Genomic DNA, 72,089 nt, shown 5'->3' with positions numbered 1-72,089 from the left:
ACTTCTGCTACTGAAGGAGGGCTGTGCTTGTTCTTGTTTGTGTGCGCATGTCTGATGCTCGAGGGTGACAGTCCGTGGCATTTAGAAGTCTATGCAATGTGGCAGGAAATCCCCATTTGGGAGCAACCAAAGCAAGGGGATCCTGCCTACTTCAGTCCAGCAAATTTCTTGCCTGCCTTCCATGCAATAGCAGAAGCAGGACATGCTCAGTTTGCTAAGCAGACTTTTTCTCTTTGACAGACTGATTTGTGTACATTTTTAACCTGCTAACAAAATGTGCACAAATAAATACTCCCCCCACCCCACACACACACCAGTCAAATGGCTTTAGCGTGACTTGTGCAGAACCAGCTGATTTGCATAAACTAGTAATTTCACAAATGAGCTGGTTCACATAGAGCCACATGGTTTTGGGCTGCTAATTTGCACACAGATCATTAGTGGTTAAGAAAATATATGGGAAAACATCAGGAAAATATATGCTCAGAGACTTGCATGTAAAATAAAGACATTTGGCAGAGAAGGACTGGTGAGGCTCTCACTGCTGAGCGGGAGAATCGAGCTCACAACAGTAGGGCTCATAGCAGAGTGTAAGGGTTATGTTTAAGCTTCAGGTTAGGGTTAGGAAAGTTTGTGTTCTTGTCCATGCACCGGAGCCTGGAACAATCCTCACCTGGGCAGACAATGTGAGCAGTCAAGAAGAACACCTGGAGTGCTGCCTTGGCACATGTTGTCTGAAAGTAAACAGATCAGGGCTGAGTGTTAGGGTTGGGGCTAAGTTTCATACTGTTGTGCACCAAAAAGGCTACATCAGTGCCAACAACACTTACTTGGAGTAAGGAATATACAAAAGGAGTCAGAACAAGGGGGAAACATAACCTGATGTGCAGGAATGAGACAGTCTTTCCTGCTAAGAACACCATTGTGGATGCTTTCCTGGCATTACCACCTTTTCTCTAACATCAGCAGCATCCCACGGCTTCTCGGGAAAGATGGTGCTCTCTTTTGTAATGACTTCCTCCTCCTTGGGAACATTGTGAATCAGTGTATGGAAAGCAGCAGCCCATTGTGTGTGGCTGTCTTGCCAAAGGCTCCTGAATGCAGCTCCACTCCTCTGTCTGTGTGTTCCCTTGATTAACCGGGATCACCCTCGCAGCTAATCTGGGAGGAAGAATACAGAAGCCTGTCTTAGACCAGTCCATCTAGTCCTGTGTTGACTGGTGGCGACTTTTTCAGCAAAGAATTTTTCCAGAGGCATCCAGAGGTCAGAGGCCAGGTCCTTTTGTATAGAAAAGGGAGCTCTTCCAAAAAGATTGAACAGCCATGGAAAGAATGGTTGTTGCAAAAATAACATCAAAACAAAGCAATAGTGGATTATAGAAGCAGTGAGGTTGTCCCATTTCCACATTGCTCTTTTGTTCTTAAAAAAAATCTGGACTAAAAATGCACATTTAAATATGTATTCTGAAGGAAGTTACAGTCAAAATGTGCATTTTGATGCATTTCCGTGCGGAAACATCAGGCAAAATGAGGAATGTATCAGAGAACTGGCTGAAGGCTCCTCGGGGATGGAATGGTTAACCCAGCGCATGGAGGCCCAGCTGTCTCAGCCAAGTGATGATTCAAGGAAAACCAGGCACCGAGGCCACGCAAAAAGCCCTAAATTACTCCCAAGGACAGGGCTATTCAGCACCGCCCCACCAAGGCCAGAGATTGCAGACCTGAAGGGCATATGTTTCTCATCTGGGTACGGTCACCCCATGCGTCCTCTCCTTGATCCAGCTGGATAAGAACAGGGAGCTGGGACAGATCTTTGGGGAGAGATTTCCTGTTGCTGCAGGAGCTCCATTGAGGTATACTGCTCTAATTCTCCCTGGGAGAACCCTATGTTGGATATTGTGCATTGGATCCGTGGTGGGAACAGCTAGCTTTGTTATTTCCAGTCTGAGGAAGCTAACTGTCCTGGGGGTTTGCAGGGAGCCAACCGGTGCGAGTCCGATGAAATTGTTGCTCTCCAATTCTCTGTTCCCTTCCCTACCCTTGTTGTTGTGTGTGTTGTTATGTTGTACTGTTGTTTATCCTGTCTTTTAATAAATCTTGTTTTCCCCAAGCTTGGGTAGTTGTGTGCTGAATCCAGTGTCTGGTCCCAGTATTTGGGGGACCAGCAAAGCAGGGTGGAAAAGTGAACCCTGACAGCCACTGAGAGGTGGGGACTCAAGGACGGCTGATGGGTGCAAGGAACCGGTGGGTAGCCAAGTTTCTGCCTACATATTAGACCAGGGCATTGCAGATCCAGTCAGTTTTCATATGAAATTAGTGAAGATTTCATTGCTCAGGTATCTTTATTCAATTGATAACTGGCCTGAAATGAAGCTGTATCAGAGCAGAGCAGAGCCAACCCTCCCATTTTCAGCAATTCTTAAAAACAATCTTTTTATTCAAGGGCATGGTTTGTGAAAAAGGATCTTTCTGTGCTTCACACTCACCTCATCTGCCCTCAGTGAAATCATCATGCCACTAAATCCAAGTTTACTCAGTAAAGCCATCCAATTCACAGCACGATCCCTGATTGGATGGAATTACCGATGTGACTAAGTTAACAGCAAAACAGCAGTGGTCTGGGAGACAAACGGTGCTGCTCAGGATTAGAGGAGGTCATCATCTGCAGATGCAAGCAGAGCCCGGGGACTTTCTCTGAGGTCTCAGACATGATGTCTTTGGACACCAGAGCACTCAGCGACACTTCTCTTGCCACCTGCCAGTCATTCTCTCACACCTGATCTTGATTTTTATTTTTTAATTAACTGGGAGGCATCCAGCATCATCTTTCCATCCAAAAATATCTCCAAACACCACATCCTAGAGACTCAACAGTCTCCAGCTTTTATACTGGAATACAGAAATGGGGCTTCCAGTGAGTAGTGCTGCGCTCCGGAGTTCAAAGGCTCGTAGTTTTAGACCTTGGGACAAAGCGTCTTGCAAGGACTTCCTTTAGACAGTCGCATCTTCTCTCCCTCCCTGTGCACTCCCATGCGCTTCACAAGTGCATTCCAGGTAATAGGGAGGGAGTAGCTGGGCAGAGGAGAGAGGCTTGCCAGCTTCGATACAAAATGCAAACAAAGGCCCCAACCCCACCATGGCCAGTTCTGCATTTTAAACTCACGGGGTCATATTTGCTGCCTTTACTTGGAGTTATGCACAATTTGGTGGAGAATATAGTTTTAAAGTAAAAGCTAGAGCATGAGCAAAGGTCACCATGTATATGCTGGTCCAGCTTCTCCCTTACTATACATTTAGAAGATGAGGAATAAGAGAAGGAAGAGGAGGAGGAATGGATGCTCCAGCGTCCCACATCAGGTCAATGGCAAGGGGGTCCCTGTGCTGATGCTCGGTCTGTTGTTGTTGCCCTGCTCCCTGCTGCTCCCTGAAGGATTCTGCTGCACATGAGTGGGCGAATTTGTTAAATCCCCCCTGCCTGTGTTTTGTGGGTGGGCAGGCGTTATTCATTTTGCCTTCTACTCATTGCCAGAACTGGTCCTTTTGCAGAGGAAATGCATTCATTGCATGCATGCTTTCACTAGAGCAAAAATACACTTGTGCCAACGCGCATTTGCATGGCTGCACATTTGCCGGGAAACAACATTATACAAATCCCCCTCCAAAGGAAAGGAGGAGGAGGAAAAGAAGAAGAAGACTGATCTTTAAGTCTGTGCTTCTTGGAAAAGGCCAGCTGACTGTGGCAATTTCTGCAAGCAAGAGCTGCAGAAATCGGAACTCAGTTCATTCTGTTGGGGGTTACTTTCTGAAGCCCTTGGCTGTGGGGATCCCTCGGCTTTGGCCCCTGGAGTTTGGTCCTGAGGTTGAGCCCTGGTGAGGCTGCTGGTTGCTTGGATTATGTGAAGAAGCTCCCTCCTTCCCTCTTGTCTGTGCTGCCAGTCAGATTCCTTTTTATAATCAAAGTTGCTTTCAGGGCGGGGGGATGCCCTGTGGCATAAACTGAAATTGGAGAACATGCAGCACAGAGCCAGCTTCATCTCTCCTAAGCAGCAACAGCAGGAGCATCGCTTGGCCCCGACACCTGCCTGCCATTCCCATGGACATGGAAGCCAGCAAGCCTCCCCTTTGATTCTCTCTCCCCTGCATAAGGAGGTTGAGGTAGGGGGTCCGGGTGGGGCAGCAAGCCTGGGATCCCATGCCCCACCTTGCTTTCATGTAGGGCATCCACCTCCCTGGGACTAGCCCAGCATGCAACTCTCTGGGCGTCAGCCAGTCCCATGACGCTACACCGGGTTGCGTTTGGACTTGACGGAGCTTTCAACTTAATTGGAATTAACTGAATCAACGACATCAGCGAACGCAGTTCACACACAGCGCCAGTGGACATGGGCCAAGGCAAGCAAGCAGCCAGAGCCGAAAGCGCAACAAGGACCTGGAAGCTGCTTCAGAGGAAGGGCTTTCTGTCCCTGGAAGCCAGCAGGGCTCAGAATGAGTGAGCAGCTCAGGGTGGTGTTGGAGAACTGGGGAAGGTGTGGCTGCTTTATCAGGTGGTTCCCAGGCCCCCAGGCCATCGTCTCCTCTTCTTAATATCCAGCCTGGAGAGGAAAGCAGGCAAACACATGAACTTGCCTGATGTTGAGTCAGACCTTCCGTCCACCAGCTGCATGCAGCACTGCTGACTCCGACAGATGGCTGCTGTTCGGGGTCTCCACCCACCTGAGATCCTTGCCTTCTTCCTCTTGCTCCACCAACTTGGTATTCTTCCCTTGCTGAAGGGGCATACAATCAAAGGCACAGCAGAAAGGAAGGCACTGTGGGAGAAAATATCAAAAAGCACTGAATACTAGCTAGGCTTCATTTCAACCAGGAATTGGGACTAGGGAGTTAAGCCAAAGAATTTAGGGGAAATTAAATCTTAAGGAGGGAAATAAAGGATATGAAGGGGCAGCACCGAGCTGAAACCTCAGGAAAGGGGCTAGCAGGAATACAAACAGCCACCTCTAAGTTCAGGACATGTGAAGGTGGGAGCATCAGAAGTGGCTCTGTAAAGCCCGGGTGGTTCATAAGGCTCCCAAAGCTGCTCATGACCTTTGCAACTTCTGCCTGGGCACCTGGAGGAGCTCCTAAATCTCAGTGAAGCAACCTCCATATCTGTGATCAGCAGTTAACGAATCTGTTACTGCAGCCACATCTGTGCTGGATCTTCCCACAGCCCGCTAGGTCTTCTGCAACACCCTGGTGCAGATGGCCTGCAGCTCTGAGGTTGCTTGCGGAGACCAGGTTGGACCGGAACATTTGGTTTTCCCAAGCTGGGGCAGATTCAAGACGTGGCTTTCAATTGCACAAGCTCGACTGTCTCGAATGCAAGGGTGCAGAACCTCAGGCTTGGGGCCAGTCCTGCTCACCTCATCTGCCTCCAGAGATCCCAGGAGGTCAACCTCCCCTCCCCTCTGGCCCCACCGCTTTCCCCTTGCTGCAGTGTTTTCCTGGCTTTAGAGCTTTTCCCCCTGACGATTGCTGAAATGCCTCTTAGGCTTCATTCCAGGCAGTAAAATGCATAAACTTAGTGATGCTGCTGAAACGTTTGGCCCTGCCTTTTTGCCTTTGGCCCACCCCTCTTTGCCTTCAGCTCCACCCACCTCTGGGACGCAGTCCCCTCCATCAAGCCTCTCCAACACTGAACTCGAGCTGAAAGATGGCATATGCTCCTCAACCAGAAGGACCTATCTGGTGCTATCCAGGTCCTCATTCTGTGTGGAGGGACCAGAGCACAGTGGTAGTGGGCCTGCAAACATACAAAGATGGAAACAGAGTGAGTCAGAAGGGGCCTCCTGTCTCAGCATGCATAGGACTGATGTGTGGTCCGTAAATGACCTGGCCTATTTCAGTGACCAGCTTTATGGTCCCTACATGGCAAGACTGGGAGGAGCTGGGTTCTAATAGAGTCTTCTGCGTTGTGATTTCCCTGGATTATTTGGTATCTGAGCTCAACTGGAGGCAATTCACTGCAATGTCATAATTTCTGAAGGGTGATTAATTAGAAAGTTACTCTAATTAATTCAGAATGTCCATTTCATTTGCATCACTAAGGAGCTGAGTTAATAACCACACTCAGAACAAAATGGGAATAAAATTGTGAGCATAGTTGATAAGTTCACACTGACTATTTCTCTGAAAAGAAATGCAAGCGCATTTACATGAATATTAAAGGGAAACATGACAGTAAAGGAATGCAGGGGGTGGGGAAGAGCTGCCACGGAATATGACAGCTCTTTTCTGGTACAGCTTGGCTGCGAGGAGCTCAGGCTGGGGAGGCACAGCGGCCCACCTTGCTTCTCCCAGGGCCAAGTTTCTAGCATTTAAGAAGGCTTGCAGATTCACCTGTGTTGCCCAAGGTGCCTTCTACCTGCACAGGCCCCTGACTGAGCACTTGAAGCATCTGATCCAAACCAGACCTTTGCCATCGTAGTCAACGCTTGACTTTCATTCGCACTGTTCACTGTTTACTCTGGGCATTGTCCTGTCTGCTTTGAACTCCTTCCTTGCTCCTGGCCTCTCTGGGGTTGGGATTCTGCTGTTGGACTTGGCCTAAACTTCCCGGGACTGTGCCTTTATTTACGTCTGGTTCGTTGGGCGGAGAGCTGGCTTCCTTCTTGACTCTGAAATCTGATCACTCAAACCCGAATCTATAATGGACACTGAGAACAACTCGCTGCCTCCCAGGCCCTCCTGATGTTATTCTGAGGGGCTTTTCTCACTGCACTTCACACCCCTGGGAGCTGCTGCCTATGGAGGGAAAGGTCGACCGGGTGATCTTAGTCCTCTTACCATCTCCTGGCTTCACAGCGTTGTTGAGGGGATGAAATGGAGGAGGGGAGGGGAATGGCCATCCTTGCATAACACCTCGATTTTCCTGGGGGAAAGATAGAAAATAAATGTGATATGCAAAAACAGAAGGGAAGGGGAAGGGGAAGGGAAGGGAAGGGAGATAGGATGCCAGCTTATTTCCTGTCAGCAAAAGAGAAAATGAATCACCAAATACTGAGGACCAGATATGACAGATGTTTGCATAGAATGCGCATATGCTAGATTATCTGTTTTGATTGTAGCTCCTTTTTATTGGCCTGCTTGATTTCACTGTTACTTCTGTATTTTCTGCTTTAATTTATTGTAGCTCTGAGCTGTTATCCCTGGATGAGGGGTGGCTTTATAAATGATGCAAACATAAATAAGTGATCAAATTCATATTGATGCAAATGTAGAAGTAATAAGTACTAGTATTTTAGATAGAAACACAATATATACACGAACAATGGCCATGTTGCTTTCCAGATGCTAATTGCTGATGGGCACCTTCAAGGTCGTTGGATTTTCTCTTTTTATGAGTTCTTCCTTCTAATCTGGATCTGGACAAGGTAGCCCTTCAAAAAGAGGATTATTTCTGCAAACAAAGGACTGTCCTCTTTAAAGTAGGACCCATGTGCCCCCTAAATGAAAGAGGAACTCTTGATACCGTTCCTTGCAATGTTGAGACATTTCTTTTGGGAATAAACCACTGATTGTTCTTGTTTCACTTTGCTTTCATGGTGGGAAAGTAGGCAGAATTTGACCTCTGATTCAGAAAGTAATGTGAGGTTTGCCACAGTGCAGGAAAGAAAGACACTGCTCTTGCTTCACTCCACATTTTCAGCTTATTCAGGGATTTCACACAGGTAAGCCGTCTATACAAACCATGAGGGAAGCGATGTTAGAGTGGAAGCGTGCTAATCAAAGGGAAAGAGTGGAACAAGCTGGGGCAAATCTTTTCTGGAAAAAAATGAACAGCATGCTCTTCTGCATTTCTGGCTCGCAAGGGGTGTACCACTGGGATTTGAGGCCTCCTTGTACTGCTAGGGCTGGCACATTGCTTTTCTGGTGAGGCTCCTGGGCAATAAACAGAAATTCAACTGACGGAAATTATCTGGCATGCAAAAATAATGAGACTTACTTCCAAGTAACTATATGCAACATGACTGCTTTGTACTTCAGCCTTCCTCAGCTTGGACTCCCATCATTCCTATTGCCATGCTAGCTGGAGCTGATGGGAGTTGAAGTCCAAAACATCTGGAGGGCACCATGTTGAGGGAAGCAATTCTAACAGCAACCTTGCCTCAAAATATTTATTTATTTATTTATTTATTTATTTATTAAAACATTTTAAATAATTTTAAAATTATTATCGCACCAGTTTTATCTTCAACTTTCAATAGCCCTCAGCTTGTTCTTAATTTATCTCCACTTTAATCCTTACCCTTCATTCTAGTGATCATATTAGCCTCAAATCATATCTCCCAGATTGTCACTTTGATTTTCTCTGCAAAATGATGAGGCCCAAAAGCTAAAAGCCTGTGAACTCTTGGGAGACATTCTCATGACCAAAAATGGTATTTACTTCTGAATAAGCAAACATGTTCAGGAGCTAATGGTGTGGTTACCTCTCATTTGCATCACAGTCAGTTCACAATAACTTCTAGCTCAAGCCAGTTACAGTGCTATAAAGATAATTGCTATATCAAGTGTTCAGGGGTGTTACGCCTGGTACTTCTCAGCCCCCTCCACGAGGTCCTCCTCTTTTCTTCTTATCCTTTATTTCTTCTGCTCAACTTCTCTCCCTCTTGTATTTCTCCGCCTGTGATTAACACAGGTAGATTTTTCCCCTCCCTCTTTCCCTGTTTTTCTTTCTCCCTTTAATGAAGTAAGTAAGACGCTGAACTCAAAGGGGGAAAGAAAAACAGGGAAAGAGGGAGGGGAAAAATCTACCTGTGTTAATCACAGGCGGAGGGAATAAGCAGTCTCTTGTCTAAACATGCTTTCCCTAATAGCCTCCCAAGCGTTTCTCACGGCCAAAACTCCTCCCAAACCGGGAGCTCGCAGGTTCTGCCGTGCATCACAGCCTCCTTCCTCATGGCGTTTCCCACTGCCTTCTGAACGCAGCTGCTGCACAGGCCCTTCACCACGAAGTGCAGCTTGAGCTGGGATGGGGTGGCATCCTACTGGCTGTCAGGCATGCACCGTCCAGTCCGCCCCAACTTCCTTTTTCAATCCAGTTTGAAAGCAGCTGCATCCACCAAAGCAGCAGGAGGGACCCTTTTGCAATGAGAAGTACCCTCTTTGGGGGGCAATCAGCTGGGCGCTGGGGCCAGTGGTGTGTGGTATCCCCCTCTTCTCCATCACCCCTTCCTCTGCCTCCTGTCTGTGTGGAGACATGGTGGAGAAGACACCCACCACTGGAATCTGCTTCCAGGAGGCGCCCCATGTGCCATCAGGAAGAGGTATCATCATTCCCAGCATCCCCCAGCAAGCCATGTAGATGGAAAGTTTTCATGGCAACTCTTAGCATCCTGTGCTGATGGGCACTCCAAGATGCCTGGGAAAGGCTGGCCTGCCACAGGCTGTGGATATATGAGAATGGACTGAAATATCCATAGGTGCACGGCCTTGAGATGTCTTAACATTTATGATCATGTGTGTGCATGTGGGACAGGCAAGGTGGATCCACTCCTCTGCTCAGGAACAGAACTTCAGGGGAAGAAGCCGTAGGAAGCAGCCTTGGTCAATCTAGTTGAGTAATGTCTCCACTAGCCTTCATTAACCTCCAGATGTTTTGGACAGCAATGCCCAGCACTCATGCCCATGCTGGAAATGGAATCCAAAACACCTGGAGGGAAGCTGGGTCCACGCAGACAGGAAGGAGCTTTCCAGGGTGTCAGGCAGGAGTCGGTTCTCTGCCCTTCTTGGAAATGCCAGGGATTAAACCTGGTGGCTTCTCCATGGAAAGCAAGGGCACAATCTTTCCCCTGCTGCCAAAGTCTGCACAATGGTATTGCTTCCAACTCATGCTAATAAAATTTAACAGGGCAACTCCAAAAGATGAAGCATAGGAACAAAGCAGGCTTAATGGAGCAGGTACCCCCAAAGAGAGAAGGTTTCCCTGCATGAGGAGGCATGCAGTATATTACCGTCCAAATGAGAGGGGAAAAGATGAGAAGGAAGAGGCCAAGCCAATCCTCCTGTGCTTGGTGAGAAGAACGGGAGTGGCCCATGACATCTTCTTCCTACATCTTGGCCAATTCTGCTCCTGGTGCCTCACCACTCTCCTCTCTGCTTGTTTACACAGGACTGCTAACAGACCGACCTATTTCACAGGTCTGCTCTAAAGCTGGATTTACTGGGATTTGCAAAGCACTCTGGACTGCCCAGGTTAATAAGACTTCAGAGAGCTTCCTCAGTGTGTTTCTTTATGACTCAGGCTCCAGTCTGAAGTGGCTGGCATGGGAAAGTAGCATCTCCAGCTCAGAATCTCCAGACTCATCTCTCAGTGGGCCAAAATGGATGCAATATGGGACACTGCTGATCAGATATCATGACTCCTCCTTCAAGCTGAAAAGCCTCCATTGGGCAGTGATAATTCGAGCAGGAACACGCACAAGCCATCCTTTCGGTTTTGCTTACATTGTCCAGCCGATCAATAAATGGCATAGTCTCTCCTACAAGAGTGACAGGGGATGATGGATAGCTGTTGTGACTGACTGCCTTTAGCTGGGACTGTTCTGGGAAAACTGGCAGGGTGGGAATGGAGGGTGTTGTGGCCAAACTGCTCAGGGAGCCTTTGGATTGATGGGTGGGGTAGAAACATAAAACACACACACACATACTGGGAGCAGCAAGCTGGGAATGTCTGTTCTCTTGGGGGCAAATAATCAAATCTCATCATTATGCATGTTCTCTTTTGTCCTCTGGCAGAGGCATTAGCAGCCTTGCTAAGTGGGAGTCATTTGTGTTGGGAAAGGGCCCAAGGAACCAAACTGCAGGTCTGCTTGATTCAGCATCTGCATCTAGCAGCAGCCAAGCTGATGCCTTCAGAAAGCCCACCAGGAGGGCATGAAGAGAACACCCCTTTCTGCTGCTTCTCCCCTGAAATGATTAGGTGAAAGCTGCTTTCGGACATAAAAACACCCAGAGCGGAAGTTACCATGGCCCTTAGATTCATCCAAACCCCTTTTAGAGACTTCTCCATCAGTGGCTGATCTCCTCATCCTGTGGCAAAGAATTCCACAATCTAACTATGTCCCTGTGACCTGAACCTTTTGGCAATCCAGAGTGACCCCAGATCTGGCATTAACAAGAGGGAGAAAACAACGTACATCTGTCCACTTTTTTCACAACATGCAGAAATGGGCAAACGTCTAGTGTGCGTCCTCCCCACCTTTCTTATTCACTTTTTTTCTAAACGAGAAGTCTGCGAGTGCTTTTGTGTTTTCTTATCTGGAAGTTGTCTGCACAGCTTCTGTATGAGGTGCCGGGAGAAGTTTTGTCTTGATCCAGTTTGTCTCCCTCCCCTTCGACATGTTGAGCATTGAAAAAGAGACGTGACGACCCAGTTACAGCATGTGAGTCTCTTTGACCTTCCAGGAGACACCCAGGATCACAATGAGGGAGTTATATAATTATAGATCTCTGAGAAGGAAGAGGAATGATAAGACACAACAAAAAAGAAAAGAACAGAAAATTGAGTATCACTGCAGGTTGCAGCGAAATGTGTGCTCAGGTCAGAAAAAGATTATATTCTAATGGAAGAAAAGAGAGAAGTAAAATACAGAAATAACTAGTGTTATATATAGGCATGATGTATCTCTTGTCTCTTTTAAAAACACTATTTATTTGGTATTAAGGTTTTGTTCAAAAGAGTAGTCTGAGTTTTCCAACTAATGTTGAGAGAGAATGTTTCTAGCCTTTTGGAATTAAGGCAGGGGAAAAAGTTGGGGTTCTTCTAGGGCAGATTACAAATGCCAAATCCATACTGAACACTCAGAAGAGAATCATAGTGGCCATGATTTCCCCCAAGTACCTTGGAGTTTGGCGACAGTGCTGAGTTCTGCCATCCTCCACACACCTGCTCCCATAAATTACAGTCCTCAAAGTTCTCTTTGAAGGGGAAATAACTATGAAACCAGTTAAGGCGATTCTTGTGCATGTTTGGGCAGGAACAAGACCTATATTTCCTAGCATGCCTTGGCCAGCATGGGGCACACTGTCTGGGAAATGCAGGGAGTTGTAAGAGGGCTTTGGTTGCTTGTTTTTAAGCCTAAGCTTGCATGGAGCAGCGCCCCTGATAGTTTACTAGTTTGGGCAATGCTCCCACGGCCTCCTGGATAGGTCAGAGTCTCCACAGCAACTTGGAGAAACATTCCAGCGTTGGAATGTTTGGTGGCTTGGAAGCCCTCTCCTTGATTGGAGCTTGGAGAACCTCTCCTTGCCTGCCCAGCCGAGCATGGCCCCTTCCATGCTGGCCCAGCTCCTAAGACAGGGAGGTCATCTTTGGAGGCAGCCTGCGTGTGTGGTTGGGGTGGCATTCTAGCGGTTGGGGAGGGTGCGGTCCCAGGGGTGCCTTGGACGCTCCTCCATTCAACGGGGTAGGAAAACACTTGATGACCAGAATGCTTTGGAAAGTGAGCAGAGGGTAGAGGAAATCTTTGCCCCTCACCTCCTGCCGTTTGTAGGAAGTCTGCAGTCTTCCGAGTTTGGAGAGTTACAAGCAGCTACATGGGATTGGATCATGTTCTTACAGTTCTTCGTGCGCATTGGAGCTCTGTTGCGGTGCACCACCTCAGCGGCTTTTTTCCATAACTGTTCATAGCAGTTGATAAATAACCACTGCACAGGATCACCCAGTAGGTCTTCTCTAGATCTGCTTTCCACTTGATCCAGTAACAAATATTGAACAATTAATCAGCAAACTATGAATCTGCTAATACTGTGTTTAAAGGGATTAAATGGTCTACGGCTGTAGCAGAAAGAGTTATTCCAGCATGGAAAATCCCAGGCGAAGTTTGAATTACAGTCAGCTGTGGACAAGACTAATTTGTAGTTGGAGCCAAAGATAACACAAATAGAAAGCTGAACTGGCTGAACATGTCTGTGAAAAGCTGCCTGGCAAATCCTGTAACCCTGGTAGAGCACAGGAGGCCTTGCAGAGCTGACTGCCTTCCTCCTGTAACATTCCAGATCTCTTCTTTGCTTTCCTCCCAGGGGCAATGGAGAAGACGCTACATTTGACCTAAAATAGATTTTTGTCAGGTTGACAGTCATGCAAAACTTTTCTGCAGTGTGCAAAGTTGAGACTACATGAACAAAGCAAAAGAATAGCCAAGCACTAAAATACGCTGATATATTAAAACAGAATATAGAGGCAATCTCATCTTCAAAGTTATCTGAAATAGAAAGGTTTGAAGGACCGAAACTTAGACTATTTCTATATGAACTGACCTGATTTGGACCTCTTAGGCTAATGTTCAGGTCAGAATATTGTGATTCGCTGGATGTCTCATGCCTTGGAATAATTTAAAGCCAAAACCTGCATCTCGGTCTTTGGAGCCAGCTTCCACTGGAGGGGAAGATTCATGGGGCAAACTAACAACTGCTAAAAGGACCTTCCTCACCCCAAGAGTGCCTCCATTGAACAGAGGGCTTGACTTGACACTTTTCTCTGTAATGTACCCATTTTCTGCGAACAAGAAGTGTGTTGCTTTAAACGTTTGACATCAGATTGTATCTCCTGTGTCTCTACTTGGGTCAGTCCAAAAAGGAGATATAACATGACTTTGCTGAATGTGTAGATTCCCTTTTACTTAGAAATGACATCGAATGGACAGGGCAAAAAAGAATACGGCAGAAAATCCCAGTCTCAGTGGAAATGTAGGAATGTCCATTATGACAAATTGAGTTCAGGTGCTTCAGAGAAGGCACAAGGTGCCAGTCGTGCTTCCACACACTGCTTCCAGCTGGTCATGCAACTAAGATTAATCTAGAATGATCGACTGGGGTTTCTGATCTAGAACATCCTTCACCGTTTTGCATGAGGGCCACTGTGCCTTACATAAGGACCGGTATCAGGACTAGGTACCAAGAGATCAAACCAGTCAATCTTAAAAGAAATCAACCCTGACTGCTATTTAGAAGGACAGATACTGAAGATGAAACTCAAATACTTTGGCCACCTAATGAGAAGGAAGAACTCACTAGAGAAGACCCCAATGCTGGAAACAATTGACGGCAAAAGGAGAAGGTTGTGGTGGCTGGATGGGGTCACTGGGGCAGTGGCTGTGGGCTTGGGTGGACTCCGAGAGATGGTGGAGGACAGAAGAGCCTGGAGGAATGTTGTCCATGGGGTCGTGATGGGTCAGACATGACTTTGTGACTAAACAAAAACAAACAAACAAGAAATCAAGACGAGGAGAGAACCAATGATGAATCTGATCTGTCATAGGTAACAAATGCTCTAATTCCATCACCTACAGACTGTAACAAAGTATAGTACCCTACGCAATGCAAAGAAGATTCTACAAAACTCCCCTGACATGTTACCACCCTCATCTGCTGGGACAGCTTGGACAATGGGGGACCAAGGCAACCTCTTTCCTCCTGAAAGAGATTGTATTAGTCATACTGAACCTGTTTGCCTTCCCTTTATGTTCCTCAGGTAGTTTGCTCAATGTGGCATCTACAAAACAGAGTTTCATTTTAGGTAAAACCTGATGACAACTTTGGCTGGAATAGAGGGTGGAGAGACAAAGCACCTTTCCTGCAACCTTTTTTGGTATCAGGCATTAAAAAGAGGGCGCTGGTGCACACAGCTGTGTTGTGGAGAGAATTTTTCCTGCTGCAGCAGGTCTTTCCTGGCCAGAAGCCTCGCTTGGCTTGACTTGGGCCATCAGCCGTGGCACATGAAAAGTTTATGTGCATCCTCATAAAAGAAAGCACGTGGGAGCTTCTGCAGCATCTCTCTTACCACCACTCATCCCCCATTCACGCAGTCTAGACACACCTTGAGTGGAAGGAGGTGACAAAAGGATTGCAGTGCCCATGGCTGGCTGAAGCATGAGTCACGATCATTGCTGACAAAGTCGTGCTTTCTGCACATGTGTGCGGAAAAAAGTAAGTAAGCTCCACAGAGCTCAGAGCAATGGCTGAGGGATGCAAAAATGTCTTCCGGCTCCTCCCTTCCAAACTAGAAGGTGTCACTTGATTGACATGAAATTAACCCCACCGCCACCCCTCTCCACAGGGTTTTGAATTGCAGCATATCAGTAGCATACATTTTGGAGGGGTCAGAGAAACCCACAGAAGATAGATGGATCATTTAGTACTGTGCTCAATGTTTGCAAGCTTTGTTTTGCAACAGGAAAAATAGATTATGGACCACAGATCACAGAATCATACAGTTGGAAGGGGCTTAGGAAGCCATCGAGTTCAACTGCCTGCTCAGTGCAGGACTCAAGTCACCCATTCAGATTTCAACCCAGTCCAACCCTGCTTAGCTTCCAAGATTAGGCAGATCAAGCACCTCAGGATCCTGCACCTGCAAGCAAGTCCCGTTCCTCCTTTCATTAATTCTCATTCGAGTTTGCAGCCTCAGCTTGTGGGTGTTCTTTTTGTGGCTTCTTTTTTCTTCACTGCCTGATCCAGACCAGTCCTGGATTGAGCCAGAAAGGCCTGGCAATTCATGGCAGTTAGTCATTTTGGGCTGGTGAAGTCCTCTGGCTGCCCTCATTCTGAGTCAGGAGAGTGGGCAAAGAGAATGTGCTCCTTTCCAGGGCAAATGAAATGCTGAGGGTTCATTGCTTTCATCCCAAGCCAGCTCCAATTGTGCTGGTCGGAAGCACAAGGTGGATGGCACAGTATAGCCAAATAGACATTCCCCTGGAAGTCCTACAGCCCAGACAGATGATGACTTCTGAACTGGGAGGACCAGCCTCCATGCAGGATCTTCCCCATGCAGTCAAATTTGCACAAAGGACCCAGTGGAACCAGTACTGGCTCAGGTGCTGAGACAGCAGGGCTGTGTCATCTCATAGGCAGTTCTTTGGGTGTTCAAGTTGAAAGTATGGAGGGAGAGTCCTTGGAAAATTCCAGTAAGCTAGAGATGACACTTGTCCGGATGAAAGCCCAATCACAATGAGAAGAGATTTCCAGGGCAAGCTCATGCATGCTGAGGAGCCTCTGGTGGGGTTTTCTTTGAGCATTGTAGGAGTTACACATTGTGCTGAACTCCATCCGCAAAATAGATTTGCCACCATGGAGCACCATGGATAGCTCCCATGAAGCTTATAATAGAAGGTGCCATGGATAAGGAGCCCCCTGACAAAAGAGACACCCAGCTTCCCCTGGGATTATGGTCTTATCCACATCTTACCTGAGTTCTCTGATCGTCCTTGTGTACAGTAACTCGCTTTACCTTCTGCAGCACCTGAGGTGTGTTCCTCACAATAGGTGATGGGAAGCAAGGTTGCCGCAGCAAACCGGACACGGAACTGTCCACATCTCCTTTTGGCACTTTGGATGTGTCAAAGGGTCAGGGAGAATCCCTTGATTTCATCTGCAGTAGCCACCCTTTGTGCTCAGAAAGGGCCTCCCCACCAGCCCCCAGAGCTACCAACCTAGTGAAAATTTGGCAAATGGGCAAAACAATGACTTTCAATGCAAAGGGAGCCACCTGAGTGCAATGGGTGACATAGTAGTAGGAAACAGCTGAATTGAGCTTCTGTGGGATTGCTGGGAAGGTATCAAGAGGACCTGAAAACCTATAAAAGCAATGCCAGGAATGAAGAATCCCAAGAAATGCTGAATGGTTTGCATGAGGGAACTGGGGGAAGTAAACAGCCGAGACAATCTTATACATGTTCAGACAGAGAAAGAAAGACTACAACTACCAGCATGCTTCAGCCAGCTATACATGTCTAAAGATGCATAGGATTGTACTTTAAAGTAGAGATTGCATTAAAGAGGGAAGATAGGAACAAGTTTAAAATGAATTCTGAGCAACTAATATCAAGAGTTATTTGGCACTGTGTACAACTGGGGCAAGAATACAGAAATGAGTAGCCATCAATCAGGGCCAAGAAGTGAAACTTTTCTATATCTTAAAGTTTATTTTTCTATTTTCCTTGTGTTTGTTTGTTAAAATGCATTGTTATTATTCATAGAGCTAAGAATGCAGGTTAAAGTCACATCTAAAATCCAGCAGGTGGGTTTGAATAAAGAGTTTGAAGTCCAGAATATGGTCTGCAAACACAAAGCTTGCTTGCAGTTGGCTTTGGGAGGATGGACAGTATTTCAAACACAGCTGCCCTTTTTTCTGTTTGTCAGCTTTCCTTGCAGAAAAAGTGTAAGAAAAGGCCACCAAAGGATCAGGAGGACAAGAAAAAAAAGGGTCAGGGGAGAAAGGGGAGTGACATGGTAGAGGCATGTGGCATTAGGCTTGTGTAAAGAAAGTGGCCAGAGAGATTTGTCTTTTTAGATGATACGAGAACCATGGGCCTTGGTGAAGAAGAACATTGGCAGTAGATTTAGGAAAGAGCTAAGAAGTCCTTTTCCCACACTGCACATTTCTATTTATGGAAGTGCTGGGTGATTTCTTGAGAATGCTTGATTAGCACTGTGGGAAATAGGTTGCTCCAGACCTTTGGTTTGATTCAGGAGAGATCTCCCGATAGCATCTTAACACATTTTTCAAAAATCAGCTGATAAATAGTCCCATAGCTCTGTAAGTCCCACAACTCTATAAGCTACAGCAGAAGGAAATGTCTGCTTGAAGAAGTTTGGAGGCTGAAATGGCCAGACTCTTCTCCCTGGAAACCTTGTTCATTCCCTCCATTTCTCTAGTAGCTCCAGTTCTGTTCATTCTGGCTTACCTTAAGCGTTAATCCAGATTGAAAAAAAAGCCCTTGCATATTTGTCTCAGTGCACCTTAGAGCACAGAACCCCACCCTTGAACATTCTTTAATAGTCTGAAGGTCCCTGGGGCAACTTTCTTGAGACATCCCTGCAACCTAAGTAGCACAAAGCAAAGAAGCAGCCCAGGATAAGTCATAAGGCACTCTTCTTCTCCTCCTCCTTCCTCTTCTTCCTCTCATTAATTTTCATGTCCTAGGTTCTGAAAAAAATAGAGCATGTCCTGTACTTCTAAAAAGGGATAGGGAAGGGCTGTTGTTTACAGGGAATGAAACCCTAATGCAGAAAGTAAAAAACACGGATCTGTGCAATGGCTTTGTTTATTGGGTAACTGAGTGTTTGGATACACATGTGTGTCTCGGCAGTAATAAGGATTTAGGTTGAAGCTGGTTAGCACAGTGTCACAGTTTCCCCTCAGCCCAGCAAACGGCTGAAGAAGTGGGGTGAATCTTTACTGGTGTTCACTGCAAAGGTGAGAGGAAGGCATTTCTCCCATGGCTAGAATTGTTCTCACTTTCTCTCCCTTCCCTCCCCACTCTCTGTTAAATGGAAAGTGCACTGTATTTTGCAATGGTACCTTGTTCTAGATAAACTAGATGAATGTTATAATGCACATCTGCAAAGAATAACATCAGGAGAGGCATTGAAAAGCCTGGAAAAGCTTCCACCTGGTTGTAGGCTTCATCAAGAACCCCAATGGCTCTGTGCTGTTTTCAACTCCTTCAAGGTCATTCCTCTCCAGTTCCAGTATATGATCTTGAGTCTTTGGATCAATTTTCATTGCAAGTCTAATTGTGCACACACACGTGTGTTTGTGTGAAGGAGACCTCAAATTCTGCCCATGCTTCAGAAAAGGTCATTCCACCCCTGCTCTCAACAAGCAACTATTTTCAAAACCGGCAGCAGAACTGGTTGTGGCCTCTTAATGAAAATTATTTTTGAAAAAAAGAAGAAGTGACACATACACAGCGCTGCATTCCCGAACCTGGTTAGACAAGAATGTTAGTGGGTGTGGGCCGCCTTGTATAATTAACCATGTGGCTGGGTTTCTCGATGCCTTTTGTAACTTCTCTCGCTGGCTCTGCCCACTATAATTCAAGATTCTTTCTTCTCCTCCCCAATTTCTAGGTGTGGCATTTAGGCAAGCCCTTCTTGTATTGCTTTTCCATTCCTTGCTGGGAGAATAGCCAGCAAGAGTGTCTGCTTCGGTGAAAAGGGAAAACTAGGCCAACCTTTGACCATTTCCGGACAGGAGCTAAGTTGTGAAGGAGGAAGCAAAACGCCAGGAGTGGAGAAAAGGTGCCAGGATGGAGACAGCACGGACAAATGGAACCACAGGAAAGCAAGAGGAGGCGAAGACCACAATCTCCCCTAAGAAGGAGGGAGAAGATGGGAAGCACTCTACCAGCCCAAATCGGGGAGACAAAGATGCCAGTAGGAACAATGTCAGTCCCTCGCTGGAGGCGGGCCAGCTCAAAAATTCAGTATACCCTGGGGGTGACTGGAAGAGGCCAATCATTCAGTTTGTTGAATCATCTGATGAGAAGAGGTCAACTTACTTCAATATGGATGCAGGAGAAGCCAAAAAGTCTCTTTTCCCCTCCATCCAGCTGGGGGAAACCCGGAGATCCCAGATTTCATTCCCAGAAAGAGGAGATCTGAGGAAGCCGCTATTCAACGTTGAGACGAAGAAAACCTTTACCACCGAAGGGGATGTGAAGAAGCCACTGTATTCCAGTGGGCAGATTGCAGATTTAAGGAAACCTGCTATCTCCCTCGGGGAATCTGGGGATGTCAAGAGAACCAATTTCAACAGGGTCAGCAGAACGTCCAGCGCAAGGCCCCGTGTGAATCTGGAAGAAGTCCTTTGTGACTCCTGCATAGACAACAAGCAGAAGGCGGTGAAGTCCTGCCTGGTGTGCCAAGCTAGCTTCTGTGAGCTGCATCTGAAGCCCCACTTGGAGGGGGCTGCTTTCCGAGATCACCAGCTTCTGGATCCCATCAAGGACTTTGAAGCCAGAAAATGTCCTATCCATGGCAAGACGATGGAGCTGTTTTGCCAGACAGACCAGGTCTGCATCTGTTATCTCTGCATGTTCCAGGAGCACAAGAACCATACAACGGTGACAGTTGAGATTGAGAAATCTGGAAAGGAGGTATTGTTCTTTTTTATGTGCATTGCTGTACCCTTGCAATTTCTTTTTGTATCTTCACCCAAACCAGCTAAGCTATTCCCAACAAGCCTTATAATTAACCAGTATGGAAGGCCAATCTTTTCAGGCATTGGACTCTGCAATAACCTGGTTCTCATGGACATGACCTTCATTTGATTGCTCAGTATGTAATAAGTTGGCCCTAATAAGCAACTGCATTGGAAAAGTCACTTATCTGAGGCAAAGTGCTACGAAAGCCTGCAGAGTTGGCTTCCTCACAAGGTCAAATTGTCACTAACCGAGTGAGGAACATGTCCATGTGAAACAACTTCTGATTGGCAAGAAGAAGACAATTAGGGGCCACTTACCCCTGCATCAGAGTCACAGTGAGAGTAGTAGGAGGAGAGTATTTTAGGGATTCTGGGATTTTTCTGTGAGACATTTGAAAGTCACAATATTTTAGAGGGTCTGACACATCCAAAAGATCTTGAATATGCTTGCAAAGAAGCTGCCACAGTCTATTTCTGTGGGAGATGGGGGAAATGGGGAGGCCTGTTGGAGTCTGTGGCCATTATAGAAGGTAAACAGATGGCAGATGGGAAATGTGCTTTCCTTGAGCTGACCCTGGTGAGACCCTGTAGCAAGTGTCTGTTTTTGGCACTCTTCAGCAGCTGTGTGCCAGCTACAGCTAGCAGCTTGCGATGCAAGGGGTGACAGATGGATAAAGAAGCCTTGACGGATTTCCTGGGAAGGAGTGAAACTGCAGGAAACATGTGTCACACAGTCATGGTGCTTCCTGGGAAGACGATCAGATGTGAAGGAGGACAAACATGGTGCACCTTGCAGAGCTGAGCAGAAGAGAGAGTTTTAGCAGGAGGGGTAGTTGTCATGCTCTCATGCTGCAGGCTGAGCAAAGCTGCAATCATTTCAGGAACTTTCACCCTAGAGGTGGCTTTAAGGATGCAGTGCTCTGCACGGGAGACGGAAAAAGAGTTCTCTCATTCCCAGCATGGCCCTGGCCCGTCATGGATATGCAAAGAGCTATCAGGCTTTTTTAAGTCAACCAAGCACAGGATTGCACCCTTAATGTGTCTCTCTTTGCCTGGGAAAAGTTGAGGAAGAAGATGAGGCAGGTGTAGCTGTATGAGACCAACGGTCTTGACTTGATATTGGTTGATATTGCTCCCAAACCCAGCCAATATCTGTTCAAATGCCCACGGTCACACTTGAGAGTACATGTGGAAAAACAGGCATATGCAAAGCAAAGCAAAACACATCTGCTTTCCAGAAACTTCTAGGAGTACCTGGCAAACTGAAATCCTGTCACAGTCATTAAGCAAGCAAACAAGCAGGCAAATAAACAAAATCAGTCCAGGTGTTCCCCTGCACAGGGAGACAATGTTGGGCAGAGGGGTTTCCAGTGATTTCTGAAACCCCCAGGGAGAGAGTGGGCACACTCCCTTGTCCTGCTAAGGAGTATGGGCTTGAGCCTCAGAAAGGCCACAGGCGTGAATTGTGGCAGCTCTTGTGAAAAAGATCTCAGGTACCAGGCATTTGCTGGGGTTTGCGAAAGCCATTGCTGGTGAGAGGAGACAATCTGGGCTTGATGGACTAAGTTGAGTAGGGATAATGGGAGTTGTAGTCCAATCATGGAGACAGTGTGGCATAGTAATTTGTGTATCGGATGGGAACTCGAGAGACCTGGGTTCTCGTCCTCACTCAGTGAGTGAGTTCCCTGGGAGATTTGGGGCCAATCATGGACTACCAGGCAGGGCTGTTGTGGGGATTAAAGAGAAAGGAGGAAGACTAACAGCAGACTCCCTCAGTTCCTCGGAAGAGGAAGAAAGATGGGGCATAAATATAAATAAAGGAATAAAAATAATTGAAAATATGACCTCATCTGTAGAGCACCGGGATGGGGAAGGGTGATTAGAAGACGGCATTTTTCAGTGAACAGTCATCATTGAAGGCAGATTTAGGAGCGCTGTTTTTTCCTTTTTATCCATCAGCCTCTCCGGCCCTGTTCCAAGGGCTGATGTGCAGGCTTTGATTTACAAGGCATGCTGTGACTTGACGTTCGTTCGCTGAAATCAACTGGAATGTATTGACCTGATTCGCATTTCTAATGTGGCTATAGATGAGAATGTGTTCTTTTTCCTTTTTAATCACCATTCATTTACCACAGGCTCAAACTGAAGGCTGACAAAAAGGTGCAAGAAAGGTACCCGAATGGGTAGGATGTAAGAACTTAAAAGCAGGAACTGTTGTTTGTAACTCTGCCAACACGGAGCAAGCAGCGGCCCTGCCTTGCAGCGGCCCAGACATTATCTACCATGCATGGCCTCCTTTTTCTTCCTTTCTTCTCACCCAAAACAGATCTGTAAAGGCTGATCCTGTGCGTGTCACACAAAGGAAAGCTCCTGCAACTCTTAACATTGAGTGCTGCAAGTTGGGAGACCTTTGTCAATCTAAGCATGCCTAAGATCGTTCCATTAATGCTGAAAAGACGGGACTCTGCACTTCGCCTGGTTGTGCTTGAAGTGCCCCGGGAGACTCTTAAAGGGAGTCCCTCCTTGCATCAGAGCCAGGAGACCAAGCACACAAAATGGTAGACCCAGTTTAAGAGTGGCTAGTTTGATGCTGCTGCGAACAACCTTGCTGCCTGCAAACTGAGAATTTAAAAACAACAACCCTAAATATGATCCAGAACCATTTCTTTTTCTTTGCGCACTCTGTTTTCTAATCTTATTTACTGCATTTTAATCCTACCCTTTCTCTGAGTTTCTCAGGTTGGGGTACATGGGTCCTTTCCCCATTCTGTTCCCACAACAACCCTGTGAGGTCGATTAGGAAGCTGGGATGTGACTAGCACAGGGTCATCCAGGGTTTTGGACTGAATGGTCCCGGCTGCGGCCTCATTCTCGGTCCAGCACCACACACCGACTCTTTGGCTGCCATGTTCCTAAGTAATCCAAGCGCAAATCCAAAGATCCATTGACGAGTCTCCGGTTCATTGCAAATACATTCAGAATGGCTGCACAGTGGATCCAGAATCTGTGGAAATCTTTAGCCTGATATTCAAAATATGATTTTTTTTTTCATTTGCAGAAAGTGGTAGGAATCATAATCTTTGGTCTCTTGCCAAAAATGAAGGAAGGAAAAAGAAAAGAAAAACTACAAATGTCACCTTGCCAGCTTATCTTTATACCTAAGATCTAAAATAAAACTACGAGAGTAGCAAGATGGTAACATCCCTTCTACTCTGTGCTTCAGTGTACTATGGTTTAACTGATAGCAATGAGGGCCAAAAACTGTTGTGATTCACCAGCTTCCAAAGTTTAGCTTGATATGCTGGATTCTAGAAGGACTATATACTACTTCTTTTCTTTTTCTCCAGCCCAATGTTTCTATTCTTTTGGCAAAGGTACGACAAGGTGTCATACTATACCAACTGCATTATCCTTAAAGCTGCTTGGATCCTATCTGTGTGTGTGTCTTTCTTTTTCTGTTGAGTTCATTTTTCTAGCTTTCCCTCTAATCTGTCCACATTTAAAGAAACAGTATGAAAAAAGTTTAAAAAACTAAGTATAAAACACTGCAAAAATATCTAAAAAGATGACTTTACTCGATAAAATTCTCTTTCATACACACACACGCACCTTTCAAACCAACTTTTCCTCTCTTGGGTAACAGAGGCAGAAGCAAGTTTTACAAACAGAATTTGGAAGAGCTTCCAGGAAATCAGATACATGTTAAAAGAAATATTCTTTTTTTCAATAGCCTCTTTTTGAAAGGTGGCTGATTCCTTCTCACTCCTTTTCTTAAAGTGATAAAGCATCACAACCACCCGACAAGCAGAGGCTGTAAATAAACTGGTCCTGCTCTCATATCATGTCAAATTCCTTCTGATGGAGAAGCTTTGATTTGTTTTTTTCCTTTCTCCTAACATTTGTTTCCTCCCTGCACCCTCTTTGCTTTTGTGGGGTTTAATGAAGAAGAGCCTTAGAAGAGCCGTCGGTGACTGGAATGAGGTGTTTTTAATTTAAACTAATGGTTTACAGATGGAAACCTGTTCAAAGCATCCCTCCAGACATTGACACCAGAGAGGTCCTTGAGACTTCCAGCAGGTTTGCAAGAGACTTGTGTTGGTATCTTGTTTTCTCCCCAAGAACAAACAAGGCTTCAAAGACGGACAGATTCATGTGAGCTCCTCGTAATGAAAGAGTTATTGCTCTTATAAGGGGTGTAAAAATTCAGCACTCAGTGGCCATGAAGGTCCAAAATGGCCTCTTCCTCCACCCTGGCATCCTCCAGATGTCTTGGATTACAACCCCCGTAGATCCCAGCAACAAGGGAAAGGGGAATCACAGTCTAACACATCTGGAGAGCACCAGATTGTGGAAGTCTGGTCTAAAACAAACAGTTCTGACCCTCAGAACTGATTTCTCCTCCTTCAGTTTATGCTCCTGCATGTGGGACTTGCTTCCCAGCTTCAGGGCTGTTCTGTCTGGGTGGTTCCTGTTTTGGCAGTGCTTCATTCGGCATTGCCTGGAAGACATTCAAGTTGGAAGCGAGACCAGGCCTACCCTTATGCAGGGCAAGGTGGTTGCTTCGGGCAGAAGGCGCTGGGTGGTTTGACAGGGATGGTCGCACCAACACCTGGGGCCAGGCTGCTGTTGTGAGCCATGCTTCTCTCTCTGGCCAGCACCCCTGTCAAACAATGTCTTTGCTTAATCATCTTTATTGTTTCACATAAGTCTCTGAGCATATGCAAAGTAATATGTTGAACCGTATATACCAGTTTACAATTTTATGCTGCTTGGAGGAAGGGAAGGGCAGCAAAAATGATGGTGAGGATGATGGAGATGGTGAGGATGATGATAGTGAGGAGGAGTGTTTTCTTTACAGGACTGTAAGGAACCAGTATCCCTGTCCCAGGGAACTTGCAGCTCAGTTACATAGTAGGGAAGACAAGTGACAAGAGGAAAGGTTATCCTGGAATAAAATACAGTGATAGATACTTGGTTTTGATTGGGTGAGGAGTAAGGAGGAGAAACTAAAATCTTGAGGGAAAATACGTGTGTTTTCCCCCTCCCTCCCTCCCTCCTTCCTGATTTCTTCCTTTTATACAAGGAGAAGATGAGAGAGAGAGAGAATGTCAAAGAGTGTAATGTTAATTCTGCCAAAGTTAATGGTTACTTCAGCCAGAAACTCAAATTCATGTTCCACTGAAAAAGCAGCATCAAGATGGGGCCGCTATTGCTATCACACCCTATTTGTCAATGTGCCTGTAGCACAATCTCCCCCAACCTGGTTTCCTCCAGGTGTTCTGAACTACCGTTCCATCAGCTCCACCCAGCATGGCCAGTGTCCAGGAAAGCTGGACTCTGAAGTCCCAGATCACTGAAGGGACTCAGGCTGGGAAAGGCTGCCATAACGTTTGGTTGACCAGTTGCAATGCTGAGTTAGAAGGCCCCCTGGCCAGACTTGGTATGGTTGTTCTCAACCATTTTTACAACACTTAAAGGAATTTACTTGCAATTCGACTCTGCCTTAATGGAGTAGCATCTACGGTTACAATGGAAATGATCTGAGAATCTGATGCTTGCACTTATTTCATATTTAATATTTAAGTTGCACCTGTTTTGAGATCTCATTTTGTATATGGTCCATCCATCTATAAATTCATTTAACAGCAATGCCAACACTTATAGACATTTTTTTGCCCAATTTTTTTGCCCTCTTGATTCTGGCCTGTACCCCAATATACCTGCTTGTAGCATTAAGTACAGAAGTAGTTATTGTTCAAATCCTGAGCTTTATGCCCATGGTTTCAAAATATTTTGATGCAGGGGGAAATGATAAACATTAAATAGATATTGTTGTAGCTCATCCCTTTGACCTGGAAGAGTTGCTCTTAATTGCTATGTTTATCAGTATTGTCAGGTTTCTTGACATCAATGTTAGTGAGCTGGATAGAAATCTGAGCAAATTAATGTATACCTCAGAAAACAGCTACAGATCACTGGAGTTAGACACTGGAGGCAGGTATTGGGGAGAACATGGCAGAAAATAAGAAGTGACTTTTGGAAGAAGGTGGGGTCATCCAGTCAGCAGCCAAGTTCCCATGTCTGCATCAAGACAGAAATAAGTCTCATGACAGCAGCCTGAATTTCCATGGAAGACATGCCAGTCCTGAAATGTTCCAACGTTGGTTCATGATTTATATTTGCTGCCCCTACGTGTCCAAAAGGGCATGATGTGCAGCTAGAAATCTATTAGAAGTGGACTAAAAGGAAAATAGCATACACTAAAAGGCATTCTTGCTATCCTACCACCCACTTAGATCTCAGCCTGCCCAAATAGACAGGTTTTGCAAGGTTTCTGGATGCTGCCTGCAGCTCCAGGCTTTGGCTAGACCTCAGAAGAAGGGAGTGGTGTGCAGCCGTGGTGTATGGTTCGGTGCTCTTCCGAGTGTGCATCTCTGCATGTTTTCCGGTGCTTGCTTGGTATGCATACAATAGATATTGGTAAGAGGGCCCTCAGGTTCAGTTGGAGAGCATGGGACAGATGCATTGTGCTCAGGCCCTTCAGAGTAAAAACAGAAGCCCTCCATTCAAATGTGAAACGATACCAGCATGGACCATGTGAACCTGGCTGCAAACACACTGGAGTTAACATCTGATGCGAGCACATTCCTGAAATAAGCTGCACTGAATGCAGCCCTGAAAGAGGCATGGGGTAGTGTGGATGGGCTTGCCAGACTTGCACGCTGGTGTTCCATCGTAATTGGTGATGCAAGAATCTCATTCTTTCATCTTCAGTGATTCTGTCTCACCAAAGCCGTTACATTTGGTCAGTGGAAGGATTTGGGTGAATGCCCGGAACTTTCACTGATGGTGGTCGAAGGGCTCCTCAAGATTCTCTTTCATCGCATTGATCTGTGCGCACCATGGCTCCTTGATGCCCATGTTCATCAGATGCATGTGTTTAATATATTCAGACCCTCGGCTTGCTTTCAACTTTGCTAGCTGTCTGCCACGCGTTACTATCCTGGCCCATATTCATGCAGCTTACATGGACGTAGCTAGACTTATTCCATTTGTTTCTCCAGGAATTTCTCAAAGCGTATTTACAGCCAGTTCCAAAAGGTGTCAAAAGTGGACATTTGCTGGAATCCCAACACTGAGCAAAACAAGCTCAACAGCACTGCCTTTCTCACTTTGCCTTTCTCATTGGGCTGTTGAGTCGGAGCCAGACTGGGAATTCAATGCCACAGAATGAGCCAGAAACCAGGAAAGGTGACAGTTGGCAAGGCAAAATCCCAGCTTCAACAGGATGATTTATTGGCCTTCTCCCTGGGAGGTATCCAAAGTGACCTGGATAGCTGGAATCACTCCAGTAGCCGGGAACCTTTTACAGCCAAAGCAGATGGTCAAGCCTCAAGTCCCGCTGCATCACCACAAGAGACCCATTGCCCTTCCTATCCTTCTCCCTGACCAGCAGCTTTCATTCATCTGATGTTATCCTTCCCTCCGTGTGAAGTGGTGCAGTCCTGGGAAGGCTGCACCATGTAATTCTAACGCCAGGGCAAAGATCAATCCCAGCCATGCATGTATGCTAGACAGTGAAAACATGTCAAGCAGTAGCTAATCCATGCTCAGAGATCAGTGTGATCTCTTCTAGCTCAGACAGTCCTGGTAAGTGTTTGAGGGCTGCTTTTGCTCAGCTCAAGAGCATGTTCAGTATAATACAGTGCACTCTGGAGGACAAGTCTCAAAAGGGACTTTATTGTGCTCCAGAAATGGCAGGATAAGCGAGGTTTGTCAAGAGTCTACTCAAAGGAGTCTCTTGTGTTGTTAAGAGCAGTGCTGCTGAAAGATGCAGGCATGGCATTTCCCTTTGTGCACTGCCGTTGGGACAAAAGTAGAAGCACCTGGGCATTTTGTTTCAATTCTCCCCAACAGGCAGCGTGTTCAAAGCGTAACACCTGCTTTGGTTCTGGAGCCGGGAACTCTAAATTCTTCTTTGTGGGTGTGGTGGAAGGAGGAAGTTGCTGTTACCATGCTTGCATGCGATGGCCACAAAAAGCTTTTCATGGGAACGGTTCTCACCGCTTGTCCTCTCCCTTCATGACCAGAAGTTGTGGTGACCTTCTGATCAGGTTTGTCCAAATTAATCATTCACACAACCGGAGTTTCTGGTTCATTACAAAACTTGAGCTCACACCTCCCTCCAGTTTAACCCCTATAGAAGCTTTTCATTTCAAGGGGAACAAACAACATCTCACAGGGAACCATGGGGTGGAGGTCTAAATTGCACAACCACTACGATCACCATCACCATTATTTTGTTTCAATACCACCCAATAGCTGCAGCCCTCTGGGTGGCTTATGGCAGCACACAAAATGCAATAAGATTACAATACAAATAAGAGCAAAACTTCATAAAAATATTCTACAAAACTTCAAAGCCAGATTTAAAATCAAGTTAAAATAAATTAAGTAACACAAAGTAAGACTGAGGACCTGTTAGACAGCTGAGATAATATATATTTGGGCTGATTAAATGTGCTTCAGAGAGGTCAGTCTTAACCTGGCATGGAAAGGATTGTAGAACTGACACCAGGCAGGCCTCAGGGGTGGGGGGAGCTTGCTCCATAATTAGAGGGCCACCACTGAGAAGACCTTTCCTCTAGGTTTCCTCAAATGAGATTCCCTCAGAACTGGCCTTCAGAGGAACACCCTAGACCTTACCTAGGTAGATTGTGTCTGGGAGAGGCCTCAGAGTACTGTGGTGCAAGCTGAATGCTAGCACAAGTTAAGTTTCTGAAATGCTAGTGAACTTCCTAATGCTCTTCCTAGTGCTGAACCAAAGCAGGAGAATATTCTTTGTATAGAAGAATGGGAAATATTTCAAGCTGGTGTTAGGCACGGAAAATCCAGTTTTATATTGCAGGAGAATGGCTTAGGAAGCTTCCAGGTACCACATAAGATCTCTTGTCCATCCAATTCAGCATTGACTGCCATGATGGGCAAGAGCTTTGCAAGGTTCCATTCTGAGATCGACAGGTAAAAAATGTTATTTCCCAGTCATACCACCCATGACTTGAGCCTTTTAAAGAAGGATGGAACCTGACATTGGAACAGTCGAAGCAGATACTCTTATGCTGAATTTTGGTCTTCCAGGCATTCAGTGCCAGTCCTTTTAGGGCAGGAATGAGAGGAATGCCACGTGCAGTTCTGCCTTTGTGGAGACATCAGAGACTGGGCAGTTGGGGCCAGCATGACCAAGTGTCCCCTTTTACAGAGGCCAGTTCTCTAATTGCAAAGGTGTTCTGTCCAGTTCAGTTCATAGACAAAAAACCAAATGAACAGCACGATAAACAAGCAGGTCATTTGACCACCAAGAGTTAGATGAACTAGAGTTCAATAATAATGATATTGATGCTGCTGCTGATTTGCTATGTACTGTCAAGTTGTCTCCAACTTGTGGCAATGCTGTGACTGAATGCCCTAGACAGCCCAGCTCAGGCCTGTGACTTCCTGTATGGACCTGGTTCCTCTCCTGCCTTTGACCTCCCCTGGCATTATTGTTTTCTCCAGGGAGACCTGCCCTCTCAAGTTGTGCCCAAAGTGCAACATCCCGTTTCATCACTTTTTGCAGGCTAGATTTGATGCAGCACACACACGTTTGCCTTCTCTAGGTCCAACTTATTTGCAAAGCTCTCCTTCTGCACTATCTTTTAATTGCATCAATTTTCTTCCTGCCAGTTTCCTTCACAGGCCAGCTGTAACAACAAAACATAGCACACACTCGCACACACATATATAAAATAGATTATGCAAATCTGATGCAAATCCATGCCCTTTTATGTTCTCTTTTTTGTAATGTAGTTCCTTTAACTTTTATTTTTTTTAATTTTTGGTGATTCAGAACTAGACAGGGCTCCCAAATCCGTTACTTTGAGCCAGTTTTACTCCTTTGCTGTAATTTTTAACAATCAGTTTCTCTCGCCCTTTCTTTTGAACACTTGTAATACAAAAGAAAGCACATATCTGCCATCCCATTAAATAATTCAGGCCTCCTTGGTAGAGCCCATTTCTTGCCTCAGTGCTCACATTCCCTTCTCCACCTGCACACTTCCCATTACACCTTTTGGGATGCACCATGAAAGAGCACCCCATTATTTCACCCCATAAATCTCTGGGTGAAGATGCCTTTGGATTGCAATGAAGCTGCGATCTGAGCTAAATGAACTACAAACTTTTAATCTGCAATCGCCCTACATTGCCCCATGGAGATTAATGTTGACACAACTTTCATCTGCAAATTGGGACAAAGAGCAGGTCGAAGGGATTATAGATTGTATAATGACTTAGTAACTAAAGTTTTAAAACCCTCTGGAATCCATCCATCCGTCTTGATGATGAATAAAATAAAAAGCTCTATTACCCTTCTCTCTCTTTCTCTAGACACACAAGGTCTGTGTAGTGCTTTGTTGAGAAAATTGTCTACCATCCAGTATTATTCAATTAGTAATACTCTAATCAGGTATCCAATTAAAATGCCATTAAACTCCAGAAGATTGGCCCTGACACCACCATGCCTGGAATGGTGATATTTGTCTGAATTTATTGCAGAACATACCAGATTTATTAAGAAACAACATGAGTTAGCATGAGATTAGAAGAACTTTCTTAGACTGAATTCTGCATTAGATGAAGGAAATCCAGTGCCTTTCATTGATACTTGGCCATCCTAGGAAAAACATGTTTTGTATTTGTAAATCAATGTATTTTTTGTATTGTTATATTTAATGGTAATTTATTATGTACTATTGTATTTCAACGTATTTTATCATGTTGTAAGCCGCCCCGAGGTTTCGGCAAGGGGCGGCATAGAAATGTTATAATAATAATAATAATAATAATAATAATAATAATAATAATAATAATGTTTGAGTAGCATCCAGTTCAACTAAGTGGCACAAGACAAATGTGTGGATATACCCAAAAGCAACATGGTCATTTCCGTCTAGATCAATTATGAATGCTGTGAAGCAGGAAGTGAAATGCATAGGTTCTGAGCCATCAAGTCATCCCTGACTCAGGCCAACCCCATGAATGAAAGCCCTCCAAAATATCCTGTCCTGAACAGCTCCGTTCAGCTATTCCAAGTTCAAGGCTGTGGCTTCCTTTGGCCTTCCTGTCCATCTTCTGCCTTCAATTTTCCCTAACATGGTTGTCTTCTCCAGGGAGTCTTTCCTTCTCCTGATATGTCCAAAGTGAGGTACCAGGCCTTTACACACTGGGCATTCACAATACCACTGGAAATTGAAAATGCAGCTGTTGCTCTAAATATCTGATGATGGTGGTGGTAATGATAATTGGTATTGAGTTTTCGAGTCTATAGGTGATAGCATCTGAGACTCAGAAAGTGGCTTTCTTGAAGCCAGTTCTAGGTAAAAGCAGGATTCAAGCAAGATTTCCACCTTGTAGCTCAGCTTCATAGTCTTTGTGCTGCATCAGGACTCAAGTGTCATGTCAAAGTTTTGCAAACTGATATGAGCTGGAAGCAGTTGCTTCACAGAGCGTCTGCCCCACCCTGGCAGTTTAATTTTCCCAGGCTTGCTGCAGGGACATACCAAATTTTGCACCTGTATGGAAAACTGCTTTTGCGAAGATGAACCTGGTGTCCTAAACTCTTGGAGTTGGCTGCAAGGGATTCCTTGCTTTCCAGTGCTAGATATACCAGCCCTAACCAGGAAAGGAAAGAACTCCCGGGACACTGCTATGAAACACTGACCAACCACAATGGGTCATTTGGGTGCTTTGAAGTGTCTTCCTTCCGTGGTGCGATGCTGCTAGCATGCATAGGAGGAACAATGCATCAGTTTCTCAAGGCCACATCAAAGAAGGGCTGGGATGGGGGATGCAGTAATTTCATGCTGCAAACACAGTAAATCAACATAACAGCTCATTAATTTTTAGCTATGATGACTCAATGGTGCCTCCATACTCAGATGCAGTTCACCTGTGCTTTCTAGATGCTGCTGGCAAATCTTAGGGGATTTTTTTGCCTTCATGTCCTCCATGTGAGCTTCTCAGAAGCATAGGTTCTGGCTGCTGTTTGAAATCAGAAGTGGGTCCCAATAGAAGCATGTTCTGATCCAGTAAAGGCAGTCCTTAGTTGCTTATGAAAAGCACTTTGGGTCCAGGGGCTCACCTCTGTGTAAGTGCACACAGAAGGTCCGTAAATGACCCATTGCACAGATTACACAGGGAGGATGCAATCCTTTGAATATTTAGAAAGAAACAAGCCCTAAGATTCCTAAAATGCTCAGCATGCCTCATCCAACATGACTGGCTGGAAGGATCCTGGGAGTTGTGGAACTCTTTTTCTCCCTAACTTGCATAGGATTGCACCTTCCATAGACAGCATATTGGTGCACAAAGGATGAAAAGCCAGTTTCCAAGCAGTTTCAAAGCAGCCAGTTCTGTGCCAAAGCAAACACACCCACAGATGCACGGAATTCCAGGTGAATCTGTCCTGCCCCAGCCAGGTCTGCCACAGAAAATACATCTTAGCACAACCGGAAGCCCTTTCTCTTCTGCTTGTGATCATTTCTGAGAAGGGGGTTTCAGTCTGAGTGATTCCACAGATTTAGTCCAAGCTTAGCACACATTCTCTTCCCCTCCCTCTCCTTTTCATGCCACCTGGGTTGCTGCAGCAAAGGGCTAGCCCTGAACACATGAATCCATGGTCATGTCTGAACAAAACTTCTGCCGAGGGCATCATCTTGTCTGTTGCAACACTGGGCGACATCATCCCGTAATTACATGAAAAGCTGTTCTTGTTGCCAAGGCACACCCTGGGCTGGGCTCGTCACTCCAAACGCAGCTGGATTTTGAAACCTGCCTCCAGCAAATGGCTCTGTCTTGACAAACAGAAGCAAATCCACAACCCCCCGTCCCTTCCCGAGCTATGAATGGAAGCTGAACTGACTGTTCAGGGCATTCTGTTTGGTGCTTTGATTTCATTTTATCACTTTGGGAACTGATTATTTGACCCAACCAGAGAGGGATATCAGTGTTGCCCATTCCATGAGAGCCACTTGCGCATTGCCAGGAACCTGTAATTCCCAGGCCCCGCAGTCCAGCACCAGATGCCTGAGTGATGAACAGCAGCTGACTTTGAAGCTGGCTTCATGCTGTGTGATTTCACTGGTTTTCTTCCCTCCTTCCCTCCCACAGACTGAGCTTTCTCTGCAAAAGGAGCAGCTGCAGCTCAAGATCATCGAGCTTGAAGATGAGGTGGATAAGTGGCAGAAAGAGAGGGATCGTATCAAGGTGAGAAGTGCACAATCCACCCACCCCCTTTCCCTGCTTTCTGGATTCCACCTTCTATTCCTGTCTTCACACTCCTGCTCTCCACCTCCTACATTACCTTGCAGGAAGTCCCCATCCTGATTCACACCTTGGCCTCCACATAACTTTTCTTGGCTCTTGTCATTCCTCACTTCCATTTCCCCCAGTGTTGCTTCATTTCCCATCCCTTCTCCATGTTCTCACCGCTTGCTCGCATTTCTTTTTGAGAAAATCCGCAGGGATTGAACAACCACATGGACTGAGAAGAAGGCTTCCCAGGAGCTCCCTTGGCAGGAAGCCCAGAACACACAGCATGGGCTCACACTCCAGGGACTACCCAGTGCATTAAGTTTCACACTTTGGCTTTGCCAAAAATGTCTGTTGATCTTGCCTCCCTGGGCCTCATCCCTGAGCACCTGAGGAATGTTGCAAAGATTGCATGGAACAAAACATGCAAACCCTGCACCCTCTCTCCAAACTACCGAGAGAACCGCTCCTAAGGTAGCAGACTTCCACCATCTGAATTCACAGCACACCATGAGAACTTAAGTGCAGTAATTTGTTTTTATGCATTATGTTTATTCTGCCCTCCTTTCATGGAGTTGAGGGTGGCATTCATTTTGCTCCAGGCAGTTTATCCTCACAAGCCCATGAGACATATGAGGCTGATGAACCCATGGTGATCTTCATGGGAGTCCTGGATTTGTACCCCTAATTCCATAGCCCTGGTCCAATACATCTCGCTGGCTTAATTATATGTTTGTGTGATGATACCTTCAATTATCCAAAGTTTGAGGTCTTCCTTAACACCTCTTATCTGAACTATTCTGATTTATCCCATACTGAGAAGAAGCAAAATATTCTTTGCTATTGAGCAAGAGTATGGAAGATGCTGCCACTTAAAATGCCATCTTGGTTGGTATCCTATCCTAAAAGTTTCCATTTTGAGACAGGGCCCTACAAGACATCCTCACAAGGGTTTTAACTTGCACATGAGTATAGCAACAAGCTTATCAATTTACATCGTACATTTATCATTCCCTAAGGTACAGATTGCTCTTGGGGAACTTTCAGTGAATTCACATTGGGGTGGAATATTCTAGGTAAAAACCACCAATGTTTTTAGATTAATAGCCGCTTGGGAAGCCATAAATTGATGGTGACATCACACCTGGTGCTTTGTTGTATCTCTGCCGCAGGTTATATCCTGAGTGATGAAAGCACCCTTTGAGTTTTCTCTTTGTTCAGCTACTCTTGAACATCCTAGACAGTAGGTTGGATTCTGCACTTGTTATAAGCCACAGCTGCAAGGAAACCCCTTGTGTGAGAGGGTGTTGAGGTTGTGAGTAACAGCACTCAAATTAGCAGCCTGTTTTTCCAGGCTTTACAAAGACATACATGGAAGAAGTTGCCCTGCTGAGTTTGGGCTGGGCGCACAGTTTATAATGTGAGATAGCATGGAAGCCCAACCCTGAGTATGCAGTCAAAATGAGTATATCAAGGAGAATGTGTCTAGCATGACCTTCTTTCTGTTACAGTCATTAGTTTATTTTTAATGTCAATTCAACCATGCATAATTGGTTTTCAAATAACGAATGAGTTCCTCCAAGCAGTCTCGCTTTCTCTTTCTTGCTAGAACTTTACTACTAATGAGAAAGCCACAGTAGACCAGCATTTCAAAGAGCTGGTGCGTGACCTGGAGAAACAGCGTGATGAAGTGAAGGCTGGCCTGGACCACAGGGAGAAGGTGGCTGTGGAGAACATCAAGGAGATTGTGGAGGAGCTGGAAGAGAGAGCCAAGCTATTGCAAGAGGACAAAGAGACAAGGGAGCAAATAGGCCAGATCAGTGACTCTGTGCTCTTCCTCCAGGTAAGCAAGCCTGTTTCCTCCACTGCCTGCAGAAAGTGATCAGATGGGAAACATCTGTATGATTTCAGGCTAAAAGCCATGATCTGGTTAGTCCATAGTCTGTGCAAAGGTACATGAGTGTACATCTACATCTAGGCATCACAAAACATAAATTCTGTGCCCTGAGACGTCAAAGTGGTGGATGGGCTACAAAGGTTTTAAATAAATAAATAAATAAATAAATAAATTGTGCACAAGCAGCAGCTTCTGAAGAGACTTAAGTGCAGGAAATTGCAGTAATTCCTACCCAAACCCTGGAAAAAGGCCTGCCAGAGATCATGTCCTTTCAAATGTATCTTTATTATCAGCTCACAAGCACTCCGTGCAAATGCGTATTCCACCTTTCTGCCAATGAGCTCAGTTTGTACATGCAGGGTTTCAGTGAGGTCTCCCCTGCAGGTACTGACTGGATGCAGAATTGCTCAGCTGTGGCCAGGTGGCTACTTCAGCTGCCTTCAGACCATGTTGTGATCTTTCTCCTTTGCTTATGGTCCTGACTTTGATTTCACCTGGCAGGAATTCGGAGCCATGATGAGGAATTACACCATCCCTCCCTCTCTGCCTACGTACAGCATCCTGCTCGAGGGCGAGAACATGAGCCCTGCCATGGGGCTGCTTAGAGACGACCTCCTGAATGTGTGCATGAGGCACGTTGAGAAGATCTGCAAGGCAGACCTCAGCAGGAGCTTCATTGAGAGGAACCACATGGAGAATGGTAGGCAGCCAAGAGCTGGGCTGGCCCACTAGCCTTTTAATCCAGTGCACAGCTGGTTGGCCCTGGTTGGCCCTTCGCTTTCTAGAGAGATCCCAGTTCACTGAGTTCTGAGATTCAGCTTCTTTACCTCTTCAGTATGGATGGTCACAAAAATGGACAGTGAGGGCCTCATGCCTATCTCCAGGGCTGGTGCTAAGTATGTATATAATGTATGTTAATGTGTGTATTCTCCAAAGCATAAAATTCCCCTTGATAAATGGGATTCAAAGGCAGTGTTTCTGATCCTGGAGGAAATCTCCAGCCATCATGTCTAGAAGATTTGACATTCTAACTGAACACACACACTCACTTTCCTCTTGATACAGTCTATCTCTGCTCATTAAAGACCTCTGTGCTTGCTGTAGGTGTCGCTTTCCACCATTCTTGCATCATGCTTGATATTCTGTTTTCAGCTGTGGGTACCAAAACATGCTGTGGCAGATGCTTACAGTCTCTCCAATTCTATATTTGATCCACTTCTTCATCTCTGTGGATTGTACAGGAGTGGTCCAACACATCTCCAGCACTTCAGAGGTGTTGGAAGCCTACAGAGATTTGCAAGACTCTTTGCAAAGAATAAATAGAGGGAAGTTGGATACAGATCTGAACGAAATTATGGGGACCTGGGGTTTCCACAGCAACCTTCATCAGGAGATGCATCAAAGATTTTGTCCTATAGAAACTGTATTCCAGTTCCTCATCTCCTTTTGACAAATCAAAAGGCAATGGGAGACATTCAGTGCCCATTCCTGGCAATCCCCCACCTGGGCTAAGCAAATTCTCTTCTGAGGGATGGAGATGAGCTCTTATCGCCTTGATCCAGTTCTCAGCACTGGCCACGCCACCATTAAAGTCATTTTTCCTCTTACAGCTCTTGTGATATGGAGAAATATTGTCTCTGTTTTGCAGTCAAGCCTCTGAGATAGGAAGCAGATTCAGGTCTTATAGTCAGTACAGTTTGCTGTAGATAAGAGAGCAAGTTTGGTTGGGGGTTGAAATTTCAGGGAGGGAGGGAGGAGAGGGAGGGAGAGAGAGAATGAATGAATGAATGAACGAGCAAGCACAAGAAAGATCTTTTTATTGGGTCTTTGCATAATAAAGCCAAATGTTTAAAGTTACTAACATATATGGCTATTGTTATTGTTACTATTCCTCCTCCTATTGTCATCTGCCCAAGTTTGACGAGAACATTCTGCTCCCACCACCCGCCGAGACAGCACTCTTTGCACTATCCACTCCTGTCAAAAAGGGGGAAATGCCTGTTTCTGCTGATTTATAATTGGTGTCTCCTCTTGAGAATGCTACAATGCAATTTTCACAGCTGGCCAAGTCCGAGAGTAGGAGCAAAGAGTGTTGATAAGTGTTCACCTCCTCCAGCATGGGCAGGAACCACAGTGGAAATGTGCAAGGAGGGGAAGTCTGCTGAGACTGATTATGGAGATTGGTAGGTGGCCATAAAGTACAGGTTAGGTCATAAAATGTTGGCTTCCGCAGAATGTTGCTTACCCCTTACCAGCAGGACTTCTGCACATGATGCATGAAATGCCCATTTAAGGCACACTTTTGTGCACTGCTAAGTTGGAAGAAGTGAGCATTTCTGGTTGCCTTGTTCAGTGGCAAAGGCCTCAGTGAGGTCTTGAAGGAAGGAGAACATCATTTCTCCTCCTATGCAGGTTGGTCCATTCTCCTCAGCCAACCGGAGCAACATGGTCACATTGATCCCAACTTTCCTTCCAGCCAGTAAACTCAAGAGGGTCACAAGGAGAGGAGAAAAAATGTGTAAGCTGCCTTGGGTCCCTTGCAAGAGGAAGAAAGTGGGGTCTACATGTGAGCTCATACTAAGAATGAGGATGATGCACAGGAAGGGCTGGAATGAGTTTTAAGGACAGTTGCCAGTCCAAGGTTCCATCTAGCATGCTTCATTCTGTTTCCAGCCAGGGCTAGTGAGATATACCTGTGCATCCTTGTGAGCAATAAAGTTGCTCGTTCCCAGAATCTGGTCCTCAAAGGGACTGTACCTCTGGAGACGGAGGATTTATTTAGCTCTCATGATGGTCACAGAGCATGGAGATGCATTCCACCAGCTCATGAGGACTGTCCGCACCTTTGAAACCTTTGTGGGCTGCTGCTTTTCAGACCCTCAGCTTAGGTCAGCCTTCTTGGATTTGATGCACTACGGATGTGTTGGGATACACTCCCATCCTCCACGCTCTGCACACCCAGTGGAAGGAAGGCTGGTTCATAGTTTTACCATGGAGTCCTTAATTCTCCTTCTGGGCCCGTGACTGTTCTTTATCTCTCTGGTTGTCTTTTTCAGGTGACCATCGCTTCATGATGAACAACTACTCTGAATGGAACCAGCCTGACAGCTTGAAGAGATTTTCCATGTTCTTGACTCCAAAAGGTATGAAGGAGAGAGTGCAGCTGGAACTGGTTACTGAGTTGTGTGTCTTGTCCGTGTGAGTCCTACCACTTGGTTTCAGCGTGCTGCTAGTGCTTTATGCCTGGGGTACGGAACCTCAGCCCCAGGGCCAGCTGCCTCCCTGTGCAGCCCTGGACCAGCCCATTGCCTGCTTGTGGCCTCACCGCCTCTCCTCCATCTGGTGATTCCCTTTGTGTTGTATTGTTCCCTTTGTATTGTTCCCTTCCCAACTCCCCCCCACCTCACACCATTCCAGAAGGTTGAATTGCCTTTCTTAAGGCTTGATTGCTGGCTGTAAGGGCTTGAAGGTAAATTTTCCAGTATTTGTCTACTGGATTGTAGACTAGAATTCAGTCATCAGGCTGAAAGAGATCCCGCATGTTTCATGTTGGTGAGCAGATTTGGGTTGCCCTGATATTGTTTCCTGTTGCTTCCCCATATCTTCCCTTCCAAGAGTGCCATTTTCCATTCTTCTCCTTTGCTTTCTTGGCTTCATTTGTGCCATGTGCATTGCATTTGTTTGGCTGCGAGAGCCCTTGTGAGTTTGAGAATGCTGTCTCAGCAACGTAGCCCTCTTCTCTGGCTTTCCTCTAAGCACTCCGTGAACATGGGACTTGGGGATGCCTCCTGACCTCCATTCAGCGACTGGCCTCATCCCAACCTTTGCAAATTGAGCCAAACCTGAGTAAGGACCCCATATATGTAGGACATGATCCAGAACCCTGTGGTTCCCAGTCAATGTCAGGTTTCATCATCCCCTGCAGCCAAATGCAGAAAGATGGGGTGAGGGCAGTGATGGTAGATGAGTAAGGACAGTGAGGAATGAAGCCAGCTGTTTGATTCTGCTTCTCTCTGCACATTTGTTAAAAGCATGTGCTGGGGAGAATAATACGAGATGAGAGCTTGCATCTAATATGATAACAGCCCAATCAAACAGGGAAATATATCTTTTTAGACTGAGCAGCAGTGAGGGCAAATGAGGTCAAGGGCAAGGAGGAAGAAGATTGGGGAGGAGGGTAGAGGAAGAAAAGGTCTGCAAACAGCATCATAACAGCATGAACAGTCAGCAAGCTGGGCATTTCAAAAATAAAATTTGCTCAGCTGTGTTGAAGATGCCAATCTGCAAATGAGTACTGAAATTAGAGAATCTTGTGCGCAGAGAGAGCATAAATTACTTCTCCTTGCCTTCCTTTGCCCTCTTCTATTTTATACTGCATATTTTTATCTAGTTGAGAACTGAGTAAAGCTTAACCATTCCCTCCCTGACCTCTTTGGAGGCCTTGATTTGATAGGCTGAGCTGTGAATGCCCCGAATATACACATCCATCACCTTAGACATGTTCCACATTCTTTGGCTCTCCACTGAGAAGCATTTCTCCTGCTCCACATCTTTATCATACACAGCCTGAGTCTCAACAAGCCCAAATTGTATTGTCTGCAAGGTAATCGGTCTGCAAGAGAGATCATGGGTAAGTAACTAATGGCCACTTCGGAGGAGCTTTGGGTGATTCAGCACAGAACTTCCATGGTGCACTGAAAGAGCAGTGCTCACCTGTGCACTGCTCACCTGTGCTCACCTGAGCAGTTTTGCTCACCTGCTCCCTGGACTGAGCACTTTCCCAATTCAGCCGCTTGTATTATTTCAGGCATGCACTGTGCTGGTTAAAGGAACATTTTGATGGGAATCCTGGACTCATCCAGCTGGTCTGCTGCCAACTAACTTCTGATTCTTATCTTTTTTTCAAATCTAGGAGGCAACTACAACACCAGAGCCTGGGAATTTTCTTCCATGCAGACTACAGAGGAGTCACTTTCGTCGGGGAACTCTGCCTTCTCCCTGAAAGGTACTTTCCTTACTTCTGATAGCATCAGTGATACTTGTTGCAAGACCTCATCCCTTCTACTGCCTCTTATGGATTTGCTGCTGTTTCCCCTGCTCCTGCTTTTGTGACCAGGGCTGTAGTTCAGCTGCAGAACACCATATAAAAACAGGTAGCGAGTCTTGGGAAATGCCCTGTATTCCAAGTGCCCTGAGCCAGTATTGTCCAGTCCTGGTGATGTGGAGCCCAAGGGAAGAAAGCCAGGAATCCATTATGGATGCTCCAGACTGGAGGCATAGGGCATGATAGCTCAGGACAAACGGAAAATCGGCAATATCCATTGTATTGATCCCAAAAGCAAGAGTGGTTGGGCCTGAGTAGCTCTTAAAAACTTTCCAGACTTAGCTGTTAAAAACAACAACAAAGGTCTGTAACAAGGAATTTACATATAAACTTATGAATAGTTCAATATCTCAAGAATATACATAATCAACATGTCCAGATGTGCCCAGAGAGACTCCTTATCAACAGGAAAAAAGTTATCTAAATGGAAATATGCCTAAATATTAGTAATGAATCAATTAATAAACAGCATTTCCCCAGTCTAGCACAGGGCTGAATTGTGTCTTGAACATTTAGCATTCCCAACGTCCCAAAGAGACTTTTAATGTTCTATCTTTGCTGCCCCTCTGCCTTGTTCACATGATATTGTTATTATTAGGAATATTATCAATTTTGTTTCTATACTGTCCAATAGCAAAAGCTCTTGGGACCACTTACAAGCAAGGTTAAATTACCAAAAACATCAACTATAAAGCATAAAATTCCACTAAGGATTTAAAAATGAATTTTAAAAACTTAACTAGCTGAGAAAGGTTTATGCAGCTTGGCCTACTAAAACCAGCTGGCAAAGCTCCTCCCCAAGTCCTTGGCACAGAAGCCCTTTGCTTGATGCAGGAAGGACCATAAAGATGGGTCCAGGAGTGACTTTGCTCAAATATGTAATGTTTTATATTTACACCATCCTTTAGCTAAAGGAGGGTTGCCAATTTTCCACCTTTTACTCAAGGATATGTATGCACAGGTTACAAGCGGTGCTAGAATTTGGACATCTTAATGGCTGAAGCTATCCCTACTATAGTAAGAAGAGCAAGATTTTCAGGACCCTGGCCAGAGCCCAGGGAGTAGAATGGTTAGGACAAGCGTGTGATCTCAGCTGAGTCTTTTTATGCTCCCTTGCTTGTTTTCTCTCTCAAGCACCACCCAGCAGTGACAAATGCTGAGCCTTATGGGGGAAAGCTCAGTCCCTTCTCTGTGCAGCTGCCTGCATCACCAAGTGAACTTAATAGAGTGAAGGGTGCCAGTCCCTCAACTAAACCAGGCCTGGGGGATGCGTTCTCTGGAGACCCAGACTCTACTTTTGGAAGTCATGGGAAGGTTGTTTTAAAGATTAACTCAGTGGTAGGCCTGGGGTTCCAAAAGTTCTGTGTACTGCATGTTCATGAGCAGCTACCTGTCAGAGCAGGCACTACTAAGTTAAATGAGTCATGGTCCGACACTATATAAGGCAGTTTCATAACTGCATCCTGGCTGTCTTTCACAGGTCTTCTCCTCCTTCTTCCAGGAAGACTGGGACAAAACACTTTCTAACTAAAGGCTTTATGCTAAAGTTGACCAGCCAGGCTCACTTTGCAGTACAAAAGACATTGCAGGAAGGTCACAAGCCAAGGCAGAATAAGCTGTTGGGGAAATGCCCCTTGATAGTAGAAGCTGATTGAAAACTGCATACATCTCCTCCCTTCCAAACCCCAAAAAACTGACTCCACCTTCCAGGCAGATCAAGCTGTTTTATGGGCTGATTGAGAGAAACATCTGATATTTCTCAGTAGATCCATCCTCTTGGTCTTATATCTGGATGATTGCCCACCCATCTCAGGTTGCTCCCCAGAATTTGCCCCCAAACTTGACGCTCTCCAGTTCCCAGCAACTTCCTAGCTCATCTCTGGTTTCTTTGGCCTTGGCATCTCAGTGGCGAACACCAACCTCACCTCTTCTTCCACTTCTAAACCAATATCCAGTCAACAACATTTTCTGGCTGTAATCTAGGATGGGTGGACTCAACCCCTGCAGGCAGTCAATGGGTGGCATTCAGAGGAGAACCAGGAAAAATTATGAAGATAAGGTGAAGGGATTGCTTCCGTTCTATGTGTCGAAGGTGCAGCAGTCAGAACTGCACAAAAATGCACCACCTATTCTTCTCTCCCAACTTCTGCACTGCAATCTGAAGTGCAATGTAATCCAGGGGCCAAAAGACCTTTCCTCCTTTCCGTGAATTTCTATCTGGTACACAAGCTGCAATATCTCTTCTCCATTGTGTGTTTGGATCTAGAGGCTTTGCAAAGGCTACAGGTGTTCCTCTGAACATGCGCCAAGGGGTCTGCAGAACCAGCAAGTCCACCTGGTATTTGGCACTGTGTTTGCAAGAGCCAAAGTGCCTAAACCTGGACACACCTGGGCCACTGGGGACACCTCCATCCTGGTCCGTTTCAGTCTTCCTTGGTTGCATAGATGGAATTGGATCACACACAGTCTCAGCCCATGTGTAGCCCCATGGCCCCATGGCAGGCCTTTCAAAGGATGTTGGGCAGGCACAAAACTCTCCCCAGCTTGCCCCCATGCACTTTCAAATGGGTGGCTGAGCATGTGGGCTTCGCGATGTGACATCGCTCTGCACTCCTGTGACAATGCACAACAAAAGTTCTCTGCAGATGACAAATTGCCATCAGGTATGCTCCAGGTCACGATAAACCCAACTGTGATGTTGAACACATCCACAAAGAGAGAAATTGACTGAGAACAAATCTGCCAGAACTTACTGTGTATAACTTCACAGTGTTAAGTTTTCATCCAAACCAGCAAGGCAGGACAGGGTAGTTCTGGTAAAGATAGAAATTATGGCTGTGTCTTAATAAATCTTAACTGATTGCTCTTATGAGCTTAAATTAGTCCTTTGATAGCCGATTTTTTAAATGTGCATACATTTGCATAAGGCTAAAGCAGTCATTCTGCAAGTAGGAAGCACTTGCTCTTTTAAAAACAGTGAGAAAAAAGTGGGGGCTTATTTTAAGGTGTCATCAATTTTTTACAAGCATGAAGAGTAATACTGATGATTGTGCTTAATTAATCAAGGGCACCTTTTAAGTTGATTGTCAGGCTCTAAAAAGCCCAACTAACCTAATTGATTATTTGATTAAACACGGCGGTTCTAGGAGCAGGAAACTTCTCAGGGTCAGGGTGAGGATGTGCTTATTCCAGAACACTGGAAATTTGAGGAGAACTTGGCATCTGAGTTTCTGATATCATGCAAATTTTGCTGCTCCTATATCAACTACACTGGCTACCAGTTGAAGTCCAGGACTGATTTAAGGTGCTAAGAATGGCATATAAAGCCCTAAACAGTTTAGGGCCTGATTATCTGAGGGAATGTCTCCTTCCTTATGAGCCTGGCCAGACCATAAGATCACCTGCAGAGGTCCTACTCTGAGAGCTCTCCTTGCAAAAGGTGAAGAGTGCTAGTAGGAGGAGGGGGGCCTTTTCTGCGATAGCACCCTGATATTATTTTAATTGTGAATTGTTATTTTAATTTTTAATATTAAGTGCTGGCACTAAGGAGTTTTCAACTGTTGCATTCTTGAATTAATTGTTTTTTATTTTTTTGTGTGCAAACAATCATGAGATTTTTAATGAATGAGATGTCTATTCTATTTGAATAGAAAATAAATAAATAAATAAATAAATTGCTAGGGCTGAGTCTCATCCCTTGTTTCCTAGTTTCTTTGATAAAAGCAGCAGCAGCCAGATTTGGGCTCTTGGCTTCCCACTGATTTTTCCTGGGAAAAGGCACACCCTTTCCACCTGCCCGCTGCACCTTGGGACCAGTTGATCCTCCCCAGGGGCTGAGGGAGGGACTCGTTCCTGAACCACCACGAAGTCACCATGGCCGGGCACATGAGGCCAAACAGGGTGGAGAGCTGGGAAGCACTGAAGAGTTTGATCCCGCTTCAATGTAATGTTGCCTCTTCTATTTTCCAGTGGGAAATGGGACCAAGATGCCATATCAGTTCCCCCCAATTGGCCAGAGTTCACCCGGCGATTTCAGCAAGCAGTCCGACGGGAGCCTCTATACTAAGAATGGTACTTCAGGGCTTCTACATGCTTCATGCTATTCTTTCCCTCTTCCTTTTTTAACTGGCTTTTTTCTGGGAGATCTGCATTCCCAATGCCCCCTGTCTGACCTGGACATCCTGGCCTTGCTCCATGCTTCCTGGGAGACAGACTCCCCCCCCATACACTTACCCACACACGAGGTGTCTCTCTCACTCTGGAACGTGTCGTCTTGCATGCAAGGAACACTGTTTCAGGGATAACCAGCCCTGCCTTGTGTCTCCACAGCTTACCCTGCAATCGTGAGGCACCAAACTGCAAAGGCCCAGCCTCAGACATGGAAGTCCTCCAAACAGAGCATGCTGGTAAGTCCCTTGTGTCAGTACATCTCGTGCTGTACATGAAAAGGGCTTTTAGAGTGCAATCCTATGCATTTTCAGAGAGAGAAAAGCTCCACAGCTCCCAGCATTTCCCAGCCAGCTGTTTCCCTGCACCGTCCTTGTAGGTGGGCTTCCCTCTTCATCGCTGAGCCAACATGCAGGGGCAAGCTCTCAGGCTGAAGTTCCACCTCCAGTCTTGGACTGCTTTTCCAAAGGGACAGCTAGGACTCTGTCCTGCCCTATGTATCTCTAGACAATGCCATCTGGGTTGTCATTGTCATTATTATTATTCTAGAATATATGGATGATGATGATGATGATGATGATGATGATGATGATAACAATATATTGATAATATAATGTAATATAATTATATAATAATATACATCTGGTCATAGGATTGTTCTTTTTTTTTAGAGTGCCTTTCCATACAAAATTTCCTAGGTGGTGTATGATACATAACCAGAAATATCCAACCATCAAATGTCAGAAATTATCCTAACATATTATTCTTATCCGGATGTCTAAGAAATTTGTTCCAGTTGTCCTTTGATATGGATGTACCCAATTTGCACCTTTTGGGCCAAGCACAGACTTGGAATCGAGTGCTGATCAAAATCCATTCATTTTCAAGCTTGCAGTGCAATTTATGAACCAAAGCCATTTGAAACAAATGAATGAAAACATCTGTGGTTTTGAAAAAATGCAGACAAAAATGTACACATTAGAAAATGGTGCATATATTTGGGAAAACACATATGAAAATCCACACAGATTTACACATGAAAACATACAAAAAGCCAGGGTTGTTAGTTTGATATGGATTCAAGTCAGAATGAGCTTCAAGTTAGAATCTGGTGAGCTCAGGTTTGGCTGATTTGTGCAACCCTATTTTATTTTAAACACACACACTATGATAGTTGCCAAACTGTTAGACTGATAAAATTCAGAGAGAAACACATCAGCATGCAGGCCCAGCTTCGGAAAGTAGAAGTACATAGGTCTTTAACCTGCCTCTGGGGGCCAGAGCAACAAGGGTCTCCGAGGCTTTCAAGATTTGTTGGGCCTTGACACAAAGGACTTGTGCCCCACAGACCCTGACCTGGCTTCTGCCTAAGAGGACCTTTTCTGCATTTCCTCATTGGGAGGTCTGAAGAGCTGGGGTGGGGAGACAATCATGCAGGGCAAGGCCTTTCCAAGAGACCTGGGATCCAAACTTCCACTCTTTCCTCCATCCTCTCACTGAGAATGTCTATAGGAATCAGCAGCCACCGATAGTCTTTTCTTCCTCCTCTTTGCGTCACCCTGCTGGGAAATGCTCTTGAAGCACCATGGCATGGATTGGAGATGAAGGCCATGCCAAGGGGAAGATCAGGGGCAGCCAAGGTGGTGGGCTAAGGATCTCCCATGGTGGCACAATGCAGGTAACCTGTTGCACTCCATCTCTGCCCCCAAAGTTCAGCATCAGCCTGGCCTCCCAAGAGGGGCCCCCTTGCCTTCTTGGCTGCCAATCTTGGGACAAAAAGAGGTATGTCTTTTTCTGGCCACAGAACCCACCACTGGAGGGGAGACTGGAGGTTAGCACCCTATAGCAGATGCACTGCCCAAAGCAACTGGCCAAAAAGACTTGCTCTCAGACAGGCCTGTAAAGGGAAGGCTGCCCGTTCCAAATGGCAGGGGGCAACCCCAATGGTGCCACTTCCTCCTGCTGCTTTGGCAGACTCTTTCTGAGGGAAACACATCCACGAGGGAGGTAGGAATTGCAGACGGCATGCAAAGAGGACCTGCAATCTGGAGAAAGTGATTAAAGGGGATCAAGGAAGGGATAGCAGCTAAGCTCGGTTGATGAAGGAGAAGATTGATCCTCGGCATTTTTTAATTTTATTTGATTTGCAAAATAGCAAGAAAAGAAAAAGGGAAAAAATGAACTGCATGATACCTGGCGGAGGCAGACAGCCTGCAAATTTCACCATCTTTAGTTCCAAAGGGAATGGGAACAGTTTGGTTCAGGCTTCTGGAAAATGAAAGGGTATTCTTGCGCTGCCCTATAACTCCAATTTCCTCAGGGCACAGATGTGCAAGCAAGTCTGGCCTCTCCACAGACCTTAGCAGGTTTTGAGCCCCCCAGTCCTGCAGGCTAGAGCCCCTATAGCTACACTCTTGCAGTCGCTTGCATTCGATGTGTGTCTGCCGGGAACTGTATGCATATGGAGCTGCAGCTAGGGCAGTTGGATCTTCAAACTGCATCTATATCCACCATCTCTATCCAAAGGAAACAGTCAGACTGACAAATAAAGGCCATGAAAAGTTTTGGCATAGATGCACTGGAGAGCCTTGACAGACCCTTTCATGGTCCACTGGGCCAATAATCTTACTTTAAAGCTGCTGCAAATATGCATTTGAGTAATCCACATGCATCGGGAAAGGCCAGCAGTCGGTGGGAGCAGGCTTGTCCCGCCAGTCCATGGAGGGAGAGCCAAAGGGCTTGTTATTTCCTTCCTCAGTTAACCACAACAGCAGCACTGCATAGCAAATGGGTTTTCTGCTCCAGGTAGCAATACAGAGCCTCAGAGACGTGGAAGGAAACTGGGGCAGAACTGGCAGGTGTCGCTGACCTATAGCCCATGACAGACCCCTCCCCATCCCACTAAAAATCCATGTAACTAGCTGGGTGAACAAGAATGCTGCTCATAATCTTGGTTTGGGTTCAACTAAGATTGTACAAGTCAGCAAAACTCAAGTTCAGCCAAGACCTGTGTATTCCATCTTGAAGCTCATTACTATATCAGATTATGAGTTGTGCAGTCTTCTTTTTGCACGGAAATCAATGTTCTTTTGTTGTCCAATTTTCCAAATGCACTCATCAATTGTGTGTGTCTTTTGAAATGTACATATTCTTCTCCCATTGATTAAAAGGCATTTGTGGGGGTTTCCCCCCGCAAAAGAACACATTTTTCTTATGTGTTTTTCAAACATTTTATTTATTTATTATTTATTTATTTCTGGGTGCTTTATTGGGGTCCACAAATCACACTGCAAGCTCCAAAATGTATAGATGTTGACCATGCATTGCATCTGAGTTTGTCTGATCAGGAGGGAGCAAGGTCCGTCAATTCCGATAAAAAAAAAATTCTCATGCATTTCTAGGTTTAACCAACTCTTCTCCTAAAGGAAAAGTAACTCACTGGATCAAAAAATTGCAAAATTTGGAACCTATGCTTGAAGTTCTACCCAATTGTTTTGGTTCCAAGACTGACTAGTCCCTAATGTTTTGGTTCCAAGATGTGGCCTATCATGTATACCCATTGTTTTATTTGAGCGCTTGCAGAGTTTTATAAGTAAGGATATTTATTTATTTATTTAAAACATTTCTATGCCGCCCCATCGCAACAAAGTCTCGGGGTGGCTCACAACACATAAATAAATACAGAAGTAATAAAAGAAATAAATAAGTACTAAATTATACAATAAATAACATGTATTATTATATGTGAATAATAATAATATTCACATCCTTGCTGCAAGGAAGTTACAATCTATATTTTGGTAGTCAGGGGAGTGGGATGTATCACCTAGCCAGGGCTCGCATCCCAGCAGGGCCTCCCGTGGGAAATGGTTTCTTCCCTACAACCTTGTCCCCAGCTTGCTTGACTGCCTTTCACTCTGGCCCAGTAAACAGTTTGGTGACAAAAGGAGCGAGGGACCCCAGGGTTCCCTCTCTCTGTGAAGCAAAAGCCCGGTAGCTATGATGAACAAGAGGAGGAGGAGGGTGGCAAGATGTGGGGGTGGTCGACTCATGGATGGAGGGCTCCCAACAAGGGGACTCACCTAAGGGCCCTCTAGAAGCTGGTGCCAAAAAAGCAAGTGGAAAAGGCCGGGGTGACAAGAGACAAAGGTGAGACAGTGCATTAACTCACAAACTTGTTTCAAAATAATGAGCAACTATTACCACATTGCATCCTTTGCCAAAATCTGGGCACAAGGTGTGGAACATGCATGTTGCTGAATCCAGATAGAGAAGAAAATAGAGTCGACTGAGCAGTGTTTCTGTGCACACACGTGTGTGTTGAGAATGGGAGGGAGGAAGCTGCAAATGCATTAAAATGAAAGGATGAAACTATGAAACTCACTGCTTTCTCCTGCAATGCTTTTGGGATTGAGCATCAAAGAGAGGGATGTCAAGGGTTCTGAGTGGGTACAGAGCTCGCTTGGATGCCCTTTGGTGCACATGTGGATTAAGCCGATTGCACCCTAAGTAGTTCTGAATTAGAGAAAGAACGGTGGGGGAGGCAGGCTGGCTCCACTGAAGGCACTGGGTACCTCCGACGGATCAGATGGAAGCTGGGCAGTGTGAGCATTCAGTGTGCATGATGGAGGCGTTAGCATGAAGTTGCAGGCAGGGGGGCTCCCGGCCAGCATGCCCTCCTGTCTGCTTCCTAACCTTGACTCACCACTTGCCTTCTCCGCTTTCAGTCTCACTACCGTCCCTTCTACGTCAACAAGGGCAATGGAATCACCTCCAACGAAGCACCGTGATCCCGGAGGTGTCCAGGAAGATCCATTCACGCTGGGAGAGGAGGCAGAAGCAAGAACTTTCCCACATCACGCTGCTGCTGTATTAACTACGCCATTCTAATATCTCTTTCTTTCTTTATTAAAGGGGAAAAGTGTTCTGGGGGAAATGTGCAGTTACGGATGTGCCATTCTAGGGGGAAATGAAGAATGCTTCCTTGGACATGTTCGTTAGGACTGTGCCACCCTTCCCGGCCTTTCTCTGCTTGGCTCTTGCTCTGTGGTCCCTGGAGGAGGGACATTCTTAGCCATGCATCTATCGCCTTCCCGTATCCTGACAGTGCTGCTCCCAGATAAGTGTTTTGATTCTAAACTACCTACCTGTGGGTTGTAACTGCAACCTTCTCCACATTCCCTCCTAGTTTCCACCATTCCTTCCTGTCCCAAGCCAGACAGTGGCTGTGAATTGATAATCCCAAAACTCTGTAGTAACCCATCAACTCAACTCTGTAGTAACCCATCAACTTTCCTGCCAGTCACCTTTTTCCGATTAAAGAAGGAAGGGGAGAAATCTATCCTGCTAATAGAAGATGTACTAGATGCCTTAGCTATTCCCTTCCCTTCAACTCTGAGATGATACTGGCTGATACGTTTTGATTCAGTTGTTTTGTTTCATTATCTAGAAGAAGAATGATCACTGGATGATCTGAGATTTATTCTTATCATGATACAAAGAAATTGTGTGTACGTGTGTTTGTGGTATTCTGCATACACAGAACTCTTGCAAATTAAGCACTAGGGCAAGGGTGATGCTTCTGCTTGTGCATTCTTAAAGCTTTAGTGATGAGCTACAGTTGCCATGGGAACCACTCTTCCCATTCCCTAAGATTGGTACCCAAGCTTGAAAGCCAATGACCACTTTCTCCAAGGTTCTCAGGTACTTAACTTCCAGGATCTTCAGTGGGTACAGGATATCTTTCCATGCACCAGATCCTTCCTTGCAGAAGAGCTTTCTTTCTAGTAATGCAGCACAACTGAGAAGTAAGCTTTATATTCCATCATGTTCAGGGCTATGATTTCTTTTCTTTCCAGGCAAACTTCCCTGCCCATTGCAACTAAACACCCTCCTAATCACCCACAACCAACACCTGCCTTCTGCTTGCTGAAAATTATTTTGCAGCTCATCCCTTAGCACCCGCTCCAAACAAACTATACTATTTTTCATTCAGTGTCTTTGACTTTTAAAAGATTGCAGTGTGAGAGTTTTGTTTCCTCTAGAACAACTTCAATCCCACTTTAAAATAAAAATAAAAATCATGTCTTTCAAGAAACAGATGCTGAAATAGGTGTTAGGAGGGCCGAGAACTGGGAATACAACTGTACTGAAAGGTTTTTAAATGATTAAGTGAGGGAAATGATAAGAAAATTGCTGTGCCTGATTGACAGATATGCCTTTCATTAGTAGAAATGGCAGATTTAAACTATAGAGCTTGAATGAGCTCTCAACAGCCATCAATTTCTACTTCTGCCCAACTTCTCAGAGGGACACAAACTGACTCCTCCAGGGTCTTTCTGATGCCTCTCTGGAAAAAAAGATTTCATAATCTCCGTAAGAAACTTGTTCTGCTTGCACAGCCCGCATTTTTGTTTGCTGAAATTTGAGACTCTTCCCAGTATTGTCATTTCTTTCATCAGGAGATGCACAGTATTTTATAACTATAATTATACAGTCATTTTAGAAACAGGCAAAGGGGTCATTAGAACCAAGTTTAGTTTAGAAAAAAGGCTAGGAAGAGGAGACATGACAGAGGTGAACCAAACTGTACATGGGATGGAGAAGCTGGATGGGAACCTTTCCTTCTGTTGTTGTAATGCTAACGCTTCAGCCCTATATACAGTTACCCAGAAGAACAGCTGTTGAACCCATTGGCTCTTACTTCTGAACAGACATGCAGAAAGGAATACACTGAGAGGTATATTTGCATCATCACAATTACAAGATGAAAACTTGGGTAACTACTGTGTCAGCAGAACGCTGGACTAGATGGATGCGTCTTACATTCTGTTTTTGGGTGTTCGCTCATTAGAGGCTATGGGGAAAAGCTCTCCTGCCAGTGATAAGTTGACGTTAATTGCCTTTACAAACAGTCTTGATCTAGAAGAACTTTGAGTTCTGGAAGTGTCTCAGTAAGTAGAACATTAAAATAATAAAGAGTTGGATTTTCCCCCCAAATGTTGAATTTGTACAACATTCTATTCCTGCTGTAACATCAAGTTCATTAACATTGTACATATAATCGTGTGTGTCTGTGCACATGAGAGGGAGAGGGAGGTTTCCTCAAAACACGATTGAGAGAAAAAGGGATACAAGCTTACAGGTTATGCTGATGGATTCATGTGTTTTTCTAGGCCAGAATGGCAAGAAAAGATGTCAACCAACTGGTCCTTGCACCTTGGGAGTGTCAGTTGACCACTGTGTCTCTCCAGCACTCACATGTGCGCTGCACACTGGCATTGGGAGCAGTGGCTTCCATAGAAAACTTCGTTGCCCCACTGCTTTGTGAATTCCTCCCCCCAGGGTAGGAAAGGGCAAAGAAGTCAGCAATGCTCTCCCTATAGCACAATGTTTAAAATCTTAAGTTATTTCTCTCTCAATATTAAGTTCCCAAGTTTTCGTAAATCCTCATTAAAACAACCCAAAATGCAATTCTTACACATCTGTGTTGGGAGGATTCAATGGGCACAGATATTCCCAGCATGAAAAGGAACATGTCATAGCTGCTCCCCATCTGCTTGTTAAAGATGAGGACCCATTGGATGGAAGAGAGCGGTGAACCCTAATTCAGCACTGTGAGAATATGTCTCAATGCACAGGGCCACAAAGGGAGACTTTTTAAGAGCTCCGCATTCAAATTCCTGGGCCTGGGTGGATGGATGTGTTAGCATCGGCTTCCATCCCACTAGGGTGAGTGAACATGCAGAGTAAACAAGGGACGGGAGGGTATCCAGGGGATGTGAGAGGGAAAACACCCTCCCTGCTCCCTCCAAGGACCTCTGCTGCAACCAGTCCTCCTTTGGCTGCATCCTTCCACTGTGTCCGCAAGGCCATATCCATTGTGTTTCTAATCAGGGTGGCTGGTGAGGGATGCTGTTCCAGAAGCACCATGCCCAGGAGTCCCCAGATACATGGAACAAAGGCCAAACTACATGTTACAGTAACATGTCCTTTGTGTAGGACCAGCATTCGCTGGCATGATTAGACCTTATCCCTGTCCCCTCCTCCCAAACATGACAGGAAACTTTAAGAAGGGGAGAGGTCTCCATTGAAATGCTTGCTTGCTTTTAACTGGCCTGTTGGACTTCTGGGGGAATTTCAGGTAAAACAAGGGATGGCTGGGAGGAAAGGTTAGACTGTCCGCTCTTGGTGTGCAGTGCCCCAATTTGACTCTGGGTCACACACAGCTATGCTAGAGTAAATAAAACAGTCAGGCTTGGCCACATGCTAGCGAGTTAACAAAACAGATAGCTTGACCCTTGGCGATACCGTTCTTTTGATCCAGGCTCCAGTCACTGGGCACAGAAGAAAAAGCACCCCTTGCCCGAAGAAGCAAATTACTTCCTCTGAAAAGGCCAGAGGTCATTGTAATGTAAATAAATGCAAGTAGGCAAGTGTTAAAATGATGCATTGCCAGTTTCAGGAAGACAAAAGCAGGGAGAAGTACAAAGAGGGTGATTATGGATCTGCTGGTCATCTTACCTGCAGAGTCCTGCAGGGTTTCACAAGAACTTGGAGCATTTCTTCCCAAAGGAACGTGAAGGAAGGATGCTTGTCACACCCCACACTCACTTTTTCTCATTTATCTGCGAGAGTGTGGTGAACTCAGTGGCTATTCCCCATCCATTCTGCTTGCGGTATCCATTACCATTATTACTGTGATTAAAAAGCAATCAAAGAAAATCTTCTTTTCCTTGAAATGCTTGTAAATGCTTAATGTCCAGCTCCAGAAATGCAAGAAACAAGGCTTGCAGATGTCCTTGCTGGCTTGAATATTGATGGTTTCTTCCAGGGAAGAAGAGATCATGGTAGACCAGCATGATCTATTTAAATCGAGTGGGATCCTGGGGCAAACCAGTCGCCCCAGAATCAACCCCCAGCCAAAGTCTTCCTGATTTCCCATATCTGAGCTTGGCGGCTAAGGCTTGTTGGAGGGGAAGCAACCTTCTAATAACTCTACAAAAGGGCCATGCATTATTGATTACCCCCCAAAAAAGCCATGCTTCACAAGACACTATTCCACCTTTCATTCTTTGACTGGTGTGCGTGTGTTTCTGTAGTAAGGAAAAGATGGAAATGGTGGGAAAACACGGGAGGGTTACAAATGGAAGACAGCATCACCTGGAACCCCTGCAAAATTTATGTTTGAGGCATGGTGGTTCACAGTAAAAAGCCTCATCCAGAACCATCCCAGAATTCTGTTTTTGGTGCACTAAGCCAAAAGTTTGAGAAGTGGGGACAAGAAAGATTTCATTTGAAAACAATTTCATGACATCAAATAACCACCAGGGAAGGTCCCTGCATCCCTGGGGGATTGCACTGTGTTGTTCTTTTTGTTTAGTGCTTTTAGCTTCCCTGCTTATTCATTCTTCTTCACATCACTAGCCCCATACCACTGGGGGTAATGGGAGTTGCACTCCAACAGACTGAGAAGGCCATGTGACATGTAGGGGATTTTCCAGTGGCTTTTTCCCTAGGTTTGCCTAAAGAAGCCAGGCTTTCAACATGGGCACTGTCTGTAAGAAAAGCACTGACATTACCACCAAGAGGCATCCCTTGCCTCCAAAGACAGAGCACAGAAAGGCCTTCGACCACGTCCATTCAGCTTAGTGTTGTCTCAGCTCATGGTGAGCCCTTGGGGTCTCAGAAAGGAGGATTTCCCAGCCATATGTGGGAGAATGCCTGGGACTGAACCTGGTACCTTTAACAGGCAGAGTGCTAACATCTCTCCAATGACACAGCTGTTACCAGAAAACAGGAGGAATCCAGGATGCACAGGCACAAGTACCCAGCAGGTGTCACTCTTTCCCTGCAGTTCACCTGTGTCTTCTTGTCCATTGTCAGCAATGCTTATAAGGTTGGGGTTCACCCATCCCCAACATCCACTTGGATTAGATCATCAGGGAAGCGGAGATAAAGATCCAGGACCAGAATTGTTTCCTGCAAGGTGCAATTCAGGTTTCAAAGCTCAAACATTTGATTTATTTTAGACTCAGGCTCATAAAGGGTTCAGCTCCATCAATGGCTATTAGTGATGATAAGACTGAAGAATGAGAAGCAAAGAACAATGATGACTTCCCAGAAATAGTTGGCTGGTTGGGGCTGAGGAGAAAATCCTGGGCCAAATGGGCTCTTGGTTCATCTAAGTTGAAAGGACAGATCCTGCTTAGGAGGGGGCTTCCCTGAAATCCAACCAACCCCAATCACTATATTTCCTGGCGTATTGACAAAGGAAAGGATCAAGGGAACAGTCCTATGGCCCTGGATATTGTCTGTTGGAGAGTCTGGATTCCCAATTCTGTGACTGAGGACCACTTTCCAACCTTGCGGTCAGCAGTCAGAGCTCTGACCTTCTGTCCTGCAGCCCCTTACAGCTGGAGCAGAATGAGCCAAGCTGGTTGCTCCCTGGGGTTGCAAAGGTGGCTTCAGAGAGGCTTCAGAGAGGGGCAGGGCGGGAGGAGACTGGCCTGGCCAGGAGATGTTCTGAACCTTGCAGAAGACACCTCCTGCTGCTCTTGCTCTGCATGAAACTACCAAGTTTGAGGTCTCATGAACAACTCCCGTGGATTGTGACCGACCCAAGGGCTGCCTACAAGAAAGGATGCTTCAGAGCAATGTTAGGACGAACATCTTGAAGTTTTGAGCTGTACGGTGGACCAATCTGCTTCAGAAGGAGGTGGACTCTCTCTCCTTCACTGGAGGCTTTAAGGAAGGTTGGGTGGCCAGCTTTTGGGGGAACTGTCATTGTGGAATTCCTCCTGCATCGGGAGAACTTGGACCAGATGACTGTGGAGGTCCCTTCCAACTCGATGTTTGGTTGTATTGTTATGAATGTGCACCCCTAATTTTCTTGGGTGTGACGACGTCAGAGGTGCCAATAAGAATGCTTTCTTTGGAAAGAGGTACTGGAGATATTGGTGCTTTCATGGTATAGAGATGATTCATCAATTATTTATCAATGGTGCAGCACTATAAGTTGAGTGTACAAGCTGAGCTCACAGCATTAGCTGTCTGCATGTTTCTGTTCCCCTATTCAGTTTTTTAGGGAGCCACCGGTGCCTTGGGGTTCTTGCAGAATGCAACGGGGATCTTGGCCATAATTTCCAGTAGCCTTCTCCAAGTGCCTTCTTCACAGGCACACGGACTGATGACCTCCTCCCCAGAGAACAAGGTTGAGGCATTCTGCTCTTCAGCAGTGCCTTTTGTTTCCCACTGAGACAGTTCACCTGAATATTATGGTCTATCATGTTTCTTTTGTCAGGCCTTAAGAAGCATTGCCTCAGGCTAAGTACACTGATAGCTTGAAAGTTAAGAAAATTTTAAGTTAAAAATCATAGACTTGGAAGGCATCCTTGAAAGGTCATTTAGACTGAGGGTAGGCAAAAGATAGTTTGGACTCTACCGATAAACCTCCAGATAATTTGCAGTAAATTGGTGGGGGCTCTGATTCCTGGTAGTCTAACAATAGCAAGTACTTAAAATCCCCAACCTGGCTGACTTTGTAGCCTCTTAACTGGGAATTTTCTTTGCTTGCCTTTATATGGTTTTGCTTTGGTTAGTGTGAGAGTCATGCATTAGAATTACTGTTCTGTGCTAACTTGGAGGTAGGTTTGCATTCTTACATATGCAGCACTCAGCTCAAATTTTTAAATGTTCAGCTTGAATGAAAGCTCCAACCCCAAATCACGGGTGGTGTCACCCCAAATCCAAAAGATCAGGAAAAATTCAACATGGTAATGAGAACAAATTCATTTACACTCTATCTCCATCTGCTAGCAGGTTTCATTTTAAAGAGCTCTCCATTAACTTTAGTATCTTTAAACAGGAGGAATGGTTCTTCCAATAGGAGCATGAGGTTAATACTTATTTTAACCTTTGAGGAAAAGGGTTGAACAACATAATACATGTCCGTGCATTTGTAGTAATTAATTTGTATGAGATCCCTCCTCCCACTCACCAGATGTAAATTAAAACTAGGACTCTTATAAAGCTTCATCTGTCATCTGCATGGCCCCCCAAAGGTCCTTGGGCTTAGCCAAACAGGCAAGCTTTCATCACAAAGCATATCTGTTTGGACAATAATTGATATTCCTTTCACCCCTCGCCAAACACATGCCACCAGCACTGCTGAAGACTGACAAATATTAATTTGCAAATGCTAATACCCAGGGGACAGAAGTAATGATTCTTGTTGACAAGGGGAGGGGAAATTGCGAAGAAATTGTGAGACCAGAAACATGTCTCCTTCTTAAGGTAGTCACTTTCTTCCCTCACCTCTCTTTTGAGCAGTAGAGAGGGGAGAAAGGGCCAAAGCATCAGCAAACAAAAAGCAACAAAGCAAGGATTGACACCCCCCCCACACACACACACACAATTGGATTCCAGTTCAAAATATCTGGTTGAGATTGAGCCTCATTTTACATCACATCCAAGGTTTGGGTCAACATACGATGTGTTGTTGAAAAGTAAAATATACTCCGCCCTTATTCACAGCAACAGAGAAAGGAAAGAGAGCTTGCAAAGCCCTCCTCCCCACCCGCAGGAATTTCCCGGTATGACTTCTTGCTATAAAGCGAACTTCAGTGCCGCTCTTCCATTGCAGTTGGCAGGGCTTTGGTGGAAGGCACGGTGCTTTCTTTTATAGCTTCTTGGACCAGAATTGATCTCACCGCCTGCTCCCTGCCATGATGCACCTGCTCTTGGGGTCCTCCTGTCTGCCAGCATCATGTCTGAAATGATGTCTGGAAGGGAAATCGGCCCTCTGGGGAAATGCAGACGACTGGGCTGCCATTGCCCAGCACTGTTCAGATAAAAAGGAGGGCAGCTCTCTGATTCCTCCCTTACCCATCTCTCTCTCTCTCTCTCTCTCTCTCTCTCTCTCTCTCTCTCTCTCTCTCTCTCTCTCTCTCAATCGATCATTCTTTTTCATTTGCTGTAGGCGGACTCCATTTCCTTTGCAACAACCAGCCCCATCCTGTCTTACTGAACGGAGCGTTGCACTGTCTACTTTAAAGACATGTTAAGACCCTTCAGACAAATGTTTAATCTTACAGAGATCCAGCTGTACTTGAGCCCATTCTGCAAACATTTGCTTTCTGGACAGGCAGTTCATGAAGACATGGAGGCGTTGCTTGCCCTGGACATGTCTGTTGCCGTATGTGGATTGACTCACATCTTTGCTGGAGCGGAAGACCGCCAACATATTCCGCCAACACCCCACTGTGCTCGCATCTTTCACATGCACATCTACAGCTGTGTATTCTAGGCACCCAAGTAAAAATGGGAACGCACAAAAAGAACGACTGTGTGCGTTGAGGGCACTGTTGGGAGGGGTTCTCCAAAACTTCCTGGAGGGGAAATCATGACAGCAATTCATCCAGGATGGGCCTGTTGGGAGTGAGTGGAGCCAAAGCCAGGGGAGGTGGGGCCAGGGCCCATAGGGTGGGACACACCTCTTCTATCTCACTGCTACATTCTCTTCCCTTTCCCTCTGACGCCCATCTTGCTCTCTGCCCCCATGTCGTCCAATGCAATGGGAAACCACGGGAGGGATGGCTCCCTCTTTACTGAGGCCTGAGCTGATCCCATGCAGAAGGCCTTGGAAGGAGGGCTCAGGCTGGGACTCTGGGGCTGCAGCATCCCTTGCATTCTTCTTCTTGGCACCTAATTGGCTCTTAATTGAGAATCTTTACACAATACGCACCCATAGAGCTTCTGTGTTGGTGTTTCCTCTGCTCTGTGGGGACGTTCTTTCTCTTTCTCCCTCCCCCCTCCCTCCCCACTCTTAAGAAAATGTGCAAGGCGGAGGTTACCTCCCCACCCCACCTCTGCCCTTTGCTTGCCTGCAGACTGCTTATGGATTCCGCTGGCTGTCTCTTCTTGCAAATCCCGTAGGATTTAATATCCACTCTGTAATCTTTTGGCACCAACAGGCATTATCTAACTAAACCTTAAATTGAAAATGCAAGTCTCTCCATTTTCCCAGGCTGCCGAGAAATGGAGTCGGGGGCTTTCATAGCCCCAGTGTAATTTACTCTCCTGCTAATTAAAATATGTCCATCAGCTGCCCCTATCGAGGCACTTGGATGGATAATAGTTTGGGTGCTTGAAGCCCTGGTGGAGCATGAGTGGAAAACAGTGTTCTGGCAAACTGACTGCAGATGCAGTGGGGACATGCACGGAAACATGGGAAAACTGGGTCAAAACATTGGATCCCCAGCTGGATTGATTATTTACTTATGCATATCCCAATTTTGGTTTAAAACACACAAAACTGCTTACAATTCCTTTCCCCCCTATTTTTTGTGGAAGGAAGAGAGTATAATAAAGTGACATACTTTATTATAATAATGAAAGAATGCAATACATTCTGTACAATTACCAAGGAGTAAGTGCCACTGAATTGCACTGGACTTACAGAGACAAGATGGTGCTTTCCTGCAGGAAGCTCAGCTTGCAATACGAAATGCTCCTGCTGCAACCGACAAAAGCAAACTCACAACCAGATGGAAAGCCACTTGATTGGCAAATTAAAATCGAGCACATGCAGAACAACCTCTCCACAGCCTCTTGGTTACAGTGGTGAAAGCATCTGCCCCAGAAGACAATCCTGAGGAAGACGGCTGTCCTTGCCATTCCAATCTCTGGCAAACCTGATGGCTGAGCAGTGGGGGAAATGGGCACGGCTTCCTGGAGCCCCCAGGGCTGCATGGAGAGGCCCATGGGCCATATGCAACCTGTGGGCATGGGTTCCGCACCTGTGCTGAGGAGTCCTGGGGAGATCTGGCCCTGTAGAAACATAGAAACAGAGCAAGCCAGAAGGGGTCTCCCGGGCCATCTAGTCTGACCTCCGGCACCATCCAGCTCTATTCAGCATTGCTCCAAGCCAGGAGAAATTGAGAACACATGGATAGCATCAATCTGTACTCTGTGGACTGTCAGATTTCATTCCATCCATGGAACTGAACTTTGCAGCAATACATCCAAATACATTTACACTCCCAGAAATGCAGAACTTCTCCAGAATATGTAAATTTCTGAAAAATGTATATTTTCCTGTAGGATACATTAGGAGTCCTAGGAGAGAAATGCACCTTTTTGGTTAGTATTTACATTTATTCTTTCACATTTTATGATTAAATTAGTGCAAAATTACACCACCACCCTCAAGAAATGGTCCAGATGAACTAGGAAAACCAGTGTGCTACCGAATTCCTGTGTCTGATTCTTATAGATTTGAACTTATTTGAGTCCATTTCAGTTTTCTCCAACACCTCTAGGAGGGACTCAGACCAGCAGTGCAAAATGCGCTCTGAGAATCAGACAGAAGTCATTCCCTTTTTCTCCAGTGACTGACCAATTCTCCTCTCCCAGCGTCTGTTGGCTGACCCACACCCTTCGCAAAGAAGCGTAACAAGGACCAGAGCAGGGGGAAAGTCTGCTAGGCAACAACATGGAGACGCACATTTTGTCTGTCCAAACGAATCCAGTGATTGTGTGTGCTCAGTGCGGCCTTGCAGGGAACAGAAGTACATTTCCCCAAACTCTCCTTGCCTCTCATTCATTGGACATCATCTCAGGCAAACCACCGAGCCCTGAATACCACTGAGCAATGTTCATTTTCTTTGATGATTTCCAATTTGTATTTTAAAAAAGGCGGAGGAACAGTCCCGTACAAAGCAGCAAGCAACGAAGCAGACGCATCTAGCGAACCCTCTTTTTTCCACATCACTTGATTAGATTAGGTTTCATAAGCATCAACACTAACTATGAAGTCTTGCGCAGATGCATGGATAGTGGTGGAACAATCGCATGAGGGATCATTTAAGGGGAAGTGCAAGACATGGAGGATTTGCTGGCGTCCAGTTGTGGAAAATGACCCAGCCAAGAGTCACTGCTCTACAAGAGATTCAAGGCACTTGGCTTTGCCCGTGTTAGAAGTCTAGTTCTCACAGGCAAATCAGTGTTTGGACAATGCCATTCCAGACTGTGGCAACAGCTCCAAGCCCAACACAACGCAATGCGAAACACCAGATTCACATGCACAAAATGAGTGAATGGTGAGATCGATCGTATGAAGGTTAGACATGGATATGAGCTTCTCCCATGATTCTAGAGTGGAGCAGCTCAGACAGCGCTTGTCCATCACAGAGACAGCTTGGTTGGACACATTTGGGAATTGTCCTCAGAGGAGGAGGATCTGGACGTTGGTCCCAGTGATTGTGTGCACTTGTTGGAAGATGTCAATAGCCCCCCAGAATGAGGTTCTACTCAAGGGTGCCCTGACATGGGAGACACCACTGTCCCTAGTCTGGTCAAGTCTCCAGACCTACTGGGATCACCACCAAGACCCCAGGAACTTCCAAACAGAAGCTCAAAGCCACAGTGTCCTTCCCTGGATTTTATGAAGTTGCCCATCTGGAGCCTAGTCCTTGCTGAACGACAACTGTGCTGTCTGCAGGACAGCTCTTCTGCTGATCTAGCCTTTCTGATTCTTGGATTTCAGAGCTGCTCCCAAGAAGACAGGAGCTGATTTCCATATCAGGAGCAAGATAGCAGGCACTGACCTTTTGGGAGAGCAGTCAGGACCAACCCCCAAGCACCCAAGAGTGCTCGTTCTATGGAAGGGCTTCTTTGGGCAGGGTGTATGAAGTCAATAGGTGTAATTGGAGGTGCAGTATTGGAGGACCACACCTTGCACTGGTTATAGACAGAGCTGCAGGTTCCTGGTTCTAACCCCAGGCTGGATTGTGTCAACACTTGAAATATTCTGCCTGCATATTACAGCATCGCTTCTAAAGCCGTTGCTGGTTTCGGACTGAAGGGTCGGAGTTTACTCACCAGAGACGAGGCCTTCTTGGATTCCCCTCTAGTGCAGCTGTGCATCAGCTGAACCATCACCCTATGCATGGCAGGCACATGATGAGCAACAGACAGCTCCACTCCCCCCTGCCAGTTTTGCCTCCATTCCTGCTAGCTAATGGGATTAATCTAAATGCGCACGGATGCAGCAGGGGGGACATCAAAGCAACATGCCTGAGACGAAGCAGCACCAGCCAGTGCCCTCATGCCTCAGCGGCTCTGAAGTTTCCCCTGCCTCTTTGCTGCCAAGGCAAGAACCTTAGCAGGTGTGTGTGGAGGGGTACCACTTGGGACCGGAGCCCAAGCACGGGTCTTCTTCAAATCCTTGTAGCTGCAGGCACGTGGGTTCTCGCTAAGCCAGCTGGTAAAGAAGGGGGGGAAGGAAGGAAAAGGAGAATGATGAGGACGTCACCAGCAGACTCTGGAGTGACCTGGGGCGTGAGTTCATGCAGGAATTGCTTTGTTCAGGGGCTGCTCTCCAAGTATTGTGCAGGGAAGGGGAGGGAAGGCAAGGCAGTTGCCTTCAGCTGTCCTCGTGAATCTGTGAACTCTTTCCTTGTGGCCTCAGTGGTCAGGGAAGGGTGCCATTGGTTCCACCAGTCATAAGAAGAAGAGCTACTGGGCAGTCACAAGCCCTTTCTCCCAGGAAGCGTGCTATGACACATGGAAGATGGTGCTGTCCCTGCTTCCTTGGAGCTGTCTCCCTCCCACCGCCTCTGCTGTGGTCCTTCCTTCTGCATAGTAAGCCCTGGAGTGACTTGGTCATAAAAAATGTAGAAATCTCAAGTGGAGTGGAGTGGAGTCACTCGCTCACTGCTCCTGAGTCAAGTCCAAGGCAAATCACTGACATGGCTTGAATTGGACTCAAAGTGACTTGCTCAATGAAAGTCCACAGCACCGATAACATCAGCTCTATTCTTAGGCCACGGGGCTTGTATTTCTACAAAGATCAGAGTGCAAGTTTTTGTTTGGGAGTTGCTATGGCATAGGCTATACTGAGAAATAAATATAGCCCTCCAGGCTTTCATGAGGCTGCCAACAATGGCCTTGTGGAATAATTTTTATTTGTAACCACTATCAAAAGGAGCTACTTCTGGACTGAAAAGCAGGAAACGGTGAATGTATCCATTGTGCAGGGACCACAGCAGACTGCCTAGCAGCTGATAAGAGGAAGGGCACTACCAGTGCCTGACAAGGCGGGTATGCCTGGAGGCACATTGCCCATTTCCAGGGACTGCAAGCAATGAGACTGCCCACCTGGCTTGGAGGTGATCAGAGATGCTGGCATTCTATGATAGGGTTGAGCAGAAGAATGCTTGGTGGCTGATGTGAAATTCAGCAGTCTTTACAAATAGGCGCCATGCAGTACAGATACTCTCAAAAGATTCCCCCAAAGCCTGAAGGTTCTGTCACAATAATTGTGCCCTGGACCTTTTGGCTGCTACAGCAAGTGTTGTGGGAGCCAAATACATTCAGGGATGGGTAAATCAAGTCTCTTTGTGGTCTGTGCTGCTTGCATATAAGTTCACCCATAAATCCATTCCAACTGTATTCATATGCAAATGCTCTGTGCAATCCACCTTTTAAATATGCATTTCCTCTTGGAAGTATGCACTTCTAGATATATTTCCCTTCAAAAGAGGCGTTTCTAAGCATCTTTGCAAACAAGAACTGTATTCAAATCTTTGGAAGGGCTGTTTGAGCAGACCAGGGAGGTTCTCACTCTGCATCTTAGTCTGGGAAGTGTGGATGAAGCCTGCTCATACTGGGCATCCCTAATGTCAAGGCTCTCCAAAGGGTTCCCAGGGCAAGTCCTTGATTCAGCAGCATGACAACCATCTCAGCCAACAGGATTTGCATGTCAGGGAAGGGCTGCAAATACTTATTGCTTGGTCACAACTGTAGTTTTTACTGGGGTGGATGGGGAGAAGCTTTGTGTGACTATCAGCCAAAGTAACTTTTTTGGATTTGTGGCGGGTTCACCATGATCTGGGTGAGTGGCTGGCACTATCTGCTGCACTATGAAGTTAGCAAAATGTCTTGGACCAGCCCTTCCTTCTGTGCAAAAAAGTCGGTGCAACTTCCTGTGGGATTATCCATAACATTATTCTATAATGGGATTATTTTATTTTATTTAAATGATATTTTAATAATTGTTAATATTATTTATTGGTTTTACATTTTTATAGCCAGGATGTATCCAGTTTTTATATGTATCTTTTTATATGATTGTTTATTTATTTGGTTGGAAGCCGTCCCGAGGCTTATGCGAATGGGACGGCATACAAAATCTCCAAATAAATAAATAAATAAATAAATTCTCCAAATAAATAAACAATTTCCCGGATATCTTGTGAAGAACATCAGAATGAGGTGGAGAGAGAAAGAGAGAGGGTGGAAGAAGAGGTCCATGGAGAGGTTTTCATGATAAGCAATTGGTGGACATCACATGTAAGCAGGGTTTGCACCTCGTCCTAATTCAGCATTCCAGCCACTGTATCACATGAGCTCTGCTATTTCTCCTCTGAACTCTCTCCTTTCCCCACCCAGCACATGTATGAATTAATTCTAGCTTTAGCAAGCAACAGAGAAAAAAAAACTGAACATAACACATCAGTACAAAAACGAAGAAGAAACATTGCCTAGCACAGCATAAACAATAATTGAAAGAGAAAAAAATCAACAATTAACTTCTGAATCATTATTTGCCAGGCAGATGAATCCAATAACACATGCCAGGAAAAATGAAAACAAAAATGCAAATTAGCTGAAAAAAATAAAATTGCCAGTTATCAATAGACACAACAAGAAGAATATTTTTGTGGCTTTGCAAGATGGTCAGCTTTTCCAGTGTTGTACAACCTGCCATGGAGAAAGTTATTAACTTGCTCCTTGCATGTCTCTAAGCAAGCAAAGGGCTTGCAAAATGTTCTGTTGGTTCATCAGCCTTCTTAATTGAGATTCGCAGTGCTGCACGTGCTTACCTGGAAGAAAAGTTTATTTAGCCCAGTTATGTCTGAGCATTACTTACTTCCAGGCATTTTTCAGGGTTCTCTCCTGCCATTCTTCCAAGGAGCCCAAAGTAGCATGTCCGATCTTCCTTCTCTCCACCCGTGGTTGGTTAGGCTGAAGGTTAGAGACTGGCACAAAGTTACCCAGTGAGCGTCATGTTCCAGTGGGGACTGGTGCCTGGTCCAGCCTCCTAGCTGCCAAAACAGAATTGGGCCATCAGGAGTACATAGGACCATGTGGGTTTGACACATCTGCTCTCATACAACGGTGCACAAGTGGCCCTAGAATGCTAAGGTCAAACTGTTCAACGCTAATAAATAGTCCCAATAGATGGGCGGGAGGGATCCACTGGATTCTGTGGCATGCCTTGGGGTGGGGGTTAATCCCGCCCTCCCGTGCTGTCTTCCCAGTGTCCGCTGTCTTGTATGGTCCCTTCAAAGGGCTCTCCAGTCCAAGTCCCACTGAAGACAAGGGGCATTCAGAATGGTTGCCCACCTACAGGACAACTGGCTGCAGAAGCAGGTCACTGCCTGCTTTCCAACTTCCAGCACAATGAGATGTACTGCATTTCTCTTTATGATATAGCAATTATTTCTAAATGTGCATCTATGCATATACATCAACATATGCATTATGCAAATTGTTGCCCTCTTCTTTTGCTTTCCTTTTGTGGGGCCATTCATAGAAGCTCACACCACCATTTGTCCATCCTTGGTTTGGTAAGAGACAGTGTAGCTATCATTGGTTCTTGCTGCTATCAAAGATCTGCTGGCTTCCCCAGTGCTCTTCTGTAGGAGGAGGACCTCTCATAATTCGCTCTCCGTTTCACCTCAGGTCACATTTTGGTGGCATCAGCTTCACTTAGCAGTGGAAGTGTGTGGCAACACGTTTGTAATGCAAGGTCACCGTGGTAAATCATTGAAGGTTCAACTGCACCAGGTCATGAGAAGCCCCGGAGCATCCTTGGGCCTTGATGCTGGACCATAAGAGAGCTCCAAGGGGTTGAGTCGGACCAGTTACCATCTCCCACACACGCCACTTCCATGTTGATTTGATCTGCAGGCATCTGTTCTCCTGTGGGATGAGTGGCCACATTGAGATCAACACTTTTCTAATGTTGTTAAAAAAACAACAATCCGGTTATTTATTCACCCCACCCCCAAAACACTCTTGCCTTCCTGTACTTTGTTCTTCATGTGTGCGTACATCCCAGGATGAAGTGCAGGCATAAGCTATAATTTACCATAATTGCTTTGCAGCTGCAGAAACTCCTATTATATTTCCACTGGCTGCGGACTCTTCGGTACAAGGATATGCCATTGCACGATTTTCTAGGGTTGTAGCGCATGTGCGCGTGCACACACATTCATTCCAAGTTGAACAATGGATCGTGCAGTAGCCCTTCTCCCAACAGAGGTGCTTTGCAGAGGAAATATGTGACCTTCGCTGAGAAGGGTCCTTACGCTTATAAAACATTTATTTTAGGATCATTTATTTCCTCTTGACAGCGGCAGTTCCTCAGGGAGAATCCATTGTGGGGATTGTGTGCTGGTGGTGAGTGGGGCCAGAACTTGAATTCCAGGTTTGCAATATGGCCTGATGCTATAGCTTTCTCTCTCTCAGGCTCTCTGTGCCACCTCATCTCACTCATGCAACCATTTCTGCCCTCCCCATCTCCCATGTGGCATCTCCTTCCAGCTCTTTTATACCACCACATCTCTGCCTAAATCCATCCCCCTTGCCACACTCTCTTTGTGCCTTCATTCTCTCTCCATCACATACCCCATACCCTTTCACTCTCTTCCACTTTACGCCATTTATTTATTTAAAGTTTTTATATGTCATCCAATGCTAGAGTCCCTGGACAGCTTACGAAAAACAAAACATTATAGTAGTCCAAACATGGCTTTACCAGAGTGTGGATTACCGCTTCTGTATTGGATGGACTTTAGCGTCCAATAGTTTTCCTCTGGATTGACTTCCTGTGATATCCACCCCCACATCTGTTCCCAGTCCCGTTCAGGGCAGATATTGCAGTTCTCTGGGTTGTAAGTCATGATGATTCTGGACCCAGCACCTACAATAAAATCCAGTCAACACTTTCCTCTCTCCCACTCCAACCATTTGCATGGTCCCAAACTTTCAGAAATTCTATACAGATAAGTAACAGCAACTTCATGTATTAAGTTAGGGGTCTAAGTTAAGGTCACAGACCAATCTCTCAGTTGTGACAACACTGTAATCCTAGTACCTATATCTAATCAACCAGTTGATTTTTATCCTTTCTTTTACTTAAGTTTACCTTCTCCTTGATTTCTGCTATGGTAGCCAATGACCTCAGTGAGAAAGGAATTATACTACAGAGCCAATGAAAGAATTTCCTTCCTCCTCCCCCCACCTCTGCCTCCCCCCACACACCAGGTGCTAAAAATTCCAGCCATTAAAGGCAAAATAGAAAACCCATTGAATTCCTTTTATTGATCTTAATTGGTTTTTGGATCCTGGCCTAACTGGAGAGTGAAGGGTGATTAAACCCATAAATAGGACAGCCTAATAGATCTATTAGGCTAATGCACTTATTGCTTCCATAAATACAGAAGAAAGGGAGAACAATTTCTTAGCATGACAGAGAAAAGGGGAAGGCTATTTTAGCAATGAGCAGAGAGGAAAATACACCTGCCTTACACCTGGAAAATGAAGGACTTTCAGCCTTGTAATGAAAGGTACAAGCTAATAGAAGTTATTATCTAATGAGCATAGGCTTGAAGGTTTGTTTTGTTGCTTTTGGTTTTTGTTTGAAAATTGAGTGAGACCATGGTGGGCTGTCATTACATTGGCCATAATTTCCTTTACATTTGGTGTATGAACTGCAGATTTCTAAAGATAGATAGAAGCAGAATGGAACTACTCATGTATCCCTTCTTCTTAGTTCCCCCGTAATCATGTTCACAGTCACAATTCACGCCACACATAGCCCATCTAATTTCCTGATGGCATCCTTATTCCAGACCGGATGCCATTTCCCCAGGTTCAGAAGCCTGGAAACTGCCCGGAGCAGACTCACAATACGAAAAACATCCGGTCATCTCACTTGTGAGAGACCCCTGCAGTGCCATCACCAAGTCCGAGGCTGAAAATCTCCCCTTGACTCCAGCACTGCGTCTCCCGTAGACACTCCTGCTCTGCCTCTGGATATGGAGTGGTTATGCGGGCCAAGCAATAGTAGCTCTGTCACCAGGATTAAGAAGGGAGGCAAAAGGAAGAAGACAAGTAGGAACAGCCATTTCTACTTGCTCAAAATTATGATAGGATGTCTGACCAGCTCTCTGTCTTCTTGGACACTGAAAAGGAGGGAAAGGATTTTATCAGCAACAATGCCATACATGAAGTATTTTCAGGAGACCTGATCCTGACCTGGCAATTAAGACCCCTTTGCTTCATCAAAGGCCTGTTCCCAGTGGATATGTAAAACATGAGGAATGGTTTCTTGATATTGTTCAACACACTTGCCTGAACATTTGGAATCTTCTGTGGCCTGGTGAGCAGACTATCATGCGGAGCAACTGCACTTCCAAATTTTGAACAAGACCAGTGGAACTGGCAGCCTTCCCCATCCTGGTACCAGATGGTTTTGGATACAGCTCCTAATCATTGGCCATATTGGCTAGAGCTGATGAGAGCCCTACACTCAAGCATCTGGAAAGCACCAGGCAGGAGAAGGCAGAGCTAATCTTAGATACCCATCTTCTAGATGTTCCCCTTTTTTAGGGGATAAGTCATGATGCTGTTCCTTTGGGATGCTGTTTCCTGGAGGTCTCACAGGCAGCCCACTTCAGAATATTTTCATCACCTATTGAAGACCTTTTGTGTTTGCCCAGACTTTTAAACTGCTTGCACTGTTGGCTTTTCTGCTGCCATTGTATTCTTCTTCTTCTCTTGTTTGTTTGCTTTTTTTAAAGTGTGGGTTGTTTTTAAGCTGTTGCTTTGATTTACTGATTTAATTAATTTAATGTCAATGCAATGGGTAGCTGCATTGAACTGCATACATTGAAGGGCTGGGAAGGAATATATAAGATATAAGGTAAAGAAAATATATATATATATATATATATATATAGGAGGCACCAACCTCCCTTCGAAAAAGATCTTATTGCAAGGCTGGGAGGCTGAGATCCTCCAGAACTTCTGGGCCCAAATTTGCATCAGTTCCAGCTAGGAGGGTATACGTTTTGTTAAACTCATCCCATCTGTGTTTCGTGTGTTGCCAAGTGACTTCCATCATCTACTCACTGGTGGAATTAAATTTCCTTTTTTACCAGAATTCCCTTCAAGCTGCCCCATTTTGCATTAGCGCTAAAACACATTAATGCATTAGCACAAGTGTGCATTAGCTCTAGAGTGCGCGTGCAGGGATGTGCATTAGCATTAATGTGAATAAACACCGTCCCCTCGAGCGCAGTGCTCCGCATGTCTGTGGGGTCTGCAGGGTGCAGAAAAGGACGCTGTGCTTCAGAATCTACAGGTTGGACTCACAGAAATCCAAATCCATTTTGAATTCATTGCAGATTCCTCTGCCTTCCCCAGCACTCCCACTAAGGGAGGGGGACAGACGTACTTGTTCATCAACATCTGGAGGGTCATAGATTCCCCCCTTCCTCATCACAAAACTTGGGAATAGGACATGGGCAAAAGAGGCATGCTTCAGATATTGAAGTCCCAAGCTGTGTAGGGATGGCAAGATAAGTACCATCACTGTGAATTGCTTGTAATTTATCTTCCTTGAATAGTGATTTATGATTCCAATTTATTGCATTTTTCTCAAATTGAATAACCTAATTTACACATAGATAATTAACCAAGGAAAATTATTCCCCCACTACTAATAATTCCATACCAAATCACCCAAGCATTCCATCAAATGGCTCGCAGTTTTGATGAAGTCTGCGACAGAAGGAAAAGGACACAAGGCAGCGACCTCCAGGCTTCCCTCTGCAGACCGGTGGCTGAGAGCCGCATGGTCTCTTCTTGGCCCCCCCTTCATGGCACAGGGCATAGGTTGCTAGCAGAGTTGCTGAGGGTAAAGAGAGTGTCCCATCCCTTGTTCCTCATGCACATGGATACTCTGAAGCTCCCATGTTGTGTGGAAGCGGCACTCTGCACATGACCCAAGGCTCTTCCTCCCTTCTTGTTGACTCCCTAGCTTGTTTCATGCAGGAACCGTGGCACAAATGAACCCCTAAGGAGTGAGTGATGAGATGGCGGCTTCAAGCACCATGTGAAAGAAGGAAAAAAAGGCACCGCCATTCTCATCTCCTACCTTTCAGCCGCCACAAACAAAGCCACATGGCTCTGTCAGGAAATCTGTACCGCTGGATTTACAAGCTGTGCTTTGGCCACTGGGGCAGCATCCATCACGCTAATAGACAGGCGCAGCTGAGGAGCAGCATGCGGTGAGCTAGGACAAGATCTGTAGCTTTCATGCATGATGGGAACAGCCCTTTTCCCGAGGGTGGCTTTCGGATTTGCTTCCATGCACTGGTGCAAAAGGAGGAGACAGACTTCTGAGTTGAGCCCTGCCCCCCGGGAGCATCCCATGGCCTCTGGTTCCATCCCAAGGGCTTTCCTGCTTGCAACTCACATCTTTCTCTGCTGCTTTAGATAACCTCATATGTTTCAGACTTTACCAGAGCAAGATGTGCTTTACTAAACACCCTCAGCAAGTTCCTCATTCTGTACACCTACCTACTTGCCACCATTGTCAATGGGGACTCTTGCTCCTCTTGCAAGGAAGACAGGATGGTACCTTATTCTGAATCAGGCCCATCTCCCAGCAGCAGATGTTCTCCAGGGTTTGGGGTAATATCCTTTCCTAACTGTCCCTGGAGATGCCAATAATGGAACCTGGGGTCCTCTGAATTTGAAGTAGACCCTCTACCCCAGAGCCAAACTCTCTCCCCTTCCTCTTTCTCCTTGTTGCTGCCACTCACTTGCTTGATCAGCAGAGAACGAGACGGTGGTAGCATTCCCTGCCCCTTTCTCATCAACCCTGTTATCTGGCCAGAGTGAGAGGTGGCGAACAATCAGGATGCAACGGAGAAGAGGAAAAGTAACTCTGAGGAGCACTTGTGCAGAAGTCCCTACTCAAGTGTGGCTGGTGTCCAGGTGCACCTGCCTTTGAGGCCAGCATGGGGGTGTGAAGCACCTGGACCTGCAGGTTGCTCAAGGTGCCATTGCAATTACCCACAACACCTTGGAGCAACCAGAGGAGGCTGGTGGCTGCGATGTCAGCAGGACTCTGTCCATGGCAGCAGCAATTCTGAGCTTTCTAGGAGCTGTCCGTGCCCCTGAACTCCAGCCGCAGTCTTCCCTGGAGCCTTGTTTGGGCAGGTGTGCCGCTGTGGTTGCCGCCACTTGGTGCTCACTAGTGGAAGGCCATCCAGCAGCATCTCCTGTAGCAGAGTCCCTCCACAGGTGTGACTAACTGCTTGTTCCAGACCACCCCCATCCAGCTAGTGACCAGACAAATGTTTCTGTAGCTTCTTTGACACGGCACCCGCATTTTCCTTCAGACCATGTCCCAGCAATGTCGTACGTGCTTACTGATACACATGTTGTTAAAATTGGCACTGTGCCAGAGCGATCGGGGACCCCCTCAGCTACCGCGAGCCCCCCCTTGGGCAAGCCAGCAATGAAATATTACTTTGTTTTCTCCATGCTTTCCTCCCTGCTCTGGAGAGGGAGGGAGAGTTGTAAAAAGATGCAACCGCATAAATTATTGATCCCAGGCAGAATTAAAATTAATATAGAATGAATATTTACTGCAGCAGATCAAGCACTCAGGGAGAGAACTTTGCTGGAAGATCCATGATATACTGTGGGACGCAGCATGGAAGCACCTTCCCTTTGGAAAGGGTCCTGGACAGAAGGCTTGGCGGCTGAAAACACCAACCAGCATTCGGTGTCAAAGTATCCTGAATTCTCAAGTGGAAGAGAGGTGGATTCTAGGACAGGAATCCATGCTACAAATTAGGGCAATGACCATGCATTGCTTTAATTTGCATAATGATTCTAGTTATCCTGGGGAGGGGCAGAGAAAACTAGGCAGAAAACTTAAGCCTGTCTGAATACTGGGTATTGTGAGTTTCCAAGGTGTTACCAACTTTTGTCCTCAAACCACAAGGCCCAGCAAAGGAATCTTAAGGGCTAGAGGAATGCCTGAAACAGAAAATAGGAGGAAAGAAAGAAAAGAGGTAGGTGTCTCTTACAGGAATAGTCAAAAGCAGATGTGTTAGACTCAATGCCTATCATTCCCAGCCACATATTGCAGTTCAGTGCATCCATACAGTGCTAGATTGCAGAAGGCTGATTTATACAATTCCTCTATTTTGATCACCAAGATCTGTTATTGAGAGATATACTGTTCCTGTATGTGGAAGCTCCACTGAGTTCTTAGAGGCTATTAGCCATAAGGGAAACACATAAACATGTCCATGAAAAGCTACTGGAGTGAGAATTAACTGGATCTGATTATAGTCTGAGGGAGAGACTGTTATTTGCCCTACCAAAAGCAAGCAGGAAAACCAACAAACAAAACCCTCTAGTCTATGAAGACCACACGCTGTAGATACATATGAAAAAATTACTGCTTTTCAGAATTGGATGCATCCTGAGGCAAACTTTTCTGAGTTTAC

General features: G+C 45.7%; 1 protein-coding gene across 1 annotated transcript; it reads left to right on the top strand.

Moving 5' to 3' along the window:
• The first annotated feature begins 19,073 nt into the window (after window positions 1-19,073).
• TRIM29 (tripartite motif containing 29) lies at window positions 19,074-49,344 on the top strand. The gene is made up of 9 exons (XM_044439485.1): window positions 19,074-19,445; window positions 19,512-19,922; window positions 33,176-33,271; window positions 34,926-35,159; window positions 35,715-35,913; window positions 38,270-38,356; window positions 40,126-40,218; window positions 44,647-44,723; window positions 49,212-49,344. Exons 1-9 carry the CDS (start codon window positions 19,074-19,076, stop codon window positions 49,272-49,274), a joined length of 1,632 nt encoding a protein of 543 aa, XP_044295420.1. The 3' UTR covers window positions 49,275-49,344.
• Window positions 49,345-72,089: the final 22,745 nt, after the last annotated feature.

This window comes from Varanus komodoensis, unplaced genomic scaffold, assembly GCF_004798865.1.
Source record: "Varanus komodoensis strain SLA01 unplaced genomic scaffold, ASM479886v1 scaffold35, whole genome shotgun sequence".
NCBI classification, from domain to species: domain Eukaryota; kingdom Metazoa; phylum Chordata; class Lepidosauria; order Squamata; family Varanidae; genus Varanus; species Varanus komodoensis.
Note: the sequence above shows the minus strand (reverse complement) of the source record. Positions and strands in the feature narration are given on the sequence as shown.

Excerpts from the sequence above, each read along its gene's own strand:
- TRIM29 (XM_044439485.1), top strand. The coding sequence starts at position 19,074 with ATGGAGACAGCACGGACAAATGGAACCACAGGAAAGCAAGAGGAGGCG. Across the intron at positions 33,272-34,925 it reads AAGAGAGGGATCGTATCAAG|AACTTTACTACTAATGAGAA; the intron begins GTGAGAAGTGCA and ends CTTTCTTGCTAG. Across the intron at positions 40,219-44,646 it reads CTCTGCCTTCTCCCTGAAAG|CTTACCCTGCAATCGTGAGG; the intron begins GTACTTTCCTTA and ends GTGTCTCCACAG.